Below are 72,089 nucleotides of genomic sequence, written 5' to 3' on the forward strand. Positions count from 1 at the left end.
AACTACACACCCTCAGGGATCACCCGTCCATCTGCCAGGATCAAGACTCAGATATTTCAACCTTCTATATTACTGTCTTTGGATCGGCCCATCTCTGAGATCCGTGGAAGCTCCACACTCAGTGAGCTCAGAGTTGGCTTGCAAAAACCACCTCATGAGAGTGGAAGAAAAGAACATTAAGTGACACGCACTGCACAGACATGTAAATAAATCTACTATTATCGTTCCATGTACCATTGTCCTACTGCTGATGTTTCGACATGGATGTTTTGCCGTCTATCACAGCAGCTTCTTCGTTTAAAATCTTACTCAAAGGCTTTGCATCATACCTACTGACCTATGTACTGTTTCTGACCATACAACATCTCTGGCAGACATGCTGGGCTGACTGTTGCTACATAAATAGGAAATAGATTGCTCCTGCAGCGAGAGTGCAGTGTCCTTGCAGTCAGATGCACTTGATTGGGATAAAAGGTACCATGTTTGTTAGAAAAGCTGCAACTATTTGAATAATAACATACCAAAAGCAGTGCATATAATGCACTAACGCAGACCAGGTACTAGAAAAACGTGATGCTTACAATGCAATAACACAGGCAAGGAAGTAGAAAACGTGATGCAAACAATGCAATAACACAGGCCAAGCATTAGGAGACTCCGGCGCAAACAATGCAATAACACAGGCCAGGCACGAGGAGAATCTGATGCAAACAGTGCAATAACACAGGCCAGGCACTAGGTGAATCTGATGCAAACACTGCAATAACACAGGCCAGGCACGAGGAGAATCTGATTAAACAATGCAATAACACAGGCCAGGCACGAGGAGAATCTGAAGCAAACAATGGAATAACACAGGCCGGGCACAAGGAGAATCTGACGTAAACAATGCAATAATACAGGCCAGGCGTTGGGAGAATCTGACGCAAACAATGCAATATCACAGGCCAGACACTAGGAGAATCTGATGTAAACAGTGCAAAAAACACAGACCAGGCACAAGGAGATTCTGATGCAAACACTGCAATAACACAGGCCAGGCATTGGGAGAATCTGATCTAAACAATGCAATAACACAGGCCAGGCGTTGGGAGAATCTGACGCAAACAATGCAATAACACAGGCCAGGCAATAAGTGAATCTGACACAAACACTGCAATAACACAGGTCAGGCACGAGGAGAATCTGATGTAAAGAATGTAATAACACGGGCCAGGCACTAGGAGAATCTGACGCGAACAATGCAATAACACAGGCCAGGCATTGGGAGAATCTGATCTAAACAATGCAATAACACAGGCCAGGCGTTGGGAGAATCTGATGCAAACAATGCAATAACACAGGCCAGGCAATAAGTGAATCTGACACAAACACTGCAATAACACAGGTCAGGCACGAGGAGAATCTGATGTAAAGAATGTAATAACATGGGCCAGGCACTAGGAGAATCTGACGCGAACAATGCAATAACACAGGCCAGGCATTGGGAGAAACTGATATAAACAATGCAATAACACAGACAAGGCACTAGGAGAATCTGACGCGAACAATGCAGTAACACAGGCCAGGCATTGGGAGAAACTGATATAAATAATGCAATAACACAGGCCAGGCGTTGGGAGAATCTAACGCAAACAATGCTAATAACACAGGCAAGGCACGAGGAGAATCTGATGAAAAAAATGCAATAACACAGGCCAGGTAATAGGTGAATCCGACGCAAACACTGCAATAACACAGGCCAGGCACGAGGAGAATCTGATGTAAACAATGCAATAACACAGGCCAGGCATGAGGAGAATCTGACGCAAACAATGCAATAACACAAGCCGGGCACAAGGAGAATCTGATGTAAACAATGCAAAAACACGGGCCAGACACTAGGAGAATCTGATGTAAACAGTGCAATAACACAGGCCAGGCACAAGGAGAATCTTACGGAAACAATGCAATAACAGAGGCTAGGCACTAGGACAATCTGATGCAAACAATGCAATAACAAAGGCCAGGCACTAGGAGAATCTGATGCAAACAATGCAATAACACAGGCAAGGCACGAGGAGAATCTGATGTAAACAATGCAATAACACAGGACAGGCACTAGGAGAATCTGATGCAAACAATGCATTAACACAGGCCAGGCACTAGGAGAACCTGATGCAAACAATGCATTAACACAGGCCAGGCACGAGGAGAATCTGATGTAAACAATGCAATAACACAGGCCAGGCGTTGGGAGAATCTGACGAAAGCAATGCAATAACACAGGCCAGACACTAGGAGAATCTGATGTAAACAGTGCAATAACACAGGCCAGGTGTTGGGAGAATCTGACACAAACAATGCAATAATACAGGCCAGACATTGGGAGAATCTGCTGTAAATAGTGCAATAACACAGGCCAGGCACGAGGATATTCTGATGCAAACAATGCAATAACACAGGCCAGGCACGTGGAGAATCTGATGCAAATGATGCAAAACACAGGTCAGGCACTATGTGAATCTGATGCAAGTAATGCAATAACACAGGCCAGACGTTGGGAGAATCTGACGCAAACAATGCAATAACACGGGCCAGATACTGGGAGAATCTGATGTGAACAATGCAATAACACAGGCTAGGCACTAGGAGAATCTGACGCGAACTATGCAATAACTCAGGCCAGGCATTGGGAGAATCTGATATAAACAATGCAAAAACACAGGCCAGGCGTTGGGAGAATCTGAAGCAAACAATGCTAATAATACAGGCACGGCACCAGGAGAATCTGACACAAACAATGCAATAACACAGGCAAGGCACTAGGTGAATCCGACGCAAACACTGTAATAACACAGGCCAGGCACGAGGAGAATCTGATGTAAACAATCCAATAACACAGGCCAGGCATGAGGAGAATCTGAGGCAAACAATGCGAATAACACAGGCAAGTCACGAGGAGAATCTGATGTAAACAATGCAATAACACGGGCCAGACACTAGGAGAATCTGATGTAAACAATGCAATAACACAGGCCAGGCACTAGGAGATTCAGATGCAAACAATGCAATAACACAAGTCAGGCGTTGGGAGAATCTGACGAAAACAATTCTAATAACAGAGGCTAGGCACTAGGAGATCTGACACAAAGAATGCAATAACACAGGCAAGGCACTAGGAGAATCTGACACAAACAATGCAATAACACAGGCAGGGCACTAGGTGAATCTGACACAGACAATGCAATAACACAGGCAAGGCACTAGGTGAATCTGACACAGACAATGCAATAACACAGGCAAGGCACTAGATGCATCTGATGCAAACAATGCAATAACACAGGCCAGGCACTAGGTGAATCCGACGCAAACACTGCAATAACAAAGGCGAGGCACGAGGAGAATCTGATGTAAACAATGCAATAACACAAGCCGGCATGAGGAGAATCTGATGTAAACAATGCAATAACACGGGCCAGACACTAGGAGAATCTGATGTAAACAGTGCAATAACACAGGCCAGGCACTAGGAGAATCTGATGCAAACAATGCATTAACACAGGCCAGGCATGAGGAGAATCTGACGCAAACACTGCAATAACACAGGCCAGGCACGAGGAGAATCTGATGTAAACAATGCAATAATACAGGCCAGGCACTAGGAAATCTGATGCAAACAATGCAATAACACAGGCCAGGCACGAGGAGAATCTGAAGCAAACAATGCAATAACACAGGCCGGGCACAAGGAGAATCTGATGTAAACAATGCAATAACACAGGCCAGATACGAGGAGAATCTGATGCAAACAATGCAATAACACAGGGCAGGCACTAGTTGAATCTGATGCAAACACTGCAATAACACGGGCCAGACAATAGGAGAATATGATGTAAACAGTGCAATAACACAGGCCAGGCACGAGGAGAATCTGACGCAAACATACAATAACACAGGCCGGGCACAAGGAGAATCTGATGTAAACAATGTAAGAACACAGGCTAGGCACTAGGAGAATCTGGCACAAAGAATGCAATAACACAGGCAAGGCACGAGGAGAATCTGACGCAAACATACAATAACACAGGCCGGGCACAAGGAGAATCGCATTTAAACAAATCAATAACACAGGCCAGGCGTTGGGAGAATCTGACGAAAAAAATGCTAATAACACAGGCAAGGCACTAGGAGAATCTGACACAAAGAATACAATAACACAGGCAAGGCACTAGGAGAATCTGACACAAACAATGCAATAACACAGGCAAGGCACTAGGTGAATCTGATGCAAATAATGCAATAACACAGGCCAGGCACTAGGTGAATCTGATGCAAACAATGCAATAACACAGGCGAGGCACAAGGAGAATCTGATGTAAACAATGCAATAGCACAAGCCAGGCAAAAGGAGAATCTGGTGCAAACAATGCAATAACACAAGCCGGGCACGAGGAGACTCTGCTGTAAACAATGCAATAACACGGGCCAGACAAAAGGAGAATCTGATGTAAGCAGTGCAATAACACAGGCCAGGCATGAGGAGAATCTGAAGCAAACAATGCAATAACACAAACCGGGCATGAGGAGAATCTGATGTAAACAATGCAATAACACGGGCCAGACACTAGGAGAATCTGATTTAAAGAGTGCAATAACAAAGCCCAGGCACAAAGAGAATCTGATGTAAACAATGCAATAACACAGGCTAGGCACAAGGAGAATCTGACGCTCAAAATACAATAACACAGGCCAGGCACTAGGAGAATCTATTGGACACAATGCAATAACACGAGCGAGGCACTAGGAGAATCTTAGGCAAACAATGCAATAACACAGGCCAGGAGTTGGGAGAGCTGCTTTGATTCTCCAGGACAGATAAAGTAGTAAAAGGCAGAAAAGCAGCATTCAAAAGTAATACGGACTATTTGTATAAGATCTTGTTTATCAAGTCTTGGGTTTTGAAGAATCTTCAAAAATTGAGAAAGTGATTTATTAATCAGGGTGAAAGGGGGTGGTATTCCTGGCCTATCATTCACCACCGGTCCTTATCCAGGGAAAGGGGGTGGTCGTGCTGGCCTATCATTCACCACCGGTCCTTATCCAGGGATAGGGGGTGGTCGTACTGGCCTATCATTCGCCACCGGTCCTTACCCAGGGATAGGGGGTGGTCGTACTGGCCTATCATTCGCCACCGGTCCTTATCCAGCGATAGGGGGTGGTCATAGTGGCCTATCATTCACCACCGGTGCTTATCCAGTTAACAGCACACCTCACCTGCAGTGCCGCCTCAGTAACTCTGCCAGGATGGAAGCTAGGGTGTCATCGGGCCGGTGCTCTTCTGTGCTGAATTTTGCACAGAGAGTGAGTTCCGGCCTGGCAGATGCTGTGTGTGACAACAACACAAACTGCACTGCACCCGTATCACAGCTCTGCCTGGCCCGCAGCGTTGGCCAAAGTACACTGTGACTTACTTTATAAATGGACTGCACAGAGACCGCTGTGTGCACACAGCACAGCTCACTGCATGATGCATTCTTAAGTTCTCCCAGCTACTGAATGACTCGGCCCCTGCCCGGCAGGCCGCACTTAGCTTGCGCACGTGGCGATCCCCAGGATGGTGATGGCGCTGCCTCTGAGGATGAGTCCAGTGACTCAAGGCTGGCCGCCTCCCGCACTGTACCCAGTGCAGTGTTTGATTCTGGAGCAGCACTCGTGCATCGCTGCTGCTCTGGGCTTCCATTGGGTGATAGTTCCAGGGGAGGCACTTTAAAGTCTGTGTTTGTAGGAGACTCACCTCCTCATGGTGCTCTCGGACAGGCCCAATCATGCCTCTGTTCACCGATGTTTGATGCCAGATAGCAGCACACCACCGCCAGAACTCCTCCACTCTTGAGGCCCCCGCTGCTTCTCTGACCTGCCTACCACCGTACCTCACTTCTTCCAGGAGGTGACGAGGCACGAGGTCACCCACATCCAATCCCGGGGCCCCCAACAGTGCTAAAGCTGCCAGCAGCAACCACGGATGAGGCCAGCCCCCCGCCCCCCTGAGAGCCTGACTCCAGAGCTGAGCAGACTCTTTAAGATCTTTAACTATCACCTCACTGAGCCAGCTCCTTCTGGCAAGTCTGTGGGGAGCAACAGAGCCGGCGCACTGGCACCGCCGTCTGCCATTCAGACTGGCATTAAAAATGCGTGACGAGGCATTTCAGTATGGCGATGCGGAAAACCACACTGAAATGCAGTAGAGTCACACCTGATGCGTGATACTTGGCAGGCCTGCCTCCTTGGGGGACTGCTGCTGCCTCTCCCTGGGGACCCCTGTAGAAGGTTAGGAAGGGCTCCTCTGCTTCTGCTTGTGGGAGGGGCCCCTCTGCGGCTCCCTGTGGGATGGGCCCTTCTGCTTCTGCTTGGGGGAGGGGCCCCTCTGCTTCTGTATGAGGGAGGGGCCCCCTGCTTCTCCTTGTCGAGGGGCCCCTCTCCTTCTACTTGTGGGCGAGGCCCCTCTGCTGCTCCTTGTGGGAGGGGCCCCTCTGTTGCTCCTTCTGGGAGGGCCCCCCTGCTTCTCCTTGTGGGAGGGGCCACCCTGTTTCCCCTTGTGGGAGGGGCCCCTCTGCTTCTAGGAGGGGCCCCTCTGGTGCTCCTTGTGGGAGGGGCCCCTCTGCTTCTGGGAGAGCCCCCTGCTTCTCCTTGTGGGAGGGGTCCCTCCGCTTTTGAGAGGTGACCCTCTGCTTCTTCTTTTGGGAGGGGCCCTTCTGCTGCTCCTGTAGGAGGGGCCCCTCTGCTTCTGCTTGTGGGAGGGGCCCCTCTGCTTCTCCTTGAGGGAGGGGCCCCTCTGCTGCTCCTGTGGGAGGAGCCCCTCTGCTTCTGCTTGTGGGAGGGGCCCCTCTGCTTCTCCTTGTGGGTGGGGGCTGCTTCTTCTTCTTGCGGGAGGGCCCCCTCTCTTTCTCCATGTGGGAGGGGACCCCTGCTTCTCCATGTGGGAGGGGCCCATGTCTTTCTCCTTGTGGGACGGGCCCTCTGCTCCTTGCGGGGGTGGGAGGGAGTTAGATGAATGGATGGATGGAAAGAGAGGAAGAGGAAGGGGGACTGGAGGATGGAACATCTTAAGGATTTTGGGGGCCCTGGATCAAACATTTTGGGGCCCCTGCTCAGACCAGTTGTGAATTCATGATCCATTCAGACTCCTCCAGAATCTTAAGTGTGTCCAATGACTCAGCAGCAGCTCACTGAGGTCACTGCGCGCAATCCCTGTCACCCACCCGTAATACAAATATATGAAAACAAACTGTGTTTAAAAACCATTCAAGGTCATCAGGGCAGGGCTTTGTGGAGAACAGAGCCAGGTATATCAGGGGCCCCTGAAAGGCTGGGGCCCGGGGCAAGAGCCAAATTTGCCAAGGCCTTAAAACGTCTCTGGGAGGAGAGAGAGGGAGAAACAGAGGGGGGAGAGGTGGAGAGAAAGCGATCAGAGAGAGAGAAAAGACGTGGAGATGGATGGGTGGATGGGTGGGTGGATGGGTGGGTGGATGGATGGATGGATGGATGGATGGATAGGTGGGTGGATGGATCGACAGATGGATAGGTCGGTGGACAGATGGGTGGGTGGATGGATGGGTGGGTGGGTAGATGAATGGATGGATGGGTGGGTGGGTGGAGGGATGTGTGGGTGGGTGGATGGATGGGTGAGTGGATAGACATGTGGGTGGATGGATGAGTAGATGGATGGTTGGATGGATTGGTAGATAGATAGATGGGTGGATGGATAGATAGATGGAGGTATGGATGGGTGGATGGATGGATGGGTGGATGGATAGATGGATGGATGGATGGGTGGATGGATAGATGGATGGATGGGTGGATGGATAGATGGATGGATGGATGGGTGGATGGATAGATGGATGGATGGATGGGTGGATGGATAGATAGATGGATGGGTGGATAGATGGATGGATGGATGGGTGGGTGGTTGGATGGGTGAATGGATGGATGGAAAGAGAGATTGCACAAGAAGCAGAAGAGAGCATTTTTGCCAGGGTCGCTGCTGGTTCCCAGTCCCGCCCGGGTAGCAAGGGCCGCGCGGAGGCAGGAGCCACTGGTACCACAGAGTCCTATATCGCTACCACTGGAGCGGGGGTGTCACTTCATCTTGTCCTAATAATCCCCCTCCTTTCTGTCCCCCCCTTCAGCAGAAGTAATGTCCAGGTGTATGGGGAGAGACAACTCTCTGCTGCTGCAGGGTCCTGCTGTCCTGCGCTGTACACTATTACATACGGTGCTTAATTTGTAAAAGAATGAGAGCCGGGCTCAAAGTTGTGCTAAGAAGCCCACAGCCGGTGCTATTGAATGCCGGGTACTGAATATCAAGTCTGCGGAGTCTTGGATCCACCTCATGGCTCTTGAATCCACCCCCAGCCACTCCCGGCTCCTGTATCTCACTCTTGATTCATGGCTCTTTAATCCACCCCAGACACTCTCGGCTCCTTTATCTCACTCTTGATTCCACCTCATGGCTCTTTAATCCACCACTAGCCACTCCCGGCTCCTTTGTCTCACTCTTGATTCCACCTCATGGCTCTTTAATCCACCCACAGACACTCTTGGCTCCTTTATCTCACTCTTGATTCCACCTCATGGCTCTTTAATCCACCCCCAGACACTCTCGGCTCCTTTATCTCACTCTTGATTCCACCTCATGGCTCTTTAATCCACCCCAAAACACTCCCGGCTCCTTTATCTCACTCTTGATTCCACCTCATGGCTCTTTAATCCACCCCAGACACTCCCGGCTCCGTTATCTGACTCTTGATTCCACCTCATGGCTCTTTAATCCACCCCAGACACTCTCGGCTCCTTTATCTCACTCTTGATTCCACCTCATGGCTCTTTAATCCACCCCCAGACACTCCCGGCTCCTTTATCTCACTCTTGATTCCACCTCGTGGCTCTTTAATCCACCCCCAGCCACTCTCGGCTCCTTTATCTCACTCTTGATTCCACCCCATGGCTCTTTAATCCACCCCAGCCACTCCCGGCTCCTTTATCTCCCTCTTGATTCCACCTCATGGCTCTTTAATCCACCCCCAGACACTCCCGGCTCCTTTGTCTCACTCTTGATTCCACCTCATGGCTCTTTAATCCACCCACAGACACTCTCGGCTCCTTTATCTGACTCTTGATTCCACCTCATGGCTCTTTAATCCACCCCCAGACACACCCGGCTCCTTTATCTCACTCTTGATTCCACCTCGTGGCTCTTTAATCCACCCCCAGCCACTCTCGGCTCCTTTATCTCCCTCTTGATTCCACCCCATGGCTCTTTAATCCACCCCAGCCACTCCCGGCTCCTTTATCTCCCTCTTGATTCCACCTCATGGCTCTTTAATCCACCCCCAGACACTCCCGGCTCCTTTATCTCACTCTTGATTCCACCCCAAGGCTCTTTAATCCACCCCAGCCACTCCCGGCTCCTTTATCTCACTCTTGATTCCACCTCATGGCTCTTTAATCCACCCCAGACACTCCAGGCTCCTTTATCTCACTCTTGATTCCACCTCATGGCTCTTTAATCACCCCCATTTTACATTGACGTAACTTGAAAAAGGAATTACGAGTTAGTTCAAGGGGTCACCATTGAAAATGTCTTTTCTTCATATGAAGTTGCTTAGCTTATATTTAAACTAAACTTTGAATCAAACTTTAACAATACATTTCTTCGGGCGTGGCTTGCGCGCCGCTGGAACATGGCGGGTCGCGCTTGAGCTCTTCAGCGAGCGGGGGATGTCGGAGCTTACCAGCCGCTTCTTCAATGCCCCTCTTCATTGACATGACATCTCCTGGTGCCGGAAGGTGACGACAGCTGATTGATACCATTTTCGGCGCTTTCTGCCGGCCGGCTGCATGTTTTTCCCCGGTCAGCTGCCCTGAAGCTGGATCTCCTCACGGCTGGCCGCCATCTTCCCGCTTGTGACGGAGCCGGCGCCCTGACATCAAATGGCCTGTTTGGATACAATATTGCCGGTGTGGGGTAATTCTGGCAACTATTCCTCACGGTGCTGATTTGGTAACGTCTTTTTTTTCCCTTTTTTATGCTTTTTGTGCTCAGTGGCTAGATACTGTGTTGCAGGCTCTCTCTTACTTCGCCATTGCTCTCTGTGGCTGGAACTGCTTTTTTCTCACAATGTTCTTGCTGTGTCCTCTCGATTTATAAGAGGCTTTGCCATTCATTTTGATGCCTGCTCGCCATATAAGCCCGCCATTGTCATTGATTTAGCGCTCCTTAAGTCTGGCGTGTTGTATTTCTTTTTTGGGGGTGCAACTACGCAGTTTTTTTTTTTTTTTTTTTTTTTTCCCTCTCAAGTGGCTGTGTATTTTTTTGTTCATAGGGTCTGTCTCTCATGGCTGCAAGTATGGGTCGGTCCACAACTCATAAAGACCCAAAGGATGCTGGCGCTTCGCTTAAACGCCTTAAGTCATTGTCTCCTACACCTGAGACTGTTCAGTCAGACACCACAACTCTTGACGCGATATTAGCGCACCTTAATGAGGTGCATGATATTGCCCAATCTACAAAGACTAATACGGACTTACTGCAAGTAGAGGTGTCCGCCATTAGGAATGACTTCAAAGCCCTTTCGCTTCGGGTATCGGCCACTGAGTCACGTATAAGTTCCTCTGAGGATACTATACAGAAGCAAACCAGGTCTCTCAGCCACTTGGAGCGTTCAATGGCAGCTTTGCGTAAAGATCTCACTGAGCAGGAGGACCGTAATCATAGATCTAACCTACGCATTTTTGGCCTGCCGGAAGATGCAGAGAATTCATCTTCCTCTATGATTGAGTTTTTGTACCATTGGATTCCTGATACTTTACAAATCTCATTTCAGAGAGACTTTGAGATAGAAAGAGCACATCGTGTTCCAACTTTTCGTTCTAAGTCTGCCACCCAGCCGAGAGCAATCATTTTTAAGCCACTGCGTCACCAGCATACGGAACAAATTCTTTCTCACATGCGCAAGATTAAAAATGTCGTTTGGGAAGGTCATCGGATTTCAATCTCTCAAGACTTTGCCAGGGACACAGTCATACGGAGAAAGGGCTTCCTTAATCTGAGAAAACGTCTCTCTGAGATGAACATTCCCTTTTCCTTTGCTGGTCCCTCCAAATTCCGCATCTCCTACAAGGGACGTTCCAGAATCTTCGATGAGCCGACGGACTTAGCTACCTTCCTGGATAATCAGATGGAGATACAGATGGAGATTCAAAGGGCGACTTCACAGGATCCTGGTGCCTCGGGCACTTGAACTGTCTTCTTCGGTTTCCTTTAGGGTGGTTTTCTGCATTCTTATGTTTTTCTCTTTCTGTTCTTGCTGATAGTCTCATGATACATTGACTTTTATCTTCAGTATTGGAGTTTATCTGTTTTGTTTCGTACTTTTTCCTTTCCTCATAGACATGTCGTATACTCCGTGATGTTTCTCTCACTTCTCTTTCTTGCTTTCTTCTATCACTATATATTCATTGTTTGCTTCTCAGTCAATCATTATTTTTCATCTCTCTTTCTCAGATTCCCCTTGGGGTGTATATTTCACGCTACTTTCTTTTCAGGACAGCTTTCTTTGGTTGCTTGTTTTTTACTATAGTTGTCTTTTTATATCCTACCCTTCTCCTGCGTATTCTTATCTCTGTACTCTCTCCTTCTTTCTGAGTCTTGTTGGTTACGCTTTTGATTTTATCTCTCTTCTTCGTCTGTTTTTCTTTTTCTGTGTGAACGCTTTTTGTCTCTCCACTGTTTTTTTCTTTTGTATTCTACTCATTTCCACATCCTCGCTTTGTTAGTTCTTAACTGTTGTCCTTTTCTGTCCCTCCTAATCACTTCTCTAACATTTCATTCCTTTTTCTAGTCCGGGTCTTTTTCTCTTTTTTATCTACCATTTCTCCTCTTTTTCTCCATATCTGCTCCCCTACATTCCTACTTTCTTCCGTATTTATTCTGACTTGCTTATTCTTATCCTCTACAGTTATGCCTTTGCCTCATTTATGATGTTACCTTTTACAATGAGTATATTATATGCCTTGCATTTATCTACTGTTTAGGATGTACCTTATATATTTACTGTGTTATTACTTATTTTACTAATCTTATTCATTATACATATATCTACTGCTAAGATATTGGTATATTATATTTGGTGTAGTTCTCTGCAATATTAGGTTTGATTTCTATTTCTCTTGTTCCTTTACTTCTCTTCTCTCTCTCTTTTATTAATTTACGGTGCTGTTTTTTTGACCGTTCCTTTCTCATGCATCTCTATTCTCTTACTTCTATAATTCAACTTCATAGTACTGACATATGCTATTAGAGTTTGTTCTTTAAATATGTGGTTAGCTTTTACGATATATATTTTATTCACTTCAATTTTATATACTATTCAGGCTTTTTCTCATATGAGTTTTTGTTGTTATTTAGTCTATTATTGTGACATATCCTACCCTGCAATGTGGCACTCTTTCATTATTACTTTTGTTCTTTACATGGTAATGATGTCTTCCGATAGCACTTGTTCCTTGTTACCAGTTCTGTTTTTCCTGCTATCAGCTGTTATATTTTAGAATTGGGCTAGTGTTTTTACCCACTGTTGCTCCTTGTACGGGTCCCTTGCTCGCTTTTTCCACGTTTTCCCTTGCATTATGTGGGTCTTTTTTAGACCTTCCCTCCTACTTCTTTTCTCTCTCCTTTCTATTCTCTTGTCATCTCTTCTTTCTCTTTTTTTCTCCTGGTTCTCCCACAGGCACGCTCCCACTGTATTTCTTTTGTTCCATGGTTGGGCCTTTGTCTTTATGACGTATTTTCTATTTCTACTATCAGTGTCGTCTTCTGTTTACCCCTCTCCTTCTACATGCCAGGCTTAAATGTGTTTTCCCTCAATGTTAAGGGGTTGAATCATCCGGTGAAGAGGTCGAAAATTTTGGCTTATTGCAAGTCTCTCTCTGCAGATTTGGTTCTTTTTCAAGAGTCCAAGATCACTAATAGAGAAGCCTTGTTTTTGAAGAAGGATTGGGTTTCGGATGTTTCTTGTTCTGATGCCTCTAGCAAACGGAATGGGGTTGTTACTTTAATCTCGAGGAACTCTGGTTTATCAATAACTTCTTCTACTCACGATTCTGAGGGTCGGTGGCTGTTATCTAAATTGTCGGATGGTCAGCATGATTTATATGTTATGAATATCTATGCTCCGAACGCTGATGATCCCACTTTTTGGAAATCCATTACCAACACATTGAATAACACCCCACATGCTGGTAGTCTCATTGTTGGTGGCGACTTTAATTTACCGATGGACCCTCTCTTAGATAGGAATTCTTCATTTCAGTTTCGTCCTCCAAAATCCCACAAACAAATGCTTAACATGTGTTCCATCTCTCATCTTCAGGATATCTGGCGTCTTCATAATCCCACTGGTAGTGATTTTTCTTTCTTCTCTTCGCCTCACTCTTCCTTCTCTCGTATTAACTATCTCCTAGTTCACTCTTCTCTTGTCTCCTCTTCTTCCGCTCCGCTTATACACCCTATTGTGGTCTCTGATCATGCTGCGGTCAGTTTCACGCTATCATCCTTTGCCCCTAAACCACGTTCTCGTTCATGGAGATTAAATACTGAAGTGCTACATGACTCTTCCCAGGTTGCTGAATTTTCTACAGCTATAGATACTTTTTTCTGTGAAAATGAGGGTTCTGTGTCTTCCCCGATCGTTTTATGGGACTCTTTTAAATGCACGTTCCGGGGTCAGGTTATCAAATGTATGTCCAAGCGTAATTCATCGATTAAAAAAGAACTTACAGATTTATCTTCTGAAATCAAAGCTCTTGAAGTCTCCTTCCGGCATACTAAGGATCCGTCTTGCTTACAACGATTAAAATTCCTAAAGTACAAATATAATACAATTGTTACTAAAAGGGCTCATATTGGTGTCCAAGCACAAAAGTCCAAGAAGCTACTATTAAAGAATAGAGCTGGGAAACTTCTGGCTGCTACCTTAAAATTTCAAGATTGTTCTTTTAAGTCCTCGCAAATCTCTTCTATTACGGATCACACCGGATCTAAAAAATTCCAAACAGAAGAAATCCTTGAAGTTTTTCGCGACTTCTATAATAAATTATATACTCCTTCTAACCAATCCTCTTTCGACCAATGTCAGGATTTTTTGAAATCAATTCCGATTCAGTCAGTCTCTGAGGAAGATCGCTCTATTCTAAATGATCCTATCTCTTCTGAAGTAATAGTGACTGCGATTAAGGCCACCCGTTCTGGTAAAGCCCCTGGCCCTGATGGCTATCCAATATTATTTTATAAAACATTTCTTCCTTCGATTGTCCCTCAGTTACAATCGGTCTTTAATTCTTTTGTCCAGGATGGATCTGTTTCTGGTTCGGCTGCTGAAGCCACCATTGTTGTGATTCCGAAGGAGGGGAAAGATCATTCGGATCCTAAAAACTTCCGTCCTATTTCCCTCCTAAACATGGAAGCAAAGATTTTTGCTAAAATCCTAGCTAAACGGTTAGAATCTTTTATTCCTCATCTGGTGCATCCTTCCCAAACTGGTTTTGTAAAAGGTCGTCTTGCAAGGGATAATATACGCACTTTCTGTCATATTATCGGGGCTGCCAAGCGATCGCATCTCCTTGCTGCGGCCTTGGCCCTTGATGCGGAAAAGGCCTTTGACAAGGTTTCTTGGCCATTCCTTCGAGCTGTCTTATGCGCGCATAACCTCGCAGACTCTTTCATTAATATGGTTATGTCCCTATATTCCCAACCTAAAGCTAATATTAGAGTTAATGGTGCTACGTCTTCGTTTTTTAATCTTCGTCAGGGCACAAGACAGGGATGTCCCTTGTCCCCTCTCTTATTTTTATTATCTATTGATCCTCTTCTTCGGATGATTGACTTACACCCAGACATAAAAGGTTTTTCTTTTGGCCCTCATTGTCTAAAAACTGCCGCTTACGCGGACGATGTTCTTATTTTCTCGGACAATATCGCCTTGGCCATCCCTGCTATATCTGACACCATCTCCTTGTTTTCAATGGTCTCGGGTTACACCCTAAATAAGGATAAGACGGAGATGTTCCCTTTAAATGCCTATTGTTTTCCTGCTCATATGGGTTTGGCTGGTTTTAAGTGGCAATCTAAACATCTCAAGTATCTGGGAATTTATTTCTGTTCTACTCTTCATGCCACTGTGGCTTATAATGAATCTCAGACTCTCCTCAAACTGCGTAGTCTTTTGGATACATGGTCTCCAAAACATATCTCATGGTGGGGTCGCCTACAAACTCTAAAAATGATGATCACGCCGATTATTAATTTTGTTTCCTCCATGCTCCCGCTTAAATTGTCTGATTCCTTCTTTCGAGAAATTGATGCTCTAACATCTAAATTCCTATGGAATGGCAAACGAGCTCGTATAGCATACAAATATTTGCGTCGACCCTGTGATATGGGAGGTTGTAACTTTCCTGATTGGGAGAAGTACCAAACCGCTTTCTTGGCCTCTCAGGGTGCGTTGTGGTTCGCTCCTCCAACTCGTCATGTTCCCTCTTGGTTGCTCATAGAACAAGATTTAGCATCACCTTTACCTATTGCCTCTTTTTGTACTACATCGTCCTTGCATATTCTGTTTTCCCGTTCTATTATTATTGATACAATTGCTGCGGTCAAGAAGTTAGATAGGAGGGCGGCCATTCCTCTGCATAAAACTAGATGGTCTTCTATTTGGAGAAACTCCAAAATCAAGCTTAATATTTCTCCCACCCTCATGGCATATTGGGCAGCAAAGGGTATCTCTCTTGTTCAGCATCTGTATAGTGATTCTGGGGACCCCTTACCGTTCTCTTCCTTGGCTCACAAACACTCTTTGACAAATCTCGACTTTTATACCTTTCTTAAAATCAAGGTTGCCGTCTCTAAAGTCCGTCTTCACCCCTCCTCCTCCACCGTTTCGCTTTTCCACATCTGGATCAAATCTGGTCATGTTGCCTCTAAAATATATAAATTGCTGTCCTCTACTTCGCTTCCTGATCAGACGGTTGTACAACAAAAATGGTCACGTCATTTTGATCATAACATCACGGATCATATCTCATCCGAAGCTTGGTAATCCATTGGTAAATTAGCTCTCCGTAATAAAATAGCTCCCTCCCTTATGCAATCCAAGTTTTTCTCGATTAATCTCCTCCATTGGACGCCTGTACGTCTTCATTCGCTCAACCTTAAAGACGATGATCTCTGCTGGAGTTGCGGTTTGGAAGCTGGTGATTTTCCCCATATGTTTTTTCATTGCTCCTTACTTAAACCTTTTTGGGACCTCATTCAGAAACATTTATCTCTTATTTTTCACATTGAGCTCCATCTCTCCTTTCCCTTAGTCTTATTAGGTCCCTTGGCTGCTCCTACCCCTCTCCCTTTGGACCCTCTGGAATTACAGTTACTAGATCTTCTCTTGACTGTGGCGGTTAAAATCATTCTTATGGACTGGAAATCCTTTTCGTCTGTCTCTTACCATACGTGGTGGGCGTGGATATCCTTTTTACGCAGTGCCCACACCTCGGTCGATTTAGCACACCTTACGCCTTCCATTTCTAAAGGGGTTTGGACAGCCTTGGATGATTATATGGAACTCTCCTCGAAAGGGTTAGTCCCTCAGTTCCCTGTTGATTTGTCTGTCTAATTATTATCTGTTCTTTGTTCTAGATTGGGTTAGTCCTGTGGGACTCCTTCTTTTTCTTATTTCTGCTTTCCTGTCCTCTCTCCCCTTTCATCTTTTCTGCTACTATCTTCTTTGCTTTTCTACTTATCTTTCTCTTCTTCTGTTTCGTCCCTTGTCCCCATTCCCAAATCAGGAAGTGATACGGTTTGCCTTCGCTTGCGGAAGGCCTATATTGGATCAGATCCTCTATTTCTCATTGATTTCTTTTTAATCTTATTCACGGATATTTTACTTACTTCCCAAGTTGAGCTCATGTTTGTATTTTTTCAGCTTATGGCCGACTGTATCACTTATATTGTATTTGGTTTTACTATTTGCATAATTTTCGTTCTCAATAAAATCTTCTTGAAATCAAAAAAAAAAAACAATACATTTCTTCTACTGATCAGAAACATTTCTAGAAAATATGTGAATCATGTTATACAATGTCAAACTTATTAAGAAAAAGCATCCATGAGCGAGGGTCAAGAGTAGACATTCTTGTTACATCTTTTCGGCATGATCTAATTTTAACAAAGTTCACGTGTTAGTATTTTTATAAATACACAGTATTTAGCATTGAATTCAAGCAGTTTGGGGCCTAGTGTGTGTAAGTGTGGCAGCTGTGTACATTTTTGTCTTTTTAAACATTTAGTTTTGCAAACCTGACTGGTGCTTTAGGCATTTATTTGAAAGAAAATGTAAAATTTGAACGGTCTGCAATATGTCAACAAAGTTTTGATCCCATCAAATAAAGTATTAACTCTGCTCCCGCACTACAGCCTTGTGTGGAAGGACGCAATATTTTGGTGACTGTGCTGCTAGTGCATATGGCATGGGGGCTGTTTTGCCACAAGTGAAGGATGGAAGGAAGTCACTGTAGGGTTTGCTTCTAGAAGGATGAAAGAATTGAAAACAAGATATTCCATAATAGATCAAATAAATGTTGGCATGTGTATGGGGTCTTGGCAAGTTTAATCCATATCTCTGGAACGAAAATATTGTTTACGGACAGATCACAGATCACTCGTTGATATTTTGTCTGGAAACAAAATTAAGAAAGCCACAGCCAAATTATTGGAGTTCAATTTTTAGAGGGATTCACATTGTGGGAGGAAAGAGTGTTAGAACTGACTGTCTCGTTTACCAGTTGATGGAGATTTTTGTGAGGTGGATGTACAGGAAGAAATTAAGGAATGTATCATTGCCATAGTTGAAGATTTGTTCATTTGTTCCGATATGATGGTATTGTGGGATCGGTTGAGGGAGGATTCTGTATTCAACGCGATTATGAATTTTGGTAAATTTGGGTCAGCAGGGAAAAAACCTGCTAAATCTTCTTGCAAGGTGGCGGATGAGTTATCTGTGAAAGGAGGATTGTTGGTGAGGGTTGATAAATTGATTGCACTAGGAGTTTTCCATCAAAAGACTTTGGAGACAGCTCATATTGGCCATCTGGGTATGAATGCCACGAAGCAGAGGATAAGAATTTATTTCTGGTGGCCTGGGGTCGATGTGGAGGTAGAAGGATTTGGTTTTTTTTTGGTCCTCATTCTGCCAATTGACTAGTTGGCAATACTCCCTTTCCCTTACTGAGGGCCGGATGGGAATAGAGTCTTTCCACACAAGAAATCCAGCTGCTTCCACTCCTGCCCCTCACACGCATAGCATGCCGATGAGGGGGACCGGAACCAACAGCTGGATATATGACGTTACCACGCGTTCTTTTACCACGCAGACCATTACCACGCATTTTTTACAACGCAGGACCCTTTACCACGCATACCATTACAACGCTGGTATTTACAACGCAGGTACTATTACAACGCATACCATTACAACGTAAGTATAGGTAAGTAAATAATATGGTAAAATAATTTAATTATTAATAATATTTTTTTTAATTAATAAATTATTATTTTAATATTTAATATTTTAATTATTTATATTAATATTTATTTATTAATTTTTAAATATATATGTTAAAAATACCCCTGTACCCCAAAACCCAAACCCAGCCCTAAAACCTAAAAATACTCCTGAACCCCAAAACCCAAACCCAGCCCTGAACCCTAAAAATACCCCTGTACCCCAAAAACTGAAAACTGACCCTGAACCCTAAAAATACCCCTGTACCCAAAAACTGAAAACTGACCCTGAACCCTAAAAATACCCCTTTACCCAAAAACTGAAAACTGACCCTGAACCCTAAAAATACCCATTTACCCAAAAACTGAAAACTGACCCTGAACCCTAAAAATACCCATTTACCCAAAACCCAAACCTAAAATATTTTAAATAAAATTATATACTTACCAATACTTACGTTGTAATGGTATGCGTTGTAAAGGTACCTGCGTTGTAAATACCAGCGTTGTAATGGTATGCGTGGTAAAGGGTCCTGCGTTGTAAAAGTTGCGTGGTAAAGGTAGGTCGTGGTAAAAGTTGCGTGGTAAAGGTTGTATACCCCAACAGCTACTTATTGACTTAATCATTGGATCCCGTTCCTCTGACACCCGTCAACCAACATAGCCCACACCTTCTCTTGACCTCTAGGGTCACACGACATATCTAGTTGACTTGTACGTATGATGTTGTTTTTACACTCAGAGAAATGGGGTGGAACAGCCGATTTTCAAGCTTTACAGATCTCTCGTCTACCCAATAAAATGACATAAAACATGAATCTAGTGGCCATTTTATTTGAAGCCAAAATGCTATCTTGGCCTAGTCCGCAAAAAAACAAGTACCAGTCTTACTTCTATCTGAATGTCTGTTACATCCGTCAAAAATTCACATATGCCCCTTCAAAATTTGGTAATCACTGGGCAAGTTAAAACATATGACAGTCATTTGCTAGGGGATCTTGGCATCTTGAACAAACATACTCAGGAACATTTTTTCAATTTTGCAGGGGACCAGTAGACCCGATAAAGGGTGAAAAGATAGTTACGCTTGAGATACGCAGGTTTAACTGTCTCTCGAAGCAATTCAAGAGCCAAAACAAGCCTCGCTCAGATTAATATTTTCCACATCATTTCGCCAAAGCTTTTGGATATCCTGATTCATATCATCTTCAGCTTCAATCAGGGCTCGATACCACAAGGCCACTTCTTTATTGATATTCCCCGTTTTCATAGCTTGAATTAGCCAGGCATCATCCCTCTGCTCCTCCCAATGTTACCTAGCCCACCAAGCAGAAAGTTGATAATATTTGAATCTGGGTAATTGTCCACGAGTACATAAAGTCAGGGATTCCCAAGTGTTGTATCCCAGCATCCATGTTGTGGATGTTACCTAGTGATGGTTACCATGCCATCTTAGAATGTTCTGAGGAGCTGCGCAGAGGACGAAGGCAGTTGATGCAGATGCAGACATGCCATGGGGTTGCTCCATGTAACTTAAATGAATACAGTATTCTACAAGTCTACTTTGTAATAATGGCGGCAAGGATGGGTTGGAGAAGAAGATGACAGAATTATAACTACTAGTTATTTTGAGTTGGACAACCCCTGGCGAAAGAAGTATTCAAATCCAGAAGCATTTGATGTGTAGTGCTTGGAGTTGCTGGTTCGTTGAAATCACCTGGGAACCTGATATAAAGAAGTGGATTTGAGATTAGTGATAAGTGTATGATGACTGTGCCTTGATAGCACCAGCGGCTGCCATCGTGTTAATTAAAGAAAATATGCATCTGCGATTTAAAGGAAGGCGGGTTGTTTAATTAATCGTCTGGCGCCAGGACTGGTGAAGCACTGAGAATAAATTAAACTTCCACTGTGATACATGAATTACTGCATAGAAAAGAGATTGAGATTGTCCTGCTATGCGTAAGGTTTACTGTTAAGTAAATCACTTCGATTTTTGTTAACAAGCATTGGCATATCAATCAATCAATCAATAAAATCTATTTGTAGAGCGCGCTATTTATCCGTGAGGGTCTCAAGGCACTGAGGGGGGAGGGGGGGGCGGAAGCTTCACTACTGTTCGAAGAGTCAGGTCTTGAGGAGTCTTCTGAAGGCGAGTAGGTCTTCAGTCTGCCGTAAGTGAGTAGGAAGGGTGTTCCTGGCCTTGGCGGTGAGGTAGGAGAAGGATTTGCCGCCTGAGGTGGTTCGTTGGATGCGGGGGACAGTGGTGAGGGCAAGGCTGGTGGATCAGAGTGGCGGCAAGGGGTGTGGAAGCTGAGTCTGCTGTTCAGGTAGGCGGGTCCGGCGGTCTGGAGTGCTTTGTGTGCGTGGATGAAGAGTTTGAAGGTGATCCTCTTGTCGACGGGGAGCCAGTGTAGGTTTCTCAGGTGGGGGGTGATGAGGTTGCGGCGGGGGACGTTGATGATCGGTCAGGCGGAGGCATTTTGGATGCGCTGTAGTCGTCGTAGGTGTTTGGCTGGGATTCCGGCATAGAGTGCGTTGCCATAGTCCAGCCTGCTGCTGACAAGGGCCTGTGTCACCGTTCTTCTTGTTTCGGTCGGGATCCACTTGTAGATCCTGCGGAGCATGCGGAGGGTGTTGTAGCAGGAGGAGGAGACGGCGTTGACCTGTTTAGACACGGAGAGGGAGGAGTCGAGGATGAATCCAAGATTGCGTGCGAGGTCGGTGGGTGTCGGTGCTGTCCCTAGAGGGGTTGGCCAGCAGGAATCGTCCCAGGCTGAGGGGTTGGGTCCGAGGATGAGGACCTCTGTCTTGTCTGAGTTCAGTTTCAGACGGCTGCTCCTCATCCAGTCGCCGATGGCCTTCATTCCGTTGTGGATGTTGGTTTTGGCGGTGCGTGGGTCCTTGGTGAGGGAGAGGATGAGCTGAGTGTCGTCAGCTTAGGAGATGATGTTGAGGTTGTGGTGCCGGGCCACTTGTGCGAGGGGGGCCATGTAGATGTTGAACAGCGTCGGGCTGAGGGAGGAGCCCTGGGGGATACCGCAGATGATGTCCGTGGCTTTGGATTGGAGCGGTGGGAGGCGGACGCTCTGGGATCTGTCGGAGAGGAAGGATGTGGTCCAGTCGAGGGCTTTCTCTTGGATACCGGCTTCTTGGAGGCATGTTTTTAGAGTGCGATGGCAGACCGTGTCGAAGGCGGCCGAGAGGTCCAGGAGGATGAGGGCAGATGTTTCGCATTTGTCTAATTGGTGCCTGATGTCATCTGTGGCGGAGATGAGGGCTGTCTCGGTGCTGTGGTTTCATCTGAAACCTGATTGGGACGGGTCCAGGATGTTGTTGTCTTCGAGGTGGCGGGTCAGTTGCATGTTGATGATTTTCTCGATGACCTTCCCTGGAACGGGAGCAGGGAGATGGGCCGGAAGTTCTTGAGGTCCTTGGGGTCTGCCTTGGGCTTTTTGAGGCGGGCGTTGATTTTGGCGTGCTTCCAGCTTTGCGGGAATGCCGCTGTTTCGAAGGAGATGTTGATGATCTTCCGTAGTTGGGGTGTGATGGCTGCGTCTGCCTTGTTAAATATGTGGTGTGGGCACGGGTCTGTCGGTGATCCTGAGTGGATGGAGTTCATGACCTTGCTTGTCTCGACGTTGCTGATGTTGGACCAGGAGGTCAGGCGGTTGGTGCTGTTGGTGTTCGGGAGAGGGGTGGAGTCTGGCGTGGTCGGGTCGGTCATGGTGTTGAAGCTTTCGTGGATGTCGGCGATCTTGCGGTGGAAGAAGATGGCCAGCGAGTCGCACAGTTCCTGGGAGGGCGGGATGTCGTTGGTGTTGGCGCTGGGGTTGGAGAGTTCTTTTACAATGCGGAAGAGCGCTTTGCTGTCGTGTGCATTGTTATCCAGGCGGTCTTTGAAGGAGGATCTCTTCTCTGATCTGATGAGGTGGTGGTGTCTGCGGGTGGCGTCCTTGAGGGCTGCGTGGTTGTCCGGTGTGCCTTCGTGGAGACATTTCTTCTCCAGTTTCCGGCGTGCGCGCTTGGAGGCCAGGAGCTCTTCGGTGAACCAGGTGGCTCTCTTGCTGGCGTGGTTGTTGGAGGGTTTCTTCAGTGGGGCGAGGGTGTTGGCACAGTCGTTGATCCACTATCTGAGGTTGCGGGTTGCGGCGTCTGGGTTGGTGGGGTCGGTGGGTGTGTTCTTGGAGAGGGTGGTGATCAGCAGATCTTCGGTGACTTTGCTCCAGCAGCGGCGAGCCAGCTGTTGGATGCGATGGTGCATGGTTGGTTTTTTGAAGCAGAAGTGAATGCAGCGGTGGTCGGTCCAGTGGGATTCGGTTGTGTGGTAGAAGGTGACGTGGGTGCTTGTGGAGAAGATGGCGTCCAGCGTGTGGCCGGCGGTGTGGGTGGGCGCGGTGACGAGTTGTCTGAGGCCGAGGTTGGCGAGGGTGCCGATCAGCGTAGAGGAGTTGGCGTCGTTGTTGTTCTTGTTGTGGAAGTTCAGGTCCCCGAGGAGGATGTAGTCCGTGGAGACGAGTGCGTGGGTGCTGGCGAGGTCGGAGATGGAGTCGCTGAAGCAGGTCTGTAGATGTGAGTTACTCTGAGGGTGGTGTTGGGGTCGGTGTGGATCCGGAAGTGCAGGTGTTCGGCGGAGTTGAGGGAGTCGTCTGCATGGGTGGTGACCTTGAGGGTGGACTTGTGGACGATGGCTATTCCTCCTCCGATGCCGTTGGCGTGGTCCCTGCGAGTGATCTTGTATCCGTCTGGGATGGCTACGGCGATGTCTGGTGCAGAGGAGTTGTTCCACCACGTCTCGGTCAGGAAGGCTACGTCCGGGCCTGTGGTGTCGAGCAGGTCCCAGAGCTCGATGGCGTGTTTGCGTGCGGAGCGGGTGTTGAGGAGTATGCTGCGGAGGAGGTTGGGTCTGGCTCTTGGTGGTTTGATGGTTCTGTCGCAGGTGAATCTGCAGCTGCAGCAGGAGAAGGGTCCGTGGGTGTGTTTTGGGGCGGCTTGGTTGCAGCGTTGGTCTCGGCCGGTGTTGAGAGCATGGAGGGAGTCGGCGTCGTAGCTGAGTCTGGGTCGGGTGCGGTGGGGGTGCGGGGGCCAGGGGTTCTGGCGCTGGGCGCGGTCCAGGTGCGGACGGGCACAGACGGGCTTGCCGTAGGTGCGCCAGCGGCGCCCCCGCTGAGCGCAGCCGCTACGTGGCCACGTAGCGGCTTCGATATGAGGGGATGTGGGAGGGAGGAGCAGCTGGGAGGTGGGAGTAGGGCGGTGAATGGGATTGCAGGTGGGTGGGGCCGCAGGGAGGCAATGGTGGGAAAAATGGGCAGGGGCCGCGGGAGAACTGGGCACCGGAAGGAACAAGTTTAGGCAAGGAAACAAGTACAGGCACAGAGGGAAAAAAACAAGTCTGGGCAAGAGAGCAAGTTCAGGCACAGGGGAATAAAAACAAGTCTGGGCAAGAAAGCAAGTACAGGCACAGGGGAATAAAAACAAGTCTGGGCAAGAAATCAAGTACAGGCACAGGGGAATAAAAACAAGTCTGGGCAAGAAAGCAAGTTAGGCAGAGGGGAAAAATACAAGATTAGGCAAAAACAATGCAGGCAGAGCCGTGCAGCAGCGTGGGGAGCGACCTGCCTGCAAGCAGGATCATAGGTGGCATAGCCAATAGGTCTCGCCTTTGGGACCTTTAAGTTATGTTTAGTTATACAGTACAATATCCTTGGTGCAACAACATCAACTGTTGCATGGTTATACACTCATAAGGTCCCAAAGGCGAGACCTATTAGCTATGCCAATGCTTGTTAGCTTTGCTGTTAATGGCAAAGCAAACGTGCAGCTGCAGCATTACAAATGCATTGAAACAACAGCGTGTGGAGATAAAGCAAACACTGTCGACACTGTTCATCACTGTTGATTTTTACAAATTGTAACTCAGGATAGTTATCGTTGTGTTCCCATATGTATTCTTTGTAGGCGCTTGTTGGTTGGAATAAATACCAGTTATTATAATTATACTAGTATGTTTTGCTGCGCTTTTACCAAAGCAGTATCGTCAATGGGCATTAAAATACATCTACCATAATAAACACCCTATCAATTACACCAATCTCTAAAATAGATGTTTAAGTTCTATACCACTTGCATACCGCTAGATAAAAAATGCAGTTACCCACAAACCCCACTTTTTGTCTTGAGACAAGCATTTCTGGATATATAAACACATTCCCTTAAATGTTGTTCGTGACGTTCAACACACAGCGCCCAGAGATCCCCTTGTCAAACACGCAGAGCTTGGTGCACGCCGTGTGTTAACCACGCAGTAAACCCATATTTTAAACAAGCCACGCTCAGTGCACCCGTGTGTTAACCATGCACCGTTCAGTGTGTTAAACTCTTGCTTTCAGTGCACCTCATGAGTTCAAGACACAGCGCCCAGAGCTTCCCGTGTCAAAAACGCAGCGCTTGGTGCACGCCTTGTGTTAAATACGCTGCGTTCTGTGGACCCCCTGTGTCTAACAGGCAGTGCTCAGTGCACCCCATTTGTCACTCACGCTGCACTAGCTGCACCCAGTGTTTGCGCTCAGTGCACCTTGTGGTTAAACACGCAGCGCTCAGACCACCAGTGCATCAAGGCGCTGCCCTCAGTGCTCCCTGTGGGTTAACACGCAGTTCAGTAAAACTAAGTGATTGGACATGGAAAAAAACATCAGTCCGGGTTTTGCCTCTGACAAACAAGGCAAACTGAGAAGGGGTAATGGATATTGCTAGGAGTTACCAATGCTGTGTACATCATTATGGGGCGAGCAGTGGACAAATATAAAACTTCTCACTGTGTAAAATGCTGCTCTCAGGCTAACTTTTTCCCCCTTACCTTTCAGGCAGTAATGCGGTAGACGAAGAAGGACATCAGGTAAGGGCGCTAAATGCAACACCAGCTTATATCTGCTTTTCTTTTTGAAGATGTATTCCTTGGAAATTATTAATCCTGAATGCCTTCTCCACCTGTGATGAACAAAAGACAAGAATCCCTTTTCCTTATTTTGTACATCCATAATATTTAGTTTTATTCTTACAATATGAATTGTTTTATGATGTATTGACAAATATTTTCTATACGTTTTTATTAATATAAATATACACTGAGTTTATACTAGCAGCTGTATTAAAAAGATGAATGGAACTCCATGTAGCTACAGCGAGGAGGAACACCTAGCCACGTGCAGATTCTGCTAACGCACATTACACAGACAAAAATGAGTGTGTTCTATGCTGCAGAGCTTACAATGGCACGTGCAATATATGCATACAGGTGAGTAGAGCTCAATGTCTGCCGAGCTTATAGTAAGGGTGTCCAGTTTACATTAAAACACATCATGTAGGTATATCCTGCAACTTACCAGAAGTTCTACGTGAGAGAGGGAGGTCTCAAGGACTCCAAAATATAAACAAGAAAAAAAGCGCTTGCACGGCAGCAGGGGGGAGGGATTCACTCGCCGGAGCGATAATTGCGACCAGATGGGCCACGTGCTCCCGCAAGTGAATCTCCTGACGTGCACGTGTTGCCATTGAAGGCAATGGAACGCGTGCACGTGCTTGGCTGAAAAGCCTTAGTGCTCGGAAAAGGTCTTTATGCTTTGCAACGCATGCGCGTTGCGAAGGCCAGAGACCTAAAAACGAGTGGAAGATTAAATGCCAGCTCTGTGTGGGCGATTCAGAAAAGGGGGTGGTGATGGACAGAGTATCTGAGTCACTGCACCATCCCAGTTCAGAACCTGGCTACAACCGTGAGCTAAAAAACGGTGATGGATCAAGCCCTGATCTTTTGACTGGGTTGGAGTGTTCTGCTTAATTCAGATACTCTGTCCATCACCACCCCCCTTTTTGAATCGTATTAGCCACCACTAGTGTGGAAGGGTATGCTCAGATGTGAGTCCCTTGCTCACTGCACCATCAGGATTAAAGCAAGCCGGGCCGAAGACGGCTGCAATGCTAGAAACCGGTCCCCGGAATCTTGTTTCCTTTCCAGTAAAGAATTGGCTTGGTAGTTTGGTCTGCCCTGTTCCCATGATGCACTGGGCCAGGGCCAGACTAATTTGCATGTAGCCAGGTTCTGAACTGGGATGGTGCAGTGAGCTAAGAAACGGTGATGGTTCAAGCCCTGATCTTTTGACTGGGTAGGAGTGTACTGCTTAATTCAGATACTCTGTCCATCACCACCCACCTTTTTGAATCGTTTTAGCCACCACTAGTGTGGAAGGGTATGCTCAGATGTGAGTCCCTTGCTCACTGCACCATCAGGATTCAAGCAAGCCGGGCTGAAGATGGCTGCAATGCCAGAAACCGGTCCCCAGAAGCTTGTTTCCTTTCCAGTAAAGAATTGGCTTGGTAGTTTTGTCTGCCCTGTTCCCATGATGCACTGGGCCAGGGCCAGACTAATTTGCATGTAGCCAGGTTCTGAACTGGGATGGTTCAGTGAGCTAAAAAACGGTGATGGATCAAGCCCTGATCTTTTGACTGGGTAGGAGTGTTCTGCTTAATTCAGATACTCTGTCCATCACCACCCCCCTTTTTGAATCGTTTTAGCCACCACTAGTGTGGAAGGGTATGCTCAGATGTGAGTCCCTTGCTCACTGCACCATCAGGATTCAAGCAAGCCGGGCCGAAGACGGCTGCAATGCCAGAAACCGGTCCCCGGAAGCTTGTTTCCTTTCCAGTAAAGAATTGGCTTGGTAGTTTGGTCTGCCCTGTTCCCATGATGCACTGGGCTAATTTGCATGTAGCCAGGTTCTGAACTGGGATGGTGCAGTGAGCTAAAAAATGGTGATGGATCAAGCCCTGATCTTTTGACTGGGTAGGAGTGTTCTGCTTAATTCAGATACTCTGTCCATCACCACCCCCCTTTTTGAATCGTTTTAGCCACCACTAGTGTGGAAGGGTATGCTCAGATGTGAGTCCCTTTCTCACTGCACCATCAGGATTCAAGCAAGCCGGGCCGAAGACAGCTGCAATGCCAGAAACCGGTCCCCGGAAGCTTGTTTCCTTTCCAGTAAAGAATTGGCTTGGTAGTTTGGTCTGCCCTGTTCCCATGATGCACTGGGCCAGGGCCAGACTAATTTGCATGTAGCCAGGTTCTGAACTGGGATGGTGCAGTGAGCTAAAAAACGGTAATGGATCAAGCCCTGATCTTTTGACTGGGTAGGAGTGTTCTGCTTAATTCAGATACTCTGTCCATCACCACCCCCCTTTTTGAATCGTTTTAGCTCTGTGTGTGCAGCCAACCGTGAAGGGATAATTCGCGCCAAAGAGAAACTATACTTTAAAAGCAAAGTGTGCAGTCAAGTGTGAAGAAACAATCATCTTACAAGCGTGAAGGCGAAAGAAGCTTTATTTAAAGATAAGCAAAGCCTACGACATGTGTGGCTCAGCATGAATTAATTGTAAATGGAAGCTGAGTAAGTGTTGAATTGAAAATAAACTTTGTCTTCAGTGCGAATTTGGCAGCGCCTGTGTTTCGAATCTGTTAATTGAAAAGTAAACATGCAGCAGAGTCAAGTGAAGGAATCGAATTAGGCAGCTCTTGTATTTCAGCTCGTGCAGTGGAGCCTGAAGGGAAGAGAGCTGTTAAGTGAAAGTAAACACCATGTGTGTCTTAAGTCGTGCAGTGGACCCTGAAGGGAAGAGAGCTGTTAATTGAAAGTAAACACCGTGTGTGTCTTAAATCGTGCAGTGGAGCCTGAAGGGAAGAGAGCTGTTAATTGAAAGTAAACACCGTGCGTGTCTTAACTCGTGCAGCGGAGCCTGAAGGGAAGAGAGCTGTTAAGTGAAAGTAAACACCGTGTGTGTCTTAACTCGTGCAGCGGAGCCTGAAGGGAAGAGAGCTGTTAATTGAAAGTAAACACCGTGTGTGTCTTAACTCATCCAGTGGAGCCTGAAGGGAAGAGAACTATTAATTGAAAGTAAACACCGTGCGTGTCTTAACTCGTCCAGTGGAGCCTGAAGGGAAGAGAGCTGTTAATTGAAAGTAAACACCTTGCGTGTCTTAACTTGTGCAGTGGAGCCTGAAGGGAAGAGAGCTGTTAATTGAAAGTAAACACGGTGTGTGTATTAACTCATCCAGTGGAGCCTGAAGGGAAGAGAGCTATTAATTGAAACTAAACACCGTGCGTGTCTTAACTCGTCCAGTGGAGCCTGAAGGGAAAAGAGCTGTTAATTGAAAGTAAACACCGTGTGCGTCTTAACTCGTGCAGTGGAGCCTGAAGGGAAGAGAGCTGTTAAGTGAAAGTAAACACTGTATGTGTCTTAACTCGTGCAGTGGACCCTGCAGGGAAGAGAGCTGTTAATTGAAAGTAAACACCGTGTGTGTGTTTTAATTCGTCCAGTGGAGCCTGAAAGGAAGAGAACTGTTAATTGAAAGTAAACACCGTGCGTGTCTTAACTCGTGCAGCGGAGCCTGAAGGGAAGAGAGCTGTTAATTGAAAAAGTAAACACCGTGCGTGTCTTAACTTGTGTAGCGGAGCCTGAAGGGAAGAGAGCTGTTAGATGAAAGTAAACACCATGCGTGTCTTAACTCGTGCAGGGGAGCCTGAAGGGAAGAGAGCTGTTAATTGAAAGTAAACACTGTGCGTGTCTTAACTCGTGCAGTGGAGCCTGAAGGGAAGAGAGCTGTTAATTGAAAGTAAACACCGTGCGTGTCTTAACTCGTGCAGTGGAGCCTGAAGGGAAGAGAGCTGTTAATTGAAAGTAAACACCGTGCGTGTCTTAACTCGTGCAGCGGAGCCTGAAGGGAAGAGAGCTGTTAATTGAAAGTAAACACCGTGCGTGTCTTAACTCGTTCAGCGGAGCCTGAAGGGAAGAGAGCTGTTAAGTGAAAGTAAACACCATGTGTGTCTTAACTCGTGCAGCGGAGCCTGAAGGGAAGAGAGCTGTTAATTGAAAGTAAACACCGTGTGTGTCTTAACTCGTGCAGCGGAGCCAGAAGGGAAGAGAGCTGTTAATTGAAAGTAAACACCGTGTGTGTCGTAACTCGTGCAGTGGAGCCTGAAGGGAAGAGAGCTGTTAATTGAATGTAAACACTGTGTGTGTCTTAACTCGTGCAGTGGACCCTGAAGGGAAGAGAGCTGTTAATTGAAAGTAAACACCATGTGTGTCTTAACTCGTGCAGTGGAGCATGAAGGGAAGAGAGCTGTTAATTGAATGTAAACACCGTGTGTGTCTTAACTCGTGCAGTGAAGCCTGAAGGGAAGAGAGCTGTTAATTGAAAGTAAACACCGTGTGTGTCTTAACTTGTCCAGTGGAGCCTGAAGGGAAGAGAGCTGTTAATTGAAAGTTAACACCGTGTGTGTCTTAACTCGTCCAGTGGAGCCTGAAGGGAAGAGAGCTGTTAATTGAAAGTAAACACTGTGTGTGTCTTAACTTAATTTAGTTAATCCCATTTGTACGTGGGAAGGGCCATCTTTCCTTACATTTACAATGTCTAAAACCAATGGAGGGAATATCCGCCCTGTTGTAGCCACTCTTGACAACTATCTTGTCAAAGTGGTAGATAAAATCAACAAGGAACGCCGACAATCTTTAGGACGAGGGAGTTCTTCAGACCCTCTCCCTATTCCAACTCAGGCATCTCTTCCTCTGTCTACCTCCTCTGTGGATGTTAGCTGTGCTATAAGTTCCCCAGACCCTGCTATCATGCCGACATCCTTTGATTTAGAGCCCACACTGGCGGTGAATGAGACTCTTAACGATTCTGTGGTATCTTGTTCACTGACCCCAAAAGTCCAGAGGGTGTTAAGGTCTGGAAGAAATGCAAGTAGGCCTGCTTTGTCCAAACGGGGGGTAATCGTAAAAGTTAAAAAAAACATTGAACCAACTCCTAAAGGGACTATCAATGACTCTGACACTGTTTCGAACAATACCCACCTGAAACTAGAACCTGAGCAGTTAGAGTTGCTGATTGGTATCATAGATGCCAAGTTCGATAAAATTATACAACCCCTACTTGACAAACTTGATATTGTGTCCGGGGAACTGAAACGGCTAGGAGGCCTCGTGCAAACCCATCCTGGCCTTAACCACTGTGTGGTATCTACTAATACGGCTCAGGGCAGCACCAGTGAGCCATTGAAGTCGCTTATTGGGGATCCAAGCACTGATACGGTAGTGGCTACCAACCCTGTGTCCCCAATTATACCCACTACTTTGACTATAGGGAATAACCCGAGAACTAATATCGTGAAGACAAAGCGTTATGGCTATTTACTGCCTGATCTACCACCTGACTGCGCACCATATGTGGCAGTCCGGACTAATGTCCCACCAGTAGGGGAGGAGGGACCTGACGGTATCCATGAAACACAAGAATCGTTAAAGAATAAAACTGTGGCCTGGCTAACAGAGAATGTGGTTTTCCAGTTGCTTTGGCAGACCAGAATTTGGTAACCACCAGAACTAACTGGATAGGAACTTCACATAAGAACATTTTGGGTGATTGTATAATTGTCAATTTTAAAAGTCCCCATCTTGCTACCACCTCTTTGATTAGAGCCACCTCTCGCCCACCGAATGACCAGGGTATCTCACTCCGTCCCCTGGGTTATTTTTATAAACATTACTCTGGCCAGCCTAATAATGATCATGAGTGGGGCAGAGTGAGAGGTCCCAGAATGTTTAGTATGCCGAGTGGGTTCCAGGTGGCTACCTCCAATCGTTTTCAATGTTTAAGTGGGTAAGACTCTAGCGATTGACTGGATTATGGTCTGGCTTCCTCCTTATCCTGTGAGGATTTCGTATTACCAGGAGTAGGACCCGTTGTAACAATTTCAGGGCCTGTAGTTAAAGAAACTCTGACTCATGCAGACTGTACGATAGCCAGTATAGAGGGTGAATTAGGGGGATGTAACGAGGAATTGCCGGAAGATGATAGTCAAAGCATCATTCACCCGTCCATAACCAGTTTACGGGGTAATCATTGTATCAATATGGCAACTGGATTTTCTAGTTGCCATATGCTAGCTGGAATATCCCGGGTTTAACGTCCAAATCTGATTGCCTGGGGTGGTCAGAATTTATGGCCCTTTTTTATATCATCTGTTTCCAGGAAACATGGTGGAAAGATTTTAAAGGTTATAATGGATTTGTCTCATATCAATTACCTGCTACGGTATCTACCTCCGGTAGAGCTAAAGGAGGGCTCTTGGTTTTGATTTCTGTCAAAATCCCCTTAATTGTTAAAAAACATGTACTGGTTGGGGCACATTCCCAGATTTTATGGCTCTCCCAGAAGGAGGGTAGAAACATTCTTTTAATTAATTTCTACAATAATATTTTTGGCAGTACCAGGGTACAGGTGGTTAACGCCTTAGCAAGCGCCCTGAAAGACATAACAATGGGCTTCAATGTTGTTTTTGATTTGCTTTTGGCAGGGGATTTTAATACGTCGGTCTGCCCCCTCTCTAACCTTAATACATGTGGGGTGGTCAATCGCTATGGAGACGGAGATCACCATTTGCAACACAATCAGTATGGGGAGTCTCTGAACAATCTCTTAGCAACATATGACATGGATATTTTGGGCATTGAGAAAAATGATCTAGGTGAGACAATCCCCACTTTTACAGGTCGGGGGGCCAACACTGTGATTGATTTTATTTGTATTTCCTCCATCCTTGTGCCCTGGACTTTGGCCCCTAAAGTCGTTGACATTTTGCTCAGCGACCATAACTGTCTAACTATAGAGGACTTTCTCTGGAAAGAGAATAGGATATCTAGTATGGGGCTTATTGAGAATATTGAACCCTATAGACCTAATGGGACAAGACTAAGATGGAAAGGGGATAAAGCAGAAATGACGTCTGATTTTATTATAAATAGCTGCTTATCTGAAATCACTGAGATTCTTGAAGATATTGACGTCACTACCGAAATAATTCGGCATTTTATTTGAATTAACTTTGTCATTGATTGCAAGCTTACTACTTCAGTTAAGCGCAACTCAGACCTCCTATGGGGGTGGTTTGACCAAGCATGTACTTCTGCGCTCAAAGAACTAAAAAGGGCACTGGCATCCAAACCTAGAGATAAGAACCTGGTTTTTAAACTTAGAGCTAGCTACAGGGTTACCCTAAAAAGAAGGAAATTGTAACTTCAGCAGGAGTCCTGGGATAATTTGGCTCAGGCAGCCGAAACTAATAATTGTACCTTGTTTTGGGCCACAGTGAATTGTCCATTCCTTAAAGATGAGAAGGTTCCAGAATTAACATCCAAGGTTAACAGGGAAACTTGGATCTCTCATTTGTCTAGTATTTGTGATTCAGATAAAGCTATGGGTCATGAAGAGGACAGTTGGCCCATCGTCCCTTTGGATATTACTGTCACTGAAGTTTTAGATAGCATCAGGGCCAGCAAAGGGCCCGGACGGGGTGCCTATCGATATTTATAAATTAGTACCAGAGCTATGGGGCCCTATTTTAGCTAAAAATTTTAATGCAGAAGTTTATAATGGGGTGCCCCCTACTTGGGAAGAATCAATCATAGTTCCTATTTACAAGAAAGGAGACCGGGGGGATGTGAAGATCTCCTTGCTAGATTCTTCAGTAAAAGTTATGAGTAGGGTGCCTCTGGTCAGGCTGGAAGAATGGGTAGAGGCCAATGGCATTCTGGCAGAATGTCAATTTGGGTTCAGAAAGGGGCGGGGGACGATCGAACAGTGTCTAAATCTCGAACTGTTGATCGGAAAGTATACGCAGGCCAAGCCGGGCACTATTTATCTCTGCTTTGCAGAATTGAGTAGTGCTTTCGACTTGGTGGACCACGCAATTCTTTAGGCCAAGCTGATTGAAATGGGGGCACCGGAGGGTATTGTTTATTTTTTAGCACGCCTTTATGCCAAACTACGTACTTGTGTACGATACGGTACCCATGGTGAGTGTTCAACTAAGTTTAGGATTGGGCGGGGTATTAGACAAGGTTGTGTTCTCGCCCCCTTGCTCTTTACCCTTTTTATTAATGAAGTGGATTCCGTCCTAAAAACCATTGCAGCAGATGCCCCTAAAATTAACGATGTCGACGTCCTGGTATTACTTTACGCGGATGACGCCGTTTTATTGTCATGCACCCTGATGGATGGGTTTTCACAGTTTATAAAAGGGAGAAAGCGTGTGATTAACAAATCCAAGACTTATATCATGGAATGTGGACAGAGGCGTAAAAGGAAGTCATCTTCTTATTTTATCGATGGACATAAGGTTCAACAAATTGAAAACTTTTCATATCTGGGTATCACGTTTTCTAACAATTGCAGCTGGACTAGCGAGCATAAAAATGTGAGGGCCAAGATGGCGAAGAGTGCGCATGGAGTGTTTACATTAGCCACGAAACTAGGGGATAGGCGGATTAAAGAAATGCTTAAAATATTCCAGTCTAGATGTCTCTCTACTGCTTTGTATGGTGCCGGGGTTTGGGGCTTTGCCCCGGCCGGGAGCCTACAAGTGGAGGAGAACGTCTTTTTAAAAAGACTAAATCTGCCTCCAATGAACTAGTACATAGAGAACTCGGCATTCAACATCTTACCGATTTGATTCTCCTTAGACCCCTTATGTTATGGCGATCGATCTGGATGAAAGATTAAACATCTCTATGTAGAGCCATCATCAATGACTGCCTCTCTACGGATAACCATTTAAAGATCCCATGGATTAAATACAATCTAGATAGCTTCCAAGTGATCTATGGCCTCGATATCAAATTAGACAATTATGGGGCCTCTGATTTATCCAAATCCGAAATGAAGAAGTCCTTCTTGAATCTTCTTTCTGAGAGGCGGCTTGGTAATAGTGGCAACCTATCCACCTGTGTGTCCTATAATGGCTTAAATGAATTTGTGGGCTATCAACCTTATTTGACCCAAGTGACTAGAGCATCACATCGGTTTGTCCTAACAAGATTAAGGATTGGGATTGCCCACAAATTGGTGGCTTTCCCTTTCCAGAACAAACACCCAGTTGGTCCTTGTCCATGTTATGTTATGTTATGTTAAAGTGCATTTGTATAGCGCACGGCTACTCTAAAAGAGTGTCCCGGCGCTTTCCACAGTCAGCTACAGTGTAAAAACATAACATGAAGAACAGATCCCACAGCAGGAAAGAAAGGAAAATCCACCTAAACAGAAAGATTAAAAAGCCAAGTTTTCAAGTTCCTCCTAAATTGAAGCAGATTGGAAGTGCTACGAAGTGCCAATGGAAGCGAGTTCCACAACTTGGAGGCCTTGAAGCTAAAAGAACGCCCCCCCGTGCGGGCTTTCCTCACACGTGGGACCACCACAGTAAAAAGGGATTCAGAGCGCAGAGAGCGTGCAGGACGATAAAAAGCCAATCTCTTCTGCAAATATCCCGCACCTGAACCAAAGAGAGCTTTGTGTACCAGCGTCAGGGATTTAAACATAATCCGTTTCCGGATTGGCAGCCAATGCAGCGTCTGCAGCAGCCCAGAGGCCCGTGTTCATCTGTGCAGACCAAAGATCGCACGGGCTGCGGAGTTCTGTGCCACCTGCAGGCGCTGAACCAGATAGTCCGGTAGGCCTAAAAAGAGGGCATTGGCATAATCCAGCCTTGATCCGATTAGCGCCTGCACTGTGATCCGTCTATGCTCCGCAGAAAGTAAAGGAAGAAACTTGCGGAGCATTTTCAGAACACCAAAGCAAGTGCCGGACAGGCCGAGGACATGCGCTCTCAAAGAGAGCTCGTTGTCAAGCCTAACACCGAGGTTCTTAGCAACCTGGGAGGACTGCGCCGGAGGGCACATTGCGGCCGGCCACCACTGCCGCCATTCGGGATCGATGTCACAGCCGAAGAATAAAACCTCCGACTTGCTGGAATTGGCCTTCAGGCTATTACGCTGGAACCAACCGAAGACCATATCCAGGCAGTCCCGAATTCTCTCCCCATCAAATGGCTGATCTTTGCCACATGTGAAGAGGAGTTGCGTGTCGTCAGCGTAGGACACGATCTGGGCTCCGTAGGCCTCCACCGCAGCCGCCAGTGGGGACATAAAGATGTTGAACAATGTTGGGCTCAACACAGATCCCTGTGGAACCCCAACTCCCAATGGCGGCATCTCGGCAGAGCTCCGGGAAACCCAGACCGTCTGGCGGCGGTCTTCCAGAAAAGATGTAAACCATCTGAACACCGTCCCTCTTAGGCCGATGTCATAAAGCCTGGCGAGAAGCGCCTCATGGGGGACGGTGTCGAAGGCCGCCGACAGGTCCAACATGACTAGCATGGCCTTGCCACCCACATCCAAGGTCTCCCTGATGATCTCAGAGACCTCCACCAACGCTGTTTCCGTACTGAAATTCGGACGGAAACCGGATTGGGATGGATGGAGCAAATTGTTGGTTTCGAGAAAGCTCGACAAGACACCATGGACATGTTTCTCCGTGATCTTAGCCAAGGCCGGGAGAAGTGAGATTGGCCTATAATTGGCCAATACCTCGGCATCAAGACCAGGCTTTTTCAGGAGGGGGATCACCAACGCCCTTTTCCAGGTGCGAGGAACAATCCCCTCCCGCAAGGAGGCGTTGAGGATCGGGTTGACCAAGGGATCCACCACTGCCGCCATCCCCGCCAAGAATTTGTCGGGGCAGGGGTCCAGTGGTGAGCCAGATTTAAGGCTGGCCAGCAGAGTCCGAGACATGTCACTGGAGACAGGTGGAAAGTCAGCCAGTACTGCCATGGACGCGGGCGAAGTTCCAGGTCCTACCCCAGAGCCGCAACCATCCTCCATCAAGTTCTCCGAGAAGGAGGCCTGAATTGCCTTAATCTTGTTGGTGAAAAAAGTGGCAAGATCACACGCCCACGCCTCAGGTGATACAGGCGGGGGTGAATAAGAGGTCGGGGACGTGAACTCCTTCACTATCGTGAAGATCTCCTTGCAGGAGTTCACCGACGCCTCAATCCTCCTAGCAAGATAGTCCCGCTTGGCACCAAGGATATCCCGGTGGCAGGCCTTCACCACAGACCTGTAGGCAAGTTTTGCCTCCGCGTCGTACTGAAGGCGCCACGCCCGTTCAGCAACCTTACAATGGCTGCGAGTCACACGCAGCGCCTCGGTGAACCATGGCGCAGATTGCCGTATCGCGGTGGACCGGGGGGTTACCTTTGGGGCGAGAGTATCCAACCTCTCCGTCAGCCATCGCTGCAGGGCCTCAGTGTCTCTTTCCGGGTCGCCCGAAAGAGAACACGGATGTTCTATGAGCGCCTGCTCCAACATAGCAGGCGTCACTCTGTGCAAAGCTCTCGAGGCAGCTCTGGGCACCGCAGGGGCACAGATACCAGATCGCCCGATTTCCAACACGGAAAACCCAATCAGCCAGTGATCCGACCAGAGCACCGGGCGTGCAACGATGTCAACAATAGGGACAGAAGAGAACACCTGGTCGAGGGTATGCCCTTTCTCGTGAGTAGGCCCTAGCACAAACGGAGCCAGGCCAAGCGAAGATGTAATGTCTAGGAATTTGATCCCATCCGGATCATCCGCGACATCAAGATGAAAATTAAAATCGCCTGCCAGCAGGCAATGCTGCGCCGACAGTGCCAACTCCGAGATGGCTGTCTGTAGGTCGTCCCAAAAAGAGCCCAGCGGGCCGGGAGGCCTGTAGACCAACAATCCCTTAAGCGCTTGACCAGGAGACAGTCTAAGCATAAAACTCAGGGATTCAGAACCCTCGATGGAATTCACAGGAAGAACTAAGCAGGAAATGTTTTTCCTCACCACCACGGCGACTCCTCCCCCCTACCCTTGGCTCTATCTTGGCGAAAGATGTTATAGGTTGGGGGGATCGCAGTAAAAATATCTGGGTTCGACGCCTCTCCCAACCAGGTTTCGGTCAGGAGCAGGCATAACGGATTCTCCCTGACAAGTAGATCATGAATGTGCTGGGCATGCCTTGCTACCGATCTAGTGTTAAGCAACAAGCAGCGATGTTTCGCATGAGCCTCGGGTGTCCTAGTAGCACTACACTGTGCCCCCGTGGGCGACCAGCCGCAGGCCGGGCAATGACGTTTCCCCCTATGACGCCCCGGGAATACAGAGCGACACCAGCTAGATGAAGTACGCATAGCGTGGAGAGTCGCCGAGGAATAATGAATCATCCTCACCCTCCCCTGACCAGAGTCCTCCACCGCCCTGCCGCCTCCGGGACGCTGACGGGCGCAGACGGGCAGGACTCCGGCACGACTCAGGCACAGGGAAGGCGTCCACCTGCGCGTACCGCTGCGCGTAGGGGAGCGACTTTAAATAGGCTTTCCAATGAGCCCTAGGCGCGCGAGTCCGCTCTGAGATGGCGGCCGCCGCCGAATACCAATCCCCAATCAAAGATGGCGCCCGAAATGGAGACCCAGGACCCGGACCCACAAAGTAGTGGTGATTTGGAGGCACAGAGGTGCCCTTTTTAAATGCAGTAAGGGGAGCGGAATGAATGGAGGATGCCAGAAGTTAAAAACAGGGGTAGATATAAACCCACTACAAACACAAAGGTAATGCAAACAAAAACGAGCAAAAGGTTAAAATTTCCACAGCGCTAGTCCAGCGCGCTTGCAGCAGTGTGGTAGGTGGCAGAGACCCCTACCCCACGAAGGACCGCCTTAAATAGGCTCTCCAATGAGCCCTAGGCGCGCGAGTCCGCTCTAAGATGGCGGCCGCCGCCGAATACCAATCCCCAATCAAAGATGGCGCCTGAAATGGAGACCCAGGACCCGGACCCACAAAGTAGTGGTGATTTGGAGGCACAGAGGTGCCCTTTTTAAATGCAGTAAGGGGAGCGGAATGAATGGAGGATGCCAGAAGTTAAAAACAGGGGTAGATATAAACCCACTACAAACACAAAGGTAATGCAAACAAAAACGAGCAAAAGGTTAAAATTTCCACAGCGCTAGTCCAGCGCGCTTGCAGCAGTGTGGTAGGTGGCAGAGACCCCTACCCCACGAAGGACCGCCTTAAATAGGCTCTCCAATGAGCCCTAGGCGCGCGAGTCCGCTCTAAGATGGCGGCCGCCGCCGAATACCAATCCCCAATCAAAGATGGCGCCCGAAATGGAGACCCAGGGCCCGGACCCACAAAGTAGTGGTGATTTGGAGGCACAGAGGTGCCCTTTTTAAATGCAGTAAGGGGAGCGGAATGAATGGAGGATGCCAAAAGTTAAAAACAGGGGTAGATATAAACCCACTACAAACACAAAGGTAATGCAAACAAAAACGAGCAAAAGGTTAAAATTTCCACAGCGCTAGTCCAGCACGCTTGCAGCAGTGTGGTAGGTGGCAGAGACCCCTACCCCACGAAGGACCGCCTTAAATAGGCTCTCCAATGAGCCCTAGGCGCGCGAGTCCGCTCTAAGATGGCGGCCGCCGCCGAATACCAATCCCCAATCAAAGATGGCGCCCGAAATGGAGACCCAGGACCCGGACCCACAAAGTAGTGGTGATTTGGAGGCACAGAGGTGCCCTTTTTAAATGCAGTAAGGGGAGCGGAATGAATGGAGGATGCCAGAAGTTAAAAACAGGGGTAGATATAAACCCACTACAAACACAAAGGTAATGCAAACAAAAACGAGCAAAAGGTTAAAATTTCCACAGCGCTAGTCCAGCGCGCTTGCAGCAGTGTGGTAGGTGGCAGATACCCCAGTACAAAGCACTATGCACTTTCTTCTGTTGTGTCAAATGTATAGGTATTTACGAATTGTTTATTTAAAACCTATTTTTGTGAAGTTTGGAGTCAGGACTGTAAACGACTCCATGAAATTGCTCTTTAATTTGCATCATCCCGATGTTTGTTTTTTCACGGCTACCTTCCTTCTTAAAGCAATCAATGCAAGGAAAAGTATGAGTTTTTAAATTATTTATTCAACCACTTGCCTGTATATCTTGTTTTTAACATTGGAAATTGTCTAAAATGTTTTTCTTTTTAATGTGCTTTTATGGACTTTGCTCTTTGTTCCAAATAAAGCCTTATGAAATGAAACGGATGTTACTCTGTAATTTACCCTCACTAGGGTAGATATTCAGATCAAGAAATACAAGGTTCTCCTTAGAAGTTGTATGTGTAAATTTTAAGAACCTGTCTTGTTGGTTCAACTAGGCCATGAAATGGGTAACTGAGTCTTGGTCCCCCCTCCAGATGACCAGCACATCGTCGATGTACCGTTTCCATGTCACCACGTGGTCCCGGTAGGGGTTTTGTACGCTGAGGATTTTTGTTGGCTCTAAGTGGTGCACGTACAGGCCTGCCAAACTAGGGGCGCAGGTGCTCCCCATGCTCGTGCCGTGTTTTTGTAGATAGTACGTGTCTTCGTACATAAAGAAATTCTTTTTTAAAGCCAAAGAGATACATTCAAGGACCACATGCCTTGATAGATTTATCTCACACCATTGTACATACACTATCTTGTGGTAAAACATTAGTGAGTGACAGGGAGATCTGACCCCGGTCCTGACGAAGGGGGATAGCGCCCCAAAACATGTTGACCCGCACAGGAGAGTAAGCCCAGTAACTAGCTTTATCTCTCCGATCCACTCTTTTTAACTATACCAGCCTGTGACTATTAAAAAAAAAATTCTACCACAAGGCCAGGTATTATTTTAACATCACTCTTTATATCACCCCTGACCCTACTGACACTCACTCCAATACACTCACATAGCACCCACAAAAGTAAGGTGCTCCAGCATAGTCGCTTGTCGTAGCACGCCCCGTCCCGCAGCGAGGCGGGAAGACCCCGATGATGAAGCATGACACCAAGGGCCCTTTTGTGTGTGAGGGGTATTTTAACACATACTGTGTATTCCAAGAACATCTGGACACACAGTAACTCAGTCTGAGGTGGACCTTTTTGATAACCCGTACTTACAGGAGAGGAGGATGCGCCCACCTAGGTGCCGTTGAGCCCCACCTCTTCACTCCCCCTTTTTGATACTATTTACGGCGTACTGTACATGCCATACAAGAGGACAGTGAAGAGGAGTTTTCTGATGAAAGAGAAATGGTAGATGTGTGTGTGATCTCTGATGATGAAATGAATTAAATTCATGAAGGATACAACCCTCCTAAGTGTATGCTGGGCATCAATGGTACTAAAATCCTAGTGTGGGCGGATTCGTGCTCGCCATACACGGTCATAGACAAGGATGCATGGATAAAAATTGGTAAATGCAAGCTGAATTCCCCAGACATTGAACCTGTGGGTTGTTGTGGGGTCAAGTTACCCTTGATAGTTTTTTTTTTTATTGCAAACTATCTCACAAGAATATGGAAGCAACTAGCAAAGTCTATGTAGTAGAAAATGGAAGAACCTTGCTTGGGTGGCACGAACAAAAAATGTTAGGGATGAAATTGGATCCGAATCATCCTGATCAAGTGCTAGTAACAGAGAATTCATAGAAAGACAAGTGAAGTTTAAAATATCCTAGGTTATTTAGAAGTGAAATAGGGTGCTTAACCAAATTTGAGCATCGCATTGCCCTTAAACCAAATTACATTCCATGTGTGCACAAGGCAAGGAATGTCCTGTTTGCACTGAGAGAAAAATCGAAGGAACTGCAGAGGTTGTGCGAGGCACAATTGATTGAACCAATCGAATCATCAGAGTGGCTTAGTCCCATAGGTTTAGCATGCAAATCGGATGGAAATTTGCGCATGTGCATCGACTTAAGAGACCTCAATCGTAACATCTTAGTCGATCGCTATCCTCTGCCACATATTAATGAGATGGTGTCCTCAGTTACCAATGCAGCGTATTTTTCTTTAATAGGCCTCTCGTGTGCATATCACCAAGTGCGTCTACACCCTGCATCGAAGCACCTCACATCGTTCATAACACCAGAGGGGGTGTTTAGATTTGTGCGGATGTCATTTGGACTGGCGTCTGCCTCTGCTGTATTCCAGAGAGTAATGTGCTAAATATTGGAGAAATCACACAAAGTCCTAGTATTTCAAGATGATGTGTTGGTGTGGGGTGAGAACAAGGAGGAACATGACATGATTTTAGATCAAACGCTTAACAAATTGCAGAATGCAGGATTAACAGTGTTAATGGACAAGTGCAAGTTTGGAGTCGAAGAAATTGAATATTTAGGGCACACGTTATCAAAAACGAGAGTTCAAACAAAGAAAAAATTATTGAATGCCATCGCTAATGCACCGTCTCCCCAAGACAAGGAACAAATACGCTCGTTTCTTGTGTTGGCGGAATTTTATTCGAAATTTTTTCAGCATTTTGCTGATAAAGTATATGTCCTAAGAGTGTAAATGAAAAAAGGGAATACATTTGCATGGACGGACGAGTGTCAGAAAGCATTCGAAACGATAAAGGAACAGATTTTGAAGGCTGTGGCTTTAAGACCCTTTAATCCATTAGATGTAAATGTACATGGATTTGTATAGCGCAAATCACCACTGGTTTCTAAGCGCTTGCTTAGGGAACCCGTCCTGGTATTTCCCTGTGAGATAACCCCGGCAGGGTATCCGCAAGGTGAAAGCCAGGCATCCCGCCGCGAGGGCCGTTGTGGAGATTAAGCAATCTATTGCCCAGAGTTGCAGAGTGTGAACCCATGAATCGATTAGGCACCGGAGCGAGAATTGTCGAGTCCATGGACATTTTAGGACTCAAGACCCCGCCGAGCCAGGAATTGAACACTGGTCCTTGGCTGACCTCTGCTTCCAGGTCTGCCTCCTCTAACCAGTGAGCCACACTTCTCCAGCAGATCCTAGCATTGTAGTAGTGGATGCAAGCGCGTATGGTTTGGGGGCAGTACTCCCCACCGAGACCAGGAAGACTGTCACCCAGGCCCTCGTCACTAGCGACTGGACTACGGCAACGCCCTCTACGCCGGAACAACCGCCAAGCTCCAGAAGAGACTCCAGCGGATCCAGAACGCCTCAGCCAGACTCATCCTCGACATCCCACGAAACAGCCACATCTCCGGACATCTGAGAGACCTGCACTGGCTCCCCGTCAACAAAAGAATCACCTTCCGTCTCCTCACCCACGCGCACAAAGCCCTACACGACCAAGGCCCGAGCTACCTCAACAACCGAATCAACTCCTACACTCCCAAGCGCCACCTCAGATCAACCAGCCACGCCCTCGCCGCCGTCCCCCGCATCCGAAGAGCGACAACAGGAGGAAGGTCCTTCTCCTACCTGGCCGCCAAGACCTGGAACTCACTCCCGACCGACCTGCGCCTGACCCAAGACCACCTCTCCTTCAGGAAGAAGCTCAAGACCTGGCTGTTCGAGCAGTAACGGCACCCCCCCCCCCACCTAGCGCCTTGAGACCCTACGGGTGAGTAGTGCGCTCTATAAATGACCTGATTGATTGATTGATTGAGTACTTATGCAGAAACACCTGGGTCAAGAGCGGGTAGTGGCATTTGCATCATGTATTGCCTATAAAGCATTTGCATCATGCATTGCCTATAAAGCAGTACACGGCGTCGGACCCAAGTTTTTGACCGAGGCCTTTCAGTTGTACATCCCCATAAGGTCACTAAGGTCTGCTAACACCTGCCTTTTACCAGTACCACGCACAAGAACGGTAACCTGGGGAGACAGACGTTTCCTGGTTGCCACACCAAAACTCTGGAACCTACTGCCATTAAATATCAAACATGCCCCCAACCTGATGAGTTTTCGGAGGCTCCTAAAGACATGGTTGTTTAACCAGTGAATTTTGTTGCTGCGGTCCTGCTAGCCCACACCTGCGCCGAGACACCTCCGGGTATTTGTTTGCGCATTAAAAATTTCATAAATAAATAAATGTACATTGAAGGGTGCAAAGTCAACATATTCAGTCATCGAAAAGGAAGCCCTTGCGTCTTGGTGGGGCGTTGATCACTTTAAGAATTACGTTTGGAGAACGCATTTCAAGGTCAGATCGGACCACAGACCGTTCATTGATATTTTTACAACTAAGGGCGCAGGGAAGGCCACACCCAGGATAGCCAAGTGGTTGTTTAGTCTAAAAAGGATATGATTTTACTTTGAATTATGTGTCAGGTATACGCAACATTAATGCTGATTGTCTGTCAAGGCTACCGTTACAGTGTGTAGGTGATGATGATGATCCTGGTGACGAGTATGTGGTGGCCAGTGTCTCTGAGTCATGCAATGGAGTCATCACGAAAGTAAGTGGAAGGCTGCAGTGGAGGAGGATGCCATTCTAGTGGAACTCATGCAACATCTTAGTGTGCCTACTAATTCCAGTGTGGATTTGAGAAACAAAATTGGCGAATATTGGACGGTTTGGTCAGAGTTATCTGTTGAAGACAAAATTATCCACAGAGATGGTAGATTGGTAGTACAAAGCGGTTTACGTGCCAGATTACTTGAGTTGTTGCATGAAGGGCATAATGGAATGTCGTGGAAGAAGAGAAGAGCAAGGATGACATTTTGGTGGCCGGGTTTGGACAAAGATGTAGAGGGATGCGTACTGGATTGCCTGGAGTGCTTGTGTAGCGACAAGTCCCATCGGGTTGAGGAGTCTCCTATTGTTCCTACCAAATTTCCTGATAAACCATGGGAAAGAGTAGCGATGGATATTTGTGGGCCATTTAGTTAAAAAGGTATAATGAATAAGTTTGCACTTGTGATGATAGATAATCACTCTAAATGGCCTGAGGTGGCTTTTTCTGAGGAGATTAAGGCGTCTAATGTCATTGAATTTTGCGATCAAATTTTCCGCTGAGAAGGGTGTCCAAACACACTTGTCACTGATAATGGACCACAATTCACGGCGGAAGTGTTTGAAAGGTATTTATCCAAGATGGGTATCGTACACCACACCATAGCAGTCTAGAATCCTAGGGAGAATGGTTTAGTCGAGAGGTTTAACCGAGTGTTGAAGGATTGTGTTCAGTTGTGTGTGAGCAGTGGGGGTGATTGCAGGGAAGCCGTGAAGGAGATGTTAGGGAGCTATAGGTCTACACCCCATTCGGTCACCAAGGAATCTCCTTTCATGCTTTTAAAGGGAAGGCAGGCAGGTACCAGAGTGTCTCCAGTGTGGAAGCTTAAAGGAAGTACATATTGCCTAGACAAGAAGGGTTTGATGGACAGGGTTCGTGAACATCAAGATAAATACACTAAGAGACATAATGACAAATTAAAAAGGGAAAGAAGAGAGTTCGCTGTTGGTGATTGGATAAGAACTAAGGTATTCACCACCCATGGGTCTCTAATGTCAAAGTGGTCAAAACCTAAAAGCATTGTCAGGATGAAGGGAAGTAATGTATGGTTTTCGGATGGAAAGAATTGGAATGTTCGTAGTGTCACATTGTGCAATTCTGTGGTGAGACCTATTTTGAAAGGAAAACCAGAAGGCAGAACATCAAGTGGGAAAAATGAAAAAGTGCCTGCAATAAACAGAGTACCACGCATTAAGAAATGTCCAAAGTGGCAAGATGATTACGAATGTTAGTAGCTTATTCAGTGCACATTTATTCATAGATAGGTGTACAATATGTTACATTGTTTACTATCCATTTTTCATGTATTCATTAGTTAAATGTTATATTTGAAAAACAAGTGTAATTTTCTGTATAAATTGTTTATTAAATTTAAGAAGGGGAGATGTGTTGTATCCCAGCATCCTTATTGTGGATGTTACCTAGTGATGGTTACCATGTTATCTAAGAATGTTCTGAGGAGCTGCTCAGAGGATGAAGGCAGTTGATGCAGATGCAGACATGCCTAGGGACTGCTCTATGTAACTTAAATAAATACTTATTCATCCAAATCTACAAGTCTACTTTGTAATACCCCTTACGCACAACAGCAAGCTAACGCAAGAGATCAAGAAACGCAATGAATGGATCACTACGTGCACCGACACATTGGACCCCCTCAAGCATAGCATCAACCTAACAGAAGACATCAGGAACTGCAATGCATGGATCACCACCTGCACCAACACCCTGGACCCTCCAAGCACAGCAGCAACCTAACGTAAGACATCAAGAACTGCAATGAATGGAGCACCACATGCAACAACACCCTGGACCCCCTCATGCGCAGCAGCAACCTAACGGAAGACATCAAGAACTTCAATGAATGGATCACCACCTGCACCAACAACCTGGACCCCTTGTAGCAGAGATTCTGCTCCTACACAGAACTGTGCAAAAGAGGCGTAGAACCTTAGTGAATTAGGGTGTGCCAAAACTCACCTTAGGGCCCAACATCCCCTTAGCAAACTAGCATCAGTGTCTCATTGGCTCTTCTCCTATAGCAAAAATACCAATGATTAGACCACCCCGAACAGGCGACTTAGGGTACCTTAGGAGTTGTGGAAAACAAGAACACTCTTTTGTCACACTCTCATACCAGTCCAAAACATGGAGTAAAGGAGACACATGCAAGTTTGAAATATTTATTTCTAACGCTGTGATCTCAGGTGCAGCATCTTAGCAAGTACAAATAAACATACTATTAGCAACAAGGTTGTCAGCATAGTTATTACTCCATAAAATACAAAGGGAGAAAGCGTATTATAATGCAATGTGGAAACAGGTCTGAAATATACCTATATTTCGCCCTCCCTTGCAAGTAGATTATTTTATATCTATAAAAGGTCTCATAGGCTTACATGGACGGCCCCATACCTCAGGTATCAGCAGAAGTGGATCACATTGAGTTCTGCACAAGCTCCCAGCTTGCGAATGTTCTCCAAGTGTGTGTGATCATGCCTGCACAGTGCATTATTAAACGCTCCAGTATCGCAGATGGCCGCAGCTGCATGTGTGTTATGTCTAGAACGTGTGCTGATCGTTCTGAACAACAGACATGGTGTTCAAGACGACCTTGACTGTTGCGGCACTAACTGTATAGACTAAACTCATGAGACTGTGTGGATGTGCATAAAACCAAGTTATTCTTGTGTGTAGTGAAAATACTCATACTTCTCTAAACAATAGCGCCATTGCGTGCCATGTGCAAAGCAGAGGCGGAAAAGGAAAAATGGCATTTAAACTTCTAATAAGCCATGCTAACTTAACATCGTGTATAATGCAAAGCTCACCCCCACGACACCAACAACCTAACGGAAGACTTCAAGAACTGCAATGAATGGACCACCACCTGCACCGAAACCCTGGACCCCCTCAAGCACAGCAGCAACCTAATGGAAGACATCAAGAACTGCAATGAATGGATCACCACCTGCACCTGCACCGACACCCTGGACCCTCCAAGCATATCAGCAGCAACCTAACGGAAGACATCAAGAACTACAATGAATGGATCACCACCAGCACCAACACCCTGGGCCCCCTCAAGGATACCAACAACCTAACAGAAGACATCAAGAACTGCAATGATGGATCAGCCCCTGCACCGACATCCTGGACCCCCTCACGCGCATCAGCAACCTAAAGGAAGACATCAAGTATTGCAATGAATGGATCACCACCTGCACCAACCCCCTGGACCCCCTCACGCACAGCAGCAACCTAACGGAAGACATAAAGAACTGCAATGAATGGATCACCACCTGCATCGACACCCTGGACACCCTTAAGCACAGCAGCAACCTAACGGAAGACATCAAGAACTTCAATGAATGGATCTCCACCTGCACCGACACCCTGGACCCGCTCACGCTAACAGCAACCTAACGGAAGACATCAAGACTGCAATGAATGGATCCCCGCCAGCACCGACACCCTGGAACCTCTCAAGCACAGCAACAACGTAGCGGAAGACATCAAGAATTTAAATGAATAGATCACCACCTGCACTGACACCATGGACCCCCTCGAGCACAGCAGCAACCTAACAGAAGACATCAAGAAATGCAATGAGTGGATCACGACCTGCACCAACACACTGGCGCCCCTCAAGCATACCAGCAGCAACCTAACGGAAGACATCAAGATCTACAATGAATGGATCACCACCTGCACCAGCACCCTGGACCCCCTCACGCAGAGTAGCAACCTAACGCAAGACATCAAGAACTGCTATGAGTGGATCACCACCCACAGCAACACCCTTGCCCCCTCAAGCATACCAGGAACAACGTAACGGAAGACACCAAGAACTGCAATGAATGGATCACCACCTGCACCAACACCCTGGATCCCCTCAAGCACAGCAGCAACCTACAGGAAGACATCAAGAAATTCTATGAATGGATCACCACCTGCACCGACACCCTGCACCCCCTCAAGCACAGCAACAACCTAACGGAAGACATCAAGATCTACAATGAATGAATCACCACCTCCACCAACCCCCTGGACCCCCTCACGCAGAGCAGCAACCTAATAGAAGACATCAAATAATACATTGAACGGAGCACCACCTGCACCGACACCCTGGACCCCCTCACGTACAGCAGCAACCTAACGGAAGACATCAAGAACTGCTATGAATGGATCACCATCCGCAGCAACACCCTGGCCCCCTCAAGCATACCAGCAGCAACCTAATAAAAAACATCAAGAACTGCAATGAATGGATCACCACCTGCACCGACACCCTGGACCCCCTCAAGCACAGCAGCAACCTAACGCAAGACTTCAAGAACTTCAATGAATGGATCACCAGCTGCACTGACATCCTGGACCCCCTCTTGCACAGCAGCAACTTAACGGAAGACATCAAGAACTGCAATGAATAGATCACCACCTGTACCTACTCCCTGGACCCTCAAACACAGAGGCAACCTAACAGAAGACATCAAGAACTTCAATGAATGGATCACCACCTGCACCGACACCCTGGACCCCCTCACACACATCAGTAACCTAACCGAAGACATCAAGAACTGCAATGAATGGATCACCACCTGCACCGACAACCTGGACCCCCTCAAGCACGTCAGCAACCTAATGGAAGACATCAAGAACGTCAATGAATGTATCACCACCTGCACCGACACCCTGGACCCCCTCAAGCACAGCAGCAACCTAACGGAAGACATCAAGAACTTCAATGAATGGATCACCACCTGCACCAACGCCCTGGACCCCTCAAGCACAGCAGCAACCTAACGGAAGACATCAAGAACTTCAATGAATGGATCACCACCTGTACCTACTCCCTGGACCCCTTAAGCACAGCAGCAACCTAACAGAAGACATCAAGAACTTCAATGAATGGATCACCACCTGCACCGACCCCCTCACGCACATCAGTAACCTAATGGAAGACATCAAGAACTACAATGAATGGATCACCACCTGCACCGACATCCTGGACCCCCTCAAGCACAGCAAAACTATTCAATATCACGAATACAAGTCAATTGGCACACAGAGGCAGCTGCCAGACGGCAGTACAGGCCAGTGCAGCACTGCTTACCTGCCTCTTCTGCCATACATTGACCTGTCAGGTCAGTGCAGCCCTGCTTACCTGCCTCTTCTGCCATACATTGACCTGTCAGGCCAGTGCAGCTCTGCTTACCTGCCTCTTCTGCCATACATTGACCTGTCAGGTCAGTGCAGCCCTGCTTACCTGCCTCTTCTGCCATACATTGACCTGTCAGGTCAGTGCAGCCCTGCTTACCTGCCTCTTCTGCCATACATTGAGCTGTCAGGCCAGTGCAGCTCTGCTTACCTGCCTCTTCTGCCATACATTGACCTATCAGGTCAGCTCTACAGGCACTGCCAGACGGCAGTACAGGCCAGTGCAGCACTGCTAACCTACCTCTTCTGCCATACATTGACTTGTCAGGTCAGTGCAGCCCTGCTTACCTGCCTCTTCTGCCATACATTTTTACGTATCAGGTCAGCTCTACAGGCACTGCCAGACGGCAGTACAGGCCAGTGCAGCACTGCTAACCTACCTCTTCTGCCATACATTGACTTGTCAGGTCAGTGCAGCCCTGCTTACCTGCCTCTTCTGCCATACATTGACCTGTCAGGTCAGCTCAGCTCTACAGGCACTGCCAGACGGCAGTACAGGCCAGTGCAGCCCTGCTTACCTGCCTATTGTGCCATACATTGAGCTGTCAGGTCAGCCCTGATTACATGCCTCTTCTGCCATACATTGACCTGTCAGCCCAGGTCAGCCCTGCTTACCTGCCTCTTCTGCCATACATACATTGACCTGTCAGGTCAGTGCAGCCCTGCTTACCTGCCTCTTCTGCCATACATTGATCTGTCAGGCCAGTGCAGTCCTGCTTACCTGCCTCTTCTGCCATACATTGACCTGTCAGGCCAGTGCAGCTCTGCTTACCTGCCTCTTCTGCCATACATTGACCTGTCAGGTCAGTGCAGCCCTGCTTACCTGCCTCTTCTGCCATACATTGACCTGTCAGGTCAGGTCAGCCCTGCTTACCTGCCTCTTCTGCCATACATTGACCTGTCAGGCCAGTGCAGCCCTGCTTACCTGCCTCTTCTGCCATACATTGACCTGTCAGGTCAGTGCAGCCCTGCTTACCGGCCTCTTCTGCCATACATTGACCTGTCAGGTCAGGTCAGCCCTGCTTACCTGCCTCTTCTGCCATACATTGAGCTGTCAGGCCAGTGCAGCCCTGCTTACCTGCCTCTTCTGCCATACATTGAGCTGTCAGGAGTGCCCTGCTTACCTGCCACTTCTGCCATACATTGACCTGTCAGGCCAGTGCAGCCCTGCTTACCTGCCTCTTCTGCCATACATTGACCTGTCAGGTCAGGTCAGCCCTGCTTACCTGCCTCTTCTGCCATACATTGAGCTGTCAGGCCAGTGCAGCCCTGCTTACCTGCCTCTTCTGCCATACATTGACCTGTCAGGTCAGGTCAGCCCTGCTTACCTGTCTCTTCTGCCATACATTGAGCTGTCAGGCCAGTGCAGCCCTGCTTACCTGCCTCTTCTGCCATACATTGACCTGTCAGGTCGGTGCAGCCCTGCTTACCTACCTCTTCTGTCATACATTGACCTGTCAGGTCAGCCCTGCTTACCTGCCTCTTCTGCCATGCATTGACCTGTCAGGTCAGCCCTGCTTACCTGCCTCTTCTGCCATGCATTGACCTGTCAGGTCAGCCCTGCTTCCCTGCCTCTTCTGCCATACATTGAGCTGTCAAGTCAGCCCTGCTTACCTGCCTCTCCTGCCATACATTGAGCTGTCAGGTCAGCCCTGCTTACCTGCCTCTTCTGCCATACATTGACCTGTCAGGTCAGCCCTGCTTACCTGCCTCTTCTGCCATGCATTGACCTGTCAGGTCAGCCCTGCTTACCTGCCTCTTCTGCCATACATTTACCTGTCAGGTCAGCCCTGCTCACTGCCTCTTCTGCCATACATTGACCTGTCATGTCAGCCCTGCTTACCTGCCTCTTCTGCCAGTCGTCAAAGGTGGCTTCAGGCGTGGTACAAAGCTCTCTCGACATTCAAGTGTTCCTTGTTCCCAGAGCAGTGGGGCGTGGCCCAGTGTGTGGTGAGCTCAGAGCAGGCGTCACACTGCGCTTGAGGCTGCGCTGCTTCCTCCTTCCTCGCAGCATCACATGGCTTCACTTCCCTTTCTGCAGCTAGAAAAGCTTTCACAACCCCCTCCTCCCCCAGACCTCCAGCTGCAGAGCACGTGCAGCCCCACGAGGGGGGACGGCTCCAGCTGCAGAGCACGTGCAGCCCCAGAGGGGGGCCGGCTCCAGCTGCAGAGCACGTGCAGCCCCAGAGGGGGCCATTGTACCCCCTCCTCCCCCGACCTCCAGCTGCAGAGCACGCGTAGCCCAACGAGGGAGGGCCGGCTCCAGCTGAAGAGCACTTGCAGCCCCAGGGGTGGGGGTGGCTCCAGCTGCAGAGCACGTGCAGCCCCACAAGGGGGGCCGGCTCCAGCTGCAGAGCACATGCAGCCCCATGAGGGGGGCCGGCTCCAGCTGCAGAGCACGTGCAGCCCCAAAGGGGGGCCGGCTCCAGCTGCAGAGCACGTGCAGCCCCCAGAGGGGGCCGGCTGCAGAGCACGTGCAGCCCCAAAGGGGTGGCCGGCTCCAGCTGCAGAGCACGTGCAGCCTCACAAGAGGGGGCCGACTCCAGCTACAGAGCACGTGTAGCCCCGAGGGGGCCATTGTACCCCCTCCTCCCCAAGACCTCCAGCTGCAGAGCACGTGCAGCCCCCGAGGGGGCCATTGTACCCCCTCCTCCCCAGACCTCCAGCTGCAGAGCACGTGCAGCCCCACAAGGGGAGCCAGCTCGAGCTGCAGAGCACGTGCAGCCCCACAAGGGGGGCCAGCTCCAGCGGTAGAGCACGTGCAGCCTCACGAGGGGGGTCTGGCTCCAGCTGCAGAGCACGTGCAGCCCCACAAGGGGGGCCGGCTCCAGCAGCTGAGCACGTGCAGCCCCATGAGGGGGGCCGGCTCCAGCTGCAGAGCACGTGCAGCCCCAGAGGGGGGCCGGCTCCAGTGCTGAGCACGTGCAGCCCCACGAGGGGGGCCATTGGACCCCATGTGAAGAAAAAGTGTGATGGAACCAGCCCCAAACCTAATGTGATGAAGAATCTTTCTTATGGAACATTCCAAGCAGTTTATCCTCTGATAAAATGTATAACTTTATGTATAGAAAAATATAGCATAGGCTGCGGAAAATAGGGATTATGGAATATAATATACAACTGAGCACAGAAATATATAATAACAGACTGTAATATGACAACATGGGTTTCTCCAGAAGCAGCATGGAGACTCTTATCTGGAAAGACAGCCTCGAGTGCAGGTTCTGGTCTTTGGGCAATCCCCTCTCTAGTTTTCTGATGCAACCTTTGTAGCGCCAACAAACTCAAATAAAATAAAGTGACGTATGAGAATGTGTCCCAGCATATCAAATAACATAGAGAACACAGCAACAGGAGATGGGAGGTAAAGGTGCATAACTAGGACAATGCACAAGGAGGCTGCAGGCAATGCCCTCTGGTGGGAAGTAAAGGTGCATAACCAGGACAATGCACAAGGAGGCTGCAGGCAATGCCCTCTGGTGGGAAGTGAATGTGCATAACCAGGACAATGCACAAGGAGGCTGCAGGCAATGCCCTCTGCTGGGAAGTAAAGGTGCATAACCAGGACAATGCACAAGGAGGCTGCAGGCAATGCCCTCTGGTGGGAAGTGAATGTGCATAACCAGGACAATGCACAAGGAGGCTGCAGGCAATGCCCTCTGCTGGGAAGTAAAGGTGCATAACCAGGACAATGCACAAGGAGGCTGCAGGCAATGCCCTCTGGTGGGAAGTAAAGGTGCATAACCAGGACAATGCACAAGGAGGCTGCAGGCAATGCCCTCTGGTGGGAAGTAAAGGTGCATAACGCAGGACAATGCACAAGGAGGCTGCAGGCAATGCCCTCTGGTGGGAAGTAAAGGTGCATAACACAGGACAATGCACAAGGAGGCTGCAGGCAATGCCCTCTGGTGGGAAGTAAACGTGCATAACCAGGACAATGCACAAGGAGGCCTGCAGGCAATGCCCTCTGTTGGGAAGTAAAGGTGCATAACCAGGACAATGCACAAGGAGGCTGCAGGCAATGCCCTCTGCTGGGAAGTAAACGTGCATAACCAGGACAATGCACAAGGAGGCTTCAGGCAATGCCCTCTGTTGGGAAGTAAAGGTGCATAACCAGGACAATGCACAAGGAGGCTGCAGGCAATGCCCTCTGGTGGGAAGTAAGCGTGCATAACCAGGACAATGTACGAGGAGGCTGCAGGCAATGCCCTCTGGTGGGAAGTAAAGGTGCATAACCAGGACAATGCACAAGGAGGCTGCAGGCAATGACCTCTGGTGGGAAGCAAAGGTGCATACCCAGGACAATGCACAAGGAGGCTGCAGGCAATGCCCTCTGGTGGGAAGTAAGCGTGCATAACCAGGACAATGTACGAGGAGGCTGCAGGCAATGCCCTCTGGTGGGAAGTAAAGGTGCATAACCAGGACAATGCACAAGGAGGCTTCAGGCAATGCCCTCTGGTGGGAAGTAAAGGTGCATAACCAGGACAATGCACAAGGAGGCTGCAGGCAATGCCCTCTGGTGGGAAGTAAAGGTGCATAACCAGGACATTGGCAAAAACAACAGGTGATACATTCACCCCAGTACAGAGATCTGGGCCTAAATCCATCGTTTTTTTGCTCCCCATGCCTTTCCAGTTTGAACCCAGCCATATGCAAATCAGTCTTGACCCTGTGCCCCATGGGAACAGTCCAGCCCGAACAGCCAAGCCAGGTCCTCCCTGGACTGGAACCAGGCATCCAAGGACCGGTTTCTGACCTGGGGTGGTGTGGAGTGCAACAAAAATGTTGGTTTTGCCCTAACCAGGACATTGCACAAGGTGGCTGCAGGCAATGCCCTCTGTTGGGAAGGCCTTCAAGTGGCCACCCTGCACGGGCACCTTAAGTCTGGTATTTACCGGCACATGAGGAACCCACTCGCGTGCGCAAAGCTGTAAGCGGAAATAGACCAATAACAAACATATGTTTCAGCCACACAACACCTTTGAAACTATGCCACCTCTGCACCGACTGCCACGTACACATCATGCGGGACTCCTGCAGCCTTCAGAGCACTTCTTAAGTGGTGAGACAAGGCTCTTTCTATGGCCAGAACAACCAGGAGATTCCTCCAACAGCAGTCATGGTCCATTGATGGGGCATAAAAGACACCTAACTGAAGACATCAAGAACTGCAATGAATGGATCACCACCTGCACCGACACCCTGGACCCCTCAAACATCCCCGCAGCAACCTAACAGAAGACATCAAAACTTCAATGAATAATCACCACCTGCACCGCCACCCTGAACCCCTTCAAGCATCCCAGCAGCAACCTAACGGAAGACATCAAGTACTTCAATGAATGGATCACCACCTGCACCGACACCCTGGACCCCTTCAAGCACAGGCGCAGCCTAACGGAAGACATCAAGAACTTCAACAGCAAAAAAAGCAAACGCAGTCACAGTCCAAATGATGGGGCATAAAACACACCAGGCGCGCTCTGGACACGAGGCATTCGTCAGCTTGATATACACGTTACAGGCATTTCTAATCGATAAGTTGTTCTCTCGGCTTAACGGCAAGGCAGGTGATCAATTCTCAACTTTCTCTGCGCAGACACCGTGGGATGAGCTGGAGGTGAGACAAACGGTGGTCAGCCCGGCGGAAACACCTGTGTGACGGGCTGGGAACCCGGCCTGACACCGAGCCGGCACCGCACAACCAGATCGGGGGAGATAAAAGATTGCAAAATGGGGTTCGAGGCGGAAAGGTGGGGGGTGGCATGCGATGGGAAAGTGGCACGACGGACTGAAATTAAGCGAGTTTGACAGCCCCATTGTTGGGCCGTCCCATTGTCAGGCGCAGAGATGAATTCAAAGCTATGCATCCGCTGCCGGGTAAACAACAGGCTACATTTTCAAAGCACGGAGCCAAACTGGCAGAGTTCCCGCTTGCCCTCTCTATTTTCCCACCTTAAAATGCTGGGCTGCACACATCAGGACGCCGCGCTAGCCCACGCGAGGCCACTGAGTCAACCTAGAAGGGGCCTGGGTAGTGGTAGCACTGAGAGGCTCTATTTAGGGAGGATAAAATCCGATGAAAGCACTGTTTGCAGTGGCGGGGAACAACCATAACAACGCAACTTTTACGACGCAGCACCATCACAACGCAACCATTACAACGTAGGTGCCATTACAACGCATGCCATTACAACGCAGGTGCCATTACAACGCATGCCATTACAACGTAAGTATAGGTAAGTATTTAATTTTATTAATATTAATTTAATTTTAATTTCTTTTAATTTTATAAAATAAATGTAATTAATTAAAATATGTTTAATTTTAATGTAACTTTTTTGATTTATAAATTAATTTATTTAAAATAATTATAACAATTTAAATACATTTAATATTTAAAAAAAATATAATTTCATTTATTTAATTATTTTTTTATTTTTAAATTACATTTATTTTAGAACAGTAATTTTTACCCTTACACTATCCAACACTTACCCTATTATTACACCCCCCTGGAGTGAGAATAGTAATTTTTACCCCTACACTATCCAACACTTACCCTACTATTATACACCCAAGGAGTGAGAATAGTAATTTTTACCCCTACACTATCCAAAACTTACCCTACTATTACACCCCCCTGGAGTTAGAATAGTAATTTTTACACCTACACTATCCAACACTTACAATACTATTACACTCCCCTACAGTTAGAATAGTAATTTTTACCCCTACACTATCAAACACTTACCCTACTATTACATCCCTCTGGAGTTAGAATAGTAATTTTTACCCCTACACTATCCAACACTTACCCTACTATTACACCCCCCTGGAGTTAGATTAGTAATTTTTACCCCTACACTATCCAACACTTACCCTACTATTACACCCCCCTGGAGTAAGAATAGTAATTTTTACCCCTACACTATCCAACATTTACCATACTATTACTTCCCTCTGGAGTTAGAATAGTAATTTTTACCCCTACACTATCCAACACTTACCCTACTATTACACCCCCCTGGTGTTAGAATAGTAATTTGTACCCCTACACTATCCAACACTTACCATACTATTACACCCCCATGGAGTTTGAATAGTAATTTGTACCCCTACACTATCCAACACTTACCATACTATTACTTCCCTCTGGAGTTAGAATAGTAATTTTTACCCCTACACTATCCAACACTTACCCTACTATTACACCCCCCTGGTGTTAGAATAGTAAATTTAAATATATTTTAAAAAATTAGAAATTAATTAAAATGATTTAATAAATTTTTTAATATTAAAACAATTAAATACTTACCTATACTCACTATACTCACGTTGTAATGGCATGCGTTGTAATAGGCATGCGTTGTAATGGCACCTACGGTGTAATAGTTGCGTTGTGATGGCATGTGTTGTGAATGCAGGCGTTGTAACGCCATACATCCGCAGTGGCAGCTTCCACATTGGCGCGTGGGTGGCTTTAGACGGGATTAGGAAAGGATGGAGAGGAGAGGCTGTTCCTAGAGAAGGCTGAGTTCATAGTGGGCACGGAACAAAGAAAACCAGTGGTGCGGGGGCGAGGGAGCCTGTTGTCTGTGCCGTGCTGAAGCGCGTAACAGACACCGGTGGGACTTTGGTGGAGCAAAGGCGGGACATGCGCCCGCCTTTGCCCAATTGCGTGCCTTATTCTTTTTTTAAAACAATACGCTAAAGCCAGTGGCAGCCAGCGAAAGCAAAACCACATGCACGAGCGTGTGGTCAGCTTTCAGAACCCTGTATAAGAGGTCTCTCACTGCGCGAGAAATGTTGCCCACTGCAATGCTAGGCGCGAGACCTAAATAGGCCTAAACACTATCAGTGAAGTCCTCCCTCCCATCCTGAACGATTCCATCAATGCATCCCTCTTCCCAGGAGCCTTGAAACAGGCAGCTGGTACAGCCCTGCCGAATAAACCCTCCATGGACCTCACCAAACTCTTCAACTACTGACCGAGCTTCCTCCTACCATACACGGCCAAAGTCCTACTGACCACCATCAACAGGTGTTAGACCTGGCACCATTGGCGTGGGTCTCCATTCCATTTTTGCTGTTGCCTCATGTATTTCTGCTGGTGTTAGATGCTTTGGGCACTGTGCCACTGCTATCCAGTGCCACAGTGCAATGTTTGGCTATTTGGTTTACTTGTCAGACCCTAGTCTAGTGCACTGAGTGTGCCCAGGGCATGTAAATCCAAATACTGCTGGTGGGCCTGCAGCACTGGTTGTGCCACCCACAGAAGCAGCCTTGTAAGATGTGTCTAATGTCTGCCATTGCAGAGCCTGCGTGCAGTCTGGTACTGTCATGCTGACTGGGAAAGTGCACCCACTAGCCAGTCCCTAAACCATCCCTTTTCTTCATATCAGTCACCCCTATGGTAGGCCCATGGGCAGGGTGCATTGTAGGTATAAAGTGTGACAAGCCCTGATGTGTGTGGCATGTCCTAATAGTGAATTAAAGCCATTTTCATTTTTCACTATTACAAAGCTACCTGTTCTCCATAGGCCAGAATGGGCTGTTAGAGTTATTACATTTTATAATCCTAACTATCTCAGAGAACATGGTAGAAATTCGAGGTTAGTATGCCTGAACTCAGAATAAGAAAATACATCTTTTAATGAAGTTGGTTTTAATATTCTGTGTTTGCAAATACCACTTTTAGAAAGTAGGTATTTGCTTGTCTAACCATTCAGTTCAGTTCAGTTCACACGCTTTTATTCGGGTGTAATATACAACCATATAAACAGTGCATATAATCTTCAAAAAAGCAATACAACATAATAAAATACAAAACAGACAGCATATACCAACAGTTAAGAGACAATGTAAATACATAAATCAACAAACAAGATCATATATTCATAATTTTGTTAAAAACAAGAGGGGAAAGTGTATTGTGCAATTCAGATTTTCAGTTTTCTATTGTTTAGACAGTACTATACATACTAAATATTAAAAAATAAAGTGCATTGTGCCATTTACATTAGTGGTGCCATAACATTGTCCACATTAAGGATCAGTGATTTAGGAGCAGTTAGCTATACCCTCTCAGTTGTCAGACTACAATAGATTTCCTGATAGCAATAGAATGTAATAAATAAGATGCTACATGAAAACATAATCCTGGGTTGTCCAAAGAGATCAACAAATTCATTGCAGTTGTTGTCGATCTTACATTATACTTTAAAAAGATAGGTTTTAAGTAAAATGTCCTTATAAAAAGATAAAATTTGCAAAATAATAAAAAATGGCAGCAGCTTTGTCGTGATATATTGTCACAAGGGCAGACGGCCGATGAACGTTTTTTCATGACTGGGAATGCCACAAGATGATGGGCAATACCCAGCCGAAGAAGGGTCAAAACAAAGCGATGAGATGGTTTAGAAACAATAGGTAAGTAATCCTGAAAACCATCAAGACCCAATTGCTGATAGAACATAAAAGTTGACTGGTCACCAATAGCTCTAGAACGAGTCTTTATTTTATATTTAAGGAAAGAGGTTTTTATCTCCGATTTGGCAATTAAAGGTGCATAATCTAGTTCAGTCTGGGCATCATAATTAACAAGCATTGGAAATGCAATAGGTCTCGCACCATTAGAGTTAGTGCTTTTAGAATTGTTTATGGGTTTTTTTTGTAAATGTTTAGCATTTTTGTTTCCTGTAGCCAATGCTAAAGTATTACAAATAAAAAAAGCCATAAACATTTCTAAAAGCTCTAACTGAAATGGTCTGAGAACTATTGCACTGTGTGAGGGTGAGGGTGAGTGAGGGTGAGGGTGAGTGAGGGTGAGGGTGAGTGAGGGTGAGTGAGGGTGAGTGAGGGTGAGTGAGGGTGAGTGAGTGAGGGTGAGTGAGGGTGAGTGAGGGTGAGTGAGGGTGAGTGAGGGTGAGTGAGGGTGAGTGAGGGTGAGTGAGGGTGAGGGGTTGAGGTTGAGGGTGAGGTGTTGAGGGTGAGTGAGGGTGAGGGTGAGTGAGGGTGAGGGTGAGGGTGAGTGAGGTGTTGAGGGTGAGTGAGGGTGAGGGTGAGTGAGGGTGAGGGGTTTTGGGTGAGTGAGGGTGAGGGGGAGTAGTTGAGGCTGAGTGAGGGTGAGTGAGAGTGAGGGTGAGTGAGGGGTTGAGGGTGAGGGGTTGAGGGTGAGTGAGTGAGGGTGAGGGGTTGAGGGTGAGTGAGGGTGAGGGTGAGGGAGGGTGAGGGGTTGAGGGTGAGTGAGGATGAGTGAGAGTGAGGGTGAGGGGTTGAGGGTGAGGGGTTGAGGGTGAGGGGTTGAGGGTGAGGGGTTGAGGGTGAGTGAGGGTGAGGGTGAGGGGTTGAGGGGGAGGGGTCGAGGGGGAGGGGTCGAGGGGGAGGGGTTGAGGGTGAGTGAGGGTGAGTGAGTGAGGGTGAGGGGTTGAGGGTGAGTGAGGGTGAGGGGTTGAGGGTGGGTGAGTGAGGGTGAGGGTTTGAGGGTGAGGGGTTGAGAGTGAGTGAGTGAGGGTGAGGGGTTGAGGGTGAGTGAGGATGAGTGAGAGTGAGAGTGAGTGAGGGGTTGAGGGTGAGGGGTTGAGGGTGAGGGGTTGAGGGTGAGTGAGTGAGGGTGAGTGAGGGTGAGGGGTTGAGGGGGAGGGGTTGAGGGTGAGTGAGGGTGAGGGGTTGAGGGTGAGTGAGGGTGAGGGGTTGAGGGTGAGTGAGGGTGAGTGAGGGTGAGGGGTTGAGGGTGAGTGAGGGTGAGGGGTTGAGGGTGAGTGAGGGTGAGGGTGAGTGAGGGTGAGGGGTTGAGGGTGAGTGAGGGTGAGGGGTTGAGGGTGAGTGAGGGTGAGTGAGGGTGAGGGTGAGGCTGAGGGGTTGAGGGTGAGTGAGAGTGAGTGTTGTGAGAGAGGGGTGATGAGGCCTGGTTGTTGTGAGAGAGGGGTGATGAGTCCTGGTTGTTTTGAGGTACAGCTGATGAGGCCTGGTTGTTGTGAAGTATCTGACTTTCTTGTGAAGACAAGTGCGTCATAAGCTTAAACGAGAGCCTTGCATTCTCTGTTCCCGATCCTTGCACCCATGCATGGCTCGGGTCTCAGGGCAGCTACCAGGAGTTCTAACAGCTCTCATCAGGTTTCTACAGCTAGTTCCCCGGTTTTGTGGGCTGGGCATGAATAGTGGGCAAGAAACAGCTAATTATAGAAGGGCCGCTTTTGAATGAATTAATTAATAAACCTTTACACCGCAGATATTCAAAGGTCAAGCCACTGATGAGTTGTGATGTTTTGTTTTGTAAGAGGTGTTAAGCTGACTTGCAGGCGCCGGAGAGAATTCACACGGCAATTTGCCCGCCTCCGTTTCAGTTGCAGACTGTTTATGAGCTCAGCAGCAAGGTTTTGGTTGGTTAATCACAGGAACCCTCAAGAGGTGTAGAATTAAATGTTAAACCTGAGGTAGGATGGGGCCTTCCCACGGCTGCATTTATCCACAGTCCGGCTTCCAGGAAGAGGTGAGGTGAGTGGCACACGTCTGTCTCGTACAGCTTTTCCTTGGGTTGGTGAGCCTGCGGGGGCTCTCGTAAGTCAGGCTGCCCTGTTTGCCTCTGGAGAAAGACAAGCCCTAGCTCGTCTGCAGCGAAAGTGGGGGTGCTGGCTTGTGGCCATGACAGACGGTACACTGAAAAGCAGAGTGGAGGGCGGCCTCTGAATTCCAGCATGCCCTGACGTGTCGGCGGGGACAGAAGTGTATGCAGCCCCTCCTCCCCCCACGCTCAAGGCTGGCAGCCTGAAGGAAGAGACAGCTGGAGCGGTGGGTTATGTGAGGAATCTTTCACTCGAGTGTGCCGGGTCAGAGGCCTACCTCTAGGGTCAGTGAGCAGAGCCTTGTGTAATGTGTGCACCTGCAAACAAACCAGGACAAGCACAAGCGCTAATACACACAGCCCTGTACACACAACGAGTAACGGCTTGAGGAGGTGAGGGAAGGGCTAAAGGCAACAATGTCACCGGGTGAAAAGAAAGAGAAAGCAGGGTAACCTGACCCAGGAGGGGGGAGGAGGGAGGAGAAATGCGTCTCGGCTGGAGCAGGGGGCGGAGCAGGGAGAGCGGGCTTAGAAATGTACTTCACACGGCCGGCCGGTCGTGAAACTGAAAGCATGGCCGGCCGGCCGTGAAAGCCTTTGATGCCGCAGGGGGTGGAGCGGCACCAGCTGGGAGAGTAGGCAAGGCAGGCGGCTGGGGGCATGTGCACGTGCTTTTAAGCTCAATGCGCATGCGCATTGAGCTTAAATTTCTCGTGCACTGCAAGGAATCGCCACGATTCCTTGCAAGTTGGATAAAGAGTGGATAAGCCACCATAGTCTCGCTTGCTCGATGCGCATGCGCATCGACAGGCGAGACCTAAAAAGGAGGCCATACCAATGGTGAATGTGATTTAGCCAAGGGTTTTTAAGGCAATTATCTGATCTCAAACAGTCTTTAATTATAGATTGGGTCAAAGCAGTCTTGTTCTTAGCCCAAATAGATCTCCATATGAGAAGCGGTCGAAGGGCAGCGAGATCTATAATGTAATTAATACCCACTTCGCGGTGTATGATTTCCGTCGAAGCTGATTGTGGAACACATAAAAGATGTTTAAGAAAAGTATTTTCATCCTGCTGTAATAGATCAAATTGGCTATGGCCCCATATCCTGCACCATAAAGGGCAGAGGTAACACATCTTGCATTATAGATAGTTACCATGTCCACGATGCGCAGTTACCCAGTTTTGTCGCAAATCTAAAAATCCCGTTGGTGTTCCTAGTCATCTTAGAGCGTATATTTTCCTGTTCGCACACCCATCTCCCCATGCCTGCAAAAGTAATGCCTAAGTAACAGAAAGACTTTACTACTTGAATTTTTTATATAAAAGGAGCTATTGGCTTTGGGCTTCATGCCACAAGCCATAACAAATGTCTTTGTCTTATTAATTAAAAGTTTCCTGTTTTCGATAAATTAAACAAACTCATTAATCAGACGCTGCAATCCAATGGGTGTACGCAACATTAATACAGCATCGTCTGCATATAGTAGACTGGGTATAGCACTTCCCTTGACCATTGGGGCGTCACAGGTATCAATCTCAAGGCTGCATCCACACGATTAATAAATAAATAAAATAATAAAGGCGCCAGGACACAACCCTGGCGGATTTCCCTTCTGACCCTAAAGGATGGTGTACATTCTCCCTTATACCCATAACGTACTTTGCTAGAGAGCGTCGCTCGCATATAGTCTTGCTAAAAATTGAATAATTTCCTTGGGAGCTCCAAGTTCTAGCAGTATTGGCCACAGTATAGAGTGGTCGACCAGGTAGAAAGCACTGCTGAGGTCAGCAAAGCAAAGATACAGATTTCCTCCTTTAGCCAGGGTATATTTTTCTAACAATAAATCAAGATTGACACATTGTTCAAGGGTTCCTAGGCCCTTTCTAAACCCATACTGGACCAGGACAAGATCTTATTGTCATTCACCCAGGTTTCCAATCTCTTTAATAACACCCTACTCATAACCTTGACTGAAGAATCCAGCACGGATATTGGACGCTAGTTACAGGCTTCAGTTTTTAGACCGTTCTTAAAGATTGGAATTATAAGGGATTCGCTCCAGGAATTTGGGAAATCATTCTCAGCAGCAACGTTAAAAACTCTGGCCATTATCGGGGACCACAGATCCATTTCACATTTATACAGGTCTACCGGAACAGCGTCTGGCCCGGTGCTTTGTTTCCCTTACTGCTAGCTAAAGCGTGACGGACCTCCTCAATACTTATTGACATAGGCAATGCCTGCCACACAGTATCCAATAAAAATGAAGTACATAAAACATCCCTATCTGGTGGGTTAAAAATAGTAGAAAAATGTTCAACCCGGCGTTACTGTTAACATGGGAAATCAATTCCGGGATATGATCCTCCTTCAAAAAGCGGGAATTAATTGTCTCCCAGAACAATTTACTGTTCTTCAATTCAGATGCAGAGCATAACTTTTCCCATGCGTCAGTTTGGAGCTCAGTTTTCCTAGCTTTTAAAGCTAATTTATAGTCTAAACGAAGACTCATAATATCGGCTGAATCTCTGGGGTTCATATCCAGGGATTTTTTCAGGCTACGTTAAGCATTAGAACAAGTTTGATCAAACTAGCCCACATTTCGATAATTATCCCCTTGAAAAGGTTTGGTTAACAGACCCTCTACTATACTATTTATCTTTAAATAGTTAGACATTAACAACTTTGGGCTAATGTCTTCTCTAAGGCAATAGTTAATTTCAGCCGCTCCCAAGATAATAACTTCTCTTTGGAACTTCACTGGTTCAATGCCAGCCCACCTTATACGCATTCCATTAGGTCTAATTGGAACAATGTCAGTGGGGTATCTCTCCTCTACTATAAAATCCCAATCCCAATAAAATAGGGACAAGGATATACTATTATGGTCACTGACAGCCTGTTCCGTTATCCAGGGGGTTGAATGCAATTTCTCATTATTACAAGAAATCAATATTAGTAGCCGCATTTCTGCCTTTAAAAGTGGGGCGATTAACGTTTTCCCTATCTGTAAGACATGGGAGAAGGTCCAGATCAAATTGGGATATTAACATATTCAATGCCATGCCATAATCACAGTGGGGGGAGTGTAAAAAATCTTCATCATCATGTACATTATTATTTCCCTTCCTAAACCCACATACATTTGTCTTAGCTAGAGGGCATAGCTGTATATTAAAATCGCCCACCCAGACAATAATAACTGGTTTCCTAAAATGTTCCAACACATTATCAAGTTCTTTTTCCAATGCATGGATAACAGAATCCCGATTGTTGACAAATACATTGTTATAAAAATTGACCAAAATCCTATCGCTGCCTTCTTTAAAACGAAGCCACATAATCTGACCATGGGCACCAACTGTAATGCACTTATTCATGTTAAATTCAGTCAATTTAATGGAAACAAGAGTTAGCAGGCCTCCCTTAACTCTACCAGTTGTTGATGCTACAGCAGGGGGCCAATAGGATGTAAACCCCTCCACATAGATAGGTTCTATACACCACGTCTCTTGTAAACATATAATATAATCCTTGGAAGCAATGAAATCCATCCAAGCTGGGGTACCCTGTTTCTTTTAAAACCAGCTATATTGCATGTAGTAATAGTATACCCCTTTCTTATGTTACTTGCTTCTATACCCTTATGGTCAACAGATGACTCCATTGTTGGGCTGTTAGAAACCCCCCCTGGGCTGGTGGTAGATAGCCCTGCAGATTGACTATCCAGACACAAATCTAACAAAATGGAGGTCCCATCCGGTGGCTGAAGTGGGGATGAAACCACCTCCGACATATCCACCATCCCTCTGCTAACCCCCGTTTCCTGACTCTCCTGTCCCTGTCTATCTGCACCCCTACGTCAATCTATTGCATCCATATGCCTCAGGGTCTGGAATCTATTAAAAACTGGAATATTGAAGTAGGGGGGCATAGGTAGCACAGGCAATTGAGGTAGTCTATTAACGGAGCATCATTGGGTGTCTATAAAAATAACCCAAAGGCAAAAGAGTAATATTATAATCTCTCCTAGATGGTAATGGGGCATTATTTAGCGAATTACGTGCCCATTTTGGTAAACGGAAGTTTATAATTATACAGTCCCCCTCAAATGGTTTTATTAAGGGACCAATCCATTCTACTCTCTCAGTTAGCAAAATCTGATTTGCCCCGGGCATGGGTAAGCCACAATTTTTCATCAGCCAGTACATTATCTTATTTTTAAGCATATTGTGGTTTTCCACCTGTCCTGGTCGTAATGTAGATACATTTACCAGAACAGCGACATACGCATCGCTTTCCGGGGGTAAGTTTAAAAGTCTTGGAGCCCTTCCCTCATGATGTGGGTTTATACCTTGGATAACCTTGTTCATAGCCTCCATATTAGGTAACCTGTCCCATCGTACACTGCCGTGATTTGGGTCAATAGGGATTACCCTTTCTGACTGGGTTGGGTCAATAGCGATTACCCTTTCTGACTGAGTTGGGGGTTCACATACTTATCGTGCCATGAATCCCTATGTTTAGCTACACGTCTTGGTAGCTATGGAGGTATTGCCATTGCCTTTAGAAGGGGAAGCTAATTTGGGGCCATCAATTAGCTGGACAGCCTTTAGTTGGGCATGATGTAATCTATTATCAATTGCATCAAGAGAATCTCTCATTTTATGGACCTCTTTAGCTAGATTGTCCAATCTATCATCCTTAATGAGATAGCCTCTAAAGTTAAAATGGGTTTGGGGCGATCTGCCAGTGCCTTCCTATTATTGCTCATATCTGCGGCCCTCTTAGTCGCCTCTACTTTCCATTTCTTTGCCTTTACCTTAGTGTTACCCTGAACTGTTAATTTCTTCCTACAACCTCTCTTCCCTTTAGGTGAGGGGGGTGTGTCTGGAATAGACATTGTCGGGTCATGGAAATATGGGAGTTTTCTATATCAGAACTAATAACATTAGTCGTATTGCTAGGGGCCTCAATTGGTCCTTCCACCGTTATATAATGCTCAGAGGTTAAATCCCTCAATCTGGCCCCATTACAACTCATTCAGGACTCGTTGTTCAGTTCTCTCTCTATATGGCTAGACCCTAAAGATAACCGTCTTTCTGTAAGGTCTATCTCCTCAGTTAGGGCACGAACTGCTTTAACAAGAAAGGAATCTATCTCAGTGCAGAATTTTCCATTTGCGCCTTACTTGTTTTCCTTCTGGCCATATTTACTTGGTGTCTCACCCTGACTTAACCCAGCTGAAATAGTTAAAATACAATATTTCCTTAATAACACTTAAGTTCCAGCCTGAGACTTTATACAATACTAATGATACCAATGCTATCTCTCCTTAACTACACAAGATAGCTCCAGGAACAGTCGCACGTATATACGGAGTTTAACTCACAGGGTCCAACCGGGACGTTAGAGATGTGGTCCAGCCCAGCCTCTGACAGTCACTGACGGGCAAGGATGGGCCCACCCTTGGCCCGGGCTTCGTCTGCGTGCGTCCCCCGGGGCGGCGGCTCTCACGCCCTCTAATGCACCTCCTGGCGCGTTCGATCTCTGTCGGCGGCAGTCACGCCGCTAGGGCACCTGGGGGATGTAGTCTTCTCCCCTTGCGATGGTGTGAGCAAGCGCTCTCCTTAGCCCCCACAGACAGGATGCAGTGGGTGAAAAATTGGCCCAGTAATCACGATGAGCTCCCCCGGTGCAGGGGCTCTCACGCCCTCTTATACGCCTCCTGGCACGTTCGATCTCCGTTGGCGATAGTCACGCCGCTAGGGCACCTGGGGGATGTAGTCTTCTCCCCTTGCGATGGTGTGAGCAAGCGCTCTCCTTAGCCCCAGCAGACAAGACGCAGCGGGTGGAAAAGTGGCCCGGTAATCATAATGAGCTCCCCATTCAAACCTGCCTCTGCTAGGTTGTGTATTCCTATGTCTGGTTCTGGGGTGACAGGGCTGGGGAATTCCATGAGACAGGCTGAGTCACCCGGTGGTGAATAGCGAGATCTGCATCTAGATGGGAGGGAGGAGTTGGACCTGAAGCTTGAATAGGGCTGGGCCTGCCTTCCACAATGCTGGCTCCACCTCCTGTGGAGCGTCTGATGTGCATGCCTTGCACTGTGAAAGGAAAGGAGAAGTCTGGTAAACAGAGTGTTTCAAAACTGATTTGGACTGGGCAAAGGCCCCTCTCCTCTCAGAGAACAAAAGGATTTGGGGTATAAATATTGGGACCCTGATCCCATGAAATTAGATCACTTTGGACTACAAGAAGAAACCTTTACTGAGGAGAGGAACCTGAAGAAACTGATGAGAGACTATTCCCAAGCTGAAGTGCTGCTTGGGGGATTGGTCTGCAGTGGTTGCCTTACTGCTAAAGGAAGGAGAAAGGAACTTTGTGTACTTTGCTTTCAAATTGTGAAGGATCTCCAAGGGCTTGGAAAAGAGCTTGCCTCCTGATAAAGTCTCAGGGACAACAGACTTCACCCCCCAGGTCCCCAGAGTTCTTTGGAAGTGCCTGCTGCTGTTTGGGACCTTCCGAGGGACTGCGTGTCGCGAGGAGCTGGAAGCACAACTCAACGAGAAGAAGCATGTTGCGGTCGCTGAGCCTGCCGTTGCAACTCCGAAGGAGAGTGTCGCCTCTGGAACTGTCGCACTGCACCGCATTGGAGAGAAGCATGCCGCAACGAAGAGTCAGGGTGTCGCCGGCGCTGCAGCTGGTGTCGCAACTCCGAAGGAGGGTGTCGCCGCTGTAGTTGTCGCACTGCACCGCATCAGAACAATCTCGCAACGAGGTCGGAGCGTGTCGCTGTGCCTACCGTTGCAACTCCGAAGGAGGGTGCCGGCGCTGGAACTGTCGCATTGCACCGCATCAACCAAGAGCACCTCACATCCCCGAGAAGCGCGCCGCCGTCGCAGCTCCTGCTGTCGCATCTTGGATGTCGCCGCTGTAGTTGTTGCATCGAGCAGAAGCTTCAAGCATCGTGGGAGAAGAGCGTGGCCGCTGGAGCTGTTGTCGTCGCTGCAGTCCATGCCTCGAACCGAGAGCTTCTCGCATCCCCAAGAAGCGTGCTGCATCTGGAAGATCTTCACGTCTTTATTTCTTTGTACCTGAACGTTGCCGCATTCCCCATCGCTGCGACATTGCTTGTCGTGGAAGCGCAACGCAACTTAAGGCACATTGACGCTGAGTGTCGCATCTAAGAACTGAACTGAACTAAGCTTAAATCAAAGTCGGAGAAGTCTGGAAGTCCAGTTTCTGAGTCGCTGAGTCATCGGGTTCCGGCAGGAGCGTCGACAAAGCAAACCAGCATGTTACTGTTGGTGCCTGTTTAAACAGGGTGGTCACTCCTTGACCACAAGGGAGATATCTTCAGTTTTCTAGTCGGTATAGCATGTCGAAGTCTAAGAGTTTCGTTCCAAGATAATCTAATGTCTCTAGACACAGCTCCTATCTTTATACTAAACTAAGGGGCTGGATTACCTGCTAGGTCCCTACTATGGGTGGACCTGAGAAGGGGGTGGTTACACCCCTTTCTCTTTGTCCAGTTTCGCACCAGAGCTGAGGCTGGAGTGCCCCAGCAACTGGTTTGAACCGGGCTATGCATGGAACACCTTGTGTGCCCCAGGCAGTGTCTGGAAAAGCATCTTTTCATTCAACCCACCTTGCCCTAATACACTACAGGCTATCTGGGGAGTTCCTCGACAGGAAACCTATTGTCCAGGCATCCCCGCCCGTAGTTTTGTCCAGTAGCAGGAGGTCTGACTTGTGTCTGTGGCAGCAGCATCCATTTTGTGATGCTGAGGCTCTGTTTAACTTTAACCAGGTAAAGCAGTAACACCCATGTCTTTTCCCTCTAGAAGGGTGGAATGCTACCCCCGCCGCCAGAATTGGCAGGGGAGTAGTATTCCAAAGTGCTTGACAACTTACACAATATGTTTTGATAAAGTCAAACTAAAGTTAGCATTTAACCGCGAAGATTATAATGCACTTAGGTGTATATGGTTATATCATATCATATGACAACTATAAGGTCATGGTTCCGAAAGCTGCAGAGAGGCTCAGCTCATGCCAGAGCACCCTCTCACATAAAACCAAGCTCTCTGCCTCCAGGATTGTCGAGGCCTGCCATAGGAGTGACTTATAGATGCATATGTGTCTATATATTAGGTTAGATATAGGAATACTATATCAAAGTAAGGGGTGATTACACCACCTTACCCAAGCTGAGTGATCAGCCTGTGGTGTCAGTTTGGATGGCCAGCCAGGGGTGGCATAATGCAAGCTGCAGCACCCGATAAGCCTTGGATGTACCTATGCCCTGGGTACCTATGGTACACTATACAGGGGCTCATAGAGGTGACCCAATACCCAATCTGGTATGTACCTAAAGTACATGGATACAATTTCGAGAGAGAACAGCTAGGCTATGGTTCTGATTAGCAGGCCCACAGCCACAATAAAGTAAAAAAAACAGTAAATCACAGCAAAAAGTGGGAGTGACCATAGGAAGCAGACCCTACTCTCCTACACCCTCTTTAACACCAATGATGCCCACAAACACCCCTAGGGCAAGTAGGAAAGCCCCCAGGGCCCCCGGGTAGAAGAGCCCAGCTCAGCCCCAGGGGCACTGGATAGAAGAGCTCAGCTCAGCCGGAGGCTACCCGGATAGAAGAGCCCAGCTCAGCCCCAGGGGCCCCGCATAGAAGAGCCTAGCTCAGCCCCAGGGTCCCCGGATAGAAGAGCCCAGCTCAGCCCTAGGGGCCCCTGGATAGAAGAGCCCAGCTCAGCCCCAGGGACCCCGGATAGAAGAGCCTAGCTCAGCCCCAGGGGCCCATGGATAGAAGAGCCCAGCTCAGTCCCAGGGGCCCACGGATAGAAGAGCCCAGCTCAGCCTCAGGGGGCCCCAGATAGAAGAGCCCAGCTCAGCCATAGGGGCCCCAGATAGAAGAGCCCAGCTCAGCCCCAGGGCCCCCCGAATAGAAGAGCCCATCCATGGCTGGCTCCTGTAGACATTCCCTCCAGGATTATTCAGTCTATTTCTAAAAACACAGCAGAAGGTGCTGACAATCTCCTACCTGAGCAGAGACCTCTGCAGACATGTCCAGGCTCTCTCCTCCTCCTGGGGCTGGGGGGGATGGGGGGCAGATCTGGGGTCTGAGGGGGGTAGATCTGGGGTCTGTGAGAGTCTGAAGATGAACCACCTGACAGGGGTCCTTCCTCCTCTGCAGCAAGCTGAACACTCAAGTGTAGACCGGAAGTGATGTCAGCATTCGCTGCTTTGTGCTGTCTCTGCCCCCGCTGACCCAGAAGAGGAAACCCTTCTCCCTTCCATTATCATCCAACCTCCCTGTTTCGTTCTCCCAGCGGGTCAGTTCAGCAGGGGTAGCTTCCTTCTGTATCTCTCGAACAATTTCCATAGTGTTATTGAACATTTTAGACTCCTCCACCCATCTAGCAGAATTTACATACATTGGAGACATTTTAGATCTAGCAGTGTCTTTTGATGTTTGGCCCGCGAAAGCATTCCCTTCTCCCACAGTATCCACTATGGCCTTGTGCACGCTACATTTCATAATTGCTACCTTTCGAGGCAGAGTCAAAGCCATTAACAACCTTAAGATCAAAGGGCCATGTTGTGTTCGCTGGCCATGCGAAGTGAGGAACCCCCTTTCTGCCCACAATTTGTCAAAACTATGAGCCACGCCAAAGGCGTACTGGCTATCTGTATAGATATTTACTTCCAGTCCTTCACTTAACTCACATGCTCGTAACAGGGCTATTAACTCAGCTGCCTGCGCAGAATGATAGGGAACTCGAGATGTTTCAACTACAGTGAGCAGGGTAGTAATTGCGTACGCAGCTGTCGTCGTGCCATCTGGTAACTTAAAACAAGAGCCATCCACATACAACTCCCCTTGAGGGTCAGATAGGGGCGTGTCTGTGAGGTCCATCCGTCCCTTCGTTTCTTCTTCAGTCCGAAATATACAATCATGTGTGTCATTATTTGGTTCATCCGAAGGGAGGTGTAGTAATATGGCTGGATTCAGAGTGGCACACCTTTTGATAGTGATATGGGGAGCAAATAAAGTCAATTCATATCCAGGAAGACGAGTACTAGTAAGGTGCTGTGTCTTAGTTTTATTCAAAAGCGTGTCCACTGCGTGGGGTAACATCACTGTGAGGTCAGAATTTAACACAAGTCCTTCCGACTGCCGAATGGCCACCGCCACTGCGGCTGTAGCTGGCAAAAAACTAGGAAGTGCTCTGGCAACATAATCCAATACTGCCGAAAAAAACGCAACAGGCCACACAACTCAAAACTCACTTCTTGGTATCTAGACTTATTTCTTCTTCACAGATCATAATGGTGTGCTAGATAGGTCAAGATCTCTTACCTTTAGAGATTGATTTACTAGAGAGTGAGCATTACGATTAATTATACATAAGCTGTTTTTGCAGTCTTTGTTTGTGTTATTCTTTGCCCAAAAATAAGATTACACCTGATAACTTATGTATTACCATTTGTAAGGTAGAGTTTAGCGTATGAAACAACATACTATGATTTACATATGTTATTTACATATATCATTTACTTTTCTTAATGATTATAATTTTGGAGCGCTTTAACATTTCTCCGCGCCCGTATTCTTAAGGTAACATGTTGTCAGTATCCATGCTGGTGAGGGCCTATCGATGAGTCTTATGTAATCAGTGAGGACTCATTGACTGGCAATGTCGTGCTCTCACTCGAGGGTACTACAGTTCCCATGAGACTTTAGGCGACGTGCAATGACGTAATCACGCTCTCGCGTGATCACGCGCTAGCAACACGGAGCAGGAAGTAAGGAGCCTGCTAGTATAAACATGGACAGTTCCTGTAGTCGGTACTTCCCCGATAGCTTGGATGACCGTCAGAGGTACCGACGGACAGGTAAGACCAAGTTTGATGAGTGATTGCCGTAGGCTGAGCGTTTGTTGAGGGGTCTCTCGAGCGCCGGAAAATAGATATTGTCGCCCCTTATGCTAGTCACACTGCATGACTTAGGAGGATTGAGGGGACTAGATAATGATCTTCAAGTACGTCTTTTTCCTAAACTCTATTTGAGCTAGGACTATTGCGTTTATCTGTACAATCGGACTACACAATAAGATTTGGATAGCAACATCAATTATGAATGTACCCGGTGGGTTTTGTCGATTTGCACTTTGCTAATGGAGAGACACTGAGCAGACATGGATGGTTTATGGTGAGAGAGATACCACCCAGACCATCATACCATTCAGTCTGCATTATGTTTGAGTCTAAGTTAGGTGTAAATAACATCGAGCGCCATTAAAACCAGTAATATGGGACCGGCCCATGATAACAGGAAGTGTTGGTTTATGATAATGCATAGGAGTCTATATTGGTGTGCTGCAATATGAACAATATGTTTAAAGATGTAAGGCTAACCAGGCCAAATAAAACCTTGGGTTGCTCTGTTTTTTCCTTTTTAGAGCGGTGCCTCC

At 47.4% G+C, this 72,089-nt stretch overlaps 1 long non-coding RNA gene across 1 annotated transcript; it reads right to left on the bottom strand.

Annotated features, from left to right (window-relative positions):
* Positions 1-25,448: 25,448 nt before the first annotated feature.
* Positions 25,449-50,937, bottom strand: LOC144805823 (uncharacterized). Its single transcript, XR_013605607.1, has 2 exons — positions 50,864-50,937; positions 25,449-25,579 (listed from the first exon to the last, which is right to left on the bottom strand). It is a non-coding gene; the product is annotated as an uncharacterized LOC144805823 (long non-coding RNA).
* Between the last annotated feature and the right edge of the window lie 21,152 nt (positions 50,938-72,089).

Source organism: Lissotriton helveticus (genome assembly GCF_964261635.1).
Source record: "Lissotriton helveticus chromosome 1_1 unlocalized genomic scaffold, aLisHel1.1 SUPER_1_unloc_28, whole genome shotgun sequence".
In the NCBI taxonomy this organism is placed as follows: Eukaryota; Metazoa; Chordata; class Amphibia; order Caudata; family Salamandridae; genus Lissotriton; species Lissotriton helveticus.